The sequence below is a fragment of the Bombina bombina genome, chromosome 2, assembly GCF_027579735.1.
Source record: "Bombina bombina isolate aBomBom1 chromosome 2, aBomBom1.pri, whole genome shotgun sequence".
In the NCBI taxonomy this organism is placed as follows: Eukaryota; Metazoa; Chordata; class Amphibia; order Anura; family Bombinatoridae; genus Bombina; species Bombina bombina.
This window is the reverse complement of record NC_069500.1, coordinates 3240930-3313018: the sequence shown is the minus strand read 5'-3', so window position 1 is coordinate 3313018 and position 72089 is coordinate 3240930.

Below are 72089 nucleotides of genomic sequence, written 5' to 3'. Positions count from 1 at the left end.
TACCTGTGCCAACCCCACATTATACCTGTGCACAACCCCACATATACCTGTGCCAACCCCACATTATACCTGTGCACAACCCCACATATACCTGTGCACAACCCCACATTATACCTGTGCCAACCCCACATTATACCTGTGCCAACCCCACATTATACCTGTGCACAACCCCACATATACCTGTGCCAACCCCACATTATACCTGTGCACAACCCCACATTATACCTGTGCCAACCCCACATTATACCTGTGCACAACCCCACATTATACCTGTGCACAACCCCACATATATCTGTGCACAACCCCACATATACCTGTGCACAACCCCACATATATCTGTGCACAACCCCACATATATCTGTGCCAACCCCACATATATCTGTGCCAACCCCACACTATATATGTGCCAACCCCACGTTATACCTGTGCCAACCCCACATTATACCTGTGCACAACCCCACATATACCTGTGCACAACCCCACATATACCTGTGCACAACCCCACATATATCTGTGCCAACCCCACATATATCTGTGCACAACCCCACATATATCTGTGCACAACCCCACATATATCTGTGCACAACCCCACATATATCTGTGCCAACCCCACATATATCTGTGCCCAACCCCACATTATACCTGTGCCAACCCCACATATACCTGTGCCAACCCCACATTATACCTGTGCCAACCTCACATTATACCTGTGCCAACCCCACGTTATACCTGTGCCAACCCCACATTATACCTGTGCCAACCCCACATTATACCTGTGCCAACCCCACGTTATACCTGTGCCAACCCCACATATATCTGTGCCAACCCCACATATATCTGTGCCAACCCCACATTATACCTGTGCACAACCCCACATATATCTGTGCCAACCTCACATTATACCTGTGCCAACCCCACACTATATATGTGCCAACCCCACACTATATATGTGCCAACCCCACGTTATACCTGTGCCAACCCCACATTATACCTGTGCCAACCCCACATTATACCTGTGCACAACCCCACATATACCTGTGCACAACCCCACATATATCTGTGCACAACCCCACATATATCTGTGCCAACCCCACATATATCTGTGCACAACCCCACATATATCTGTGCACAACCCCACATATATCTGTGCACAACCCCACATATATCTGTGCCAACCCCACATATATCTGTGCACAACCCCACATATATCTGTGCCAACCCCACATATATCTGTGCCAACCCCACATTATACCTGTGCCAACCTCACATTATACCTGTGCCAACCCCACGTTATACCTGTGCCAACCCCACATTATACCTGTGCCAACCCCACATTATACCTGTGCCAACCCCACGTTATACCTGTGCCAACCCCACATATATCTGTGCCAACCCCACATATATCTGTGCCAACCCCACATTATACCTGTGCACAACCCCACATATATCTGTGCCAACCTCACATTATACCTGTACCAACCCTACATATATCTGTGCAAACTATATATATATATATATAATTCAATGTCCATAGGGCACTGCACACACATTTAGATATTGTTGCCCGGGGTGCATTCAATTAAATTGCATACAAATTTCAAAAATGGGAGCGCACTCGCCGGGTCTTAAACATATAAAATTTATTTAAACAGTGACGTTTCGGGGTGGTTAGCCCTGTCCTCAGACCATTACAACAACTCGAATTAGCAGCAAACATTTATACATTACCCTCCACCATCACCACGTACTACCGGAAGTGTCGCCGGCGTCCTGCAGAACTCAGTGCGCAGGTCCGCCGGTTGCCATAACAACCCGGATATACCATTCTGAAATACAAACAGGAGATTTTATAAGACACAGCAAATATCTGCAATATAAATGCTTGTATTGTTTACTATACTCTAAAGGTATTTAATTCCCTCTCTGAGGCTACAAAATATTGTTTTTTAATAATATACGCCACCATGTAAACATGTACCCGGTTGTCAAGGCAACCGTTGTAATGGCATACAATCCCTCATAGCTACAAATCATAAATGTGTGAGGTAGCAATATTTGGTAACATAGTAGCAACATATGTACACTATTGATGAAGCTATTTGTGACAGTTCTATAGCAAACTCCCCATCCATAATAATTCCCTTAAGTAATAAAACTTTGATGTGGTATTTTGTTGGGGCTAAGACAATAGTACAGTGTCACAAAAACTTTAACCTCGGCTTATCAGCCCGTGGCATTGTTATAACTAGATCATCTTTACAAGAAACAATGCCAATCCAATTGTGTATTTAACCCCTTGGGGGATAAGGTCCCCAAGTTGTAAATCCACCTGGACTCTTTTTGCAACAATAGATTGGCTCTATCACCACCCCTACTCAATTTGGGTACGTGATCAATGATCACATACCTCAAATCACTAACAGTATGGCCACTCATTGCAAAATGCCTGGCAACAGGCTGTTCAGATTCATTCTCTCTAATTGCCAATCTAATGGCCGAGCGATGGTTGGCCATACGTATACGGAGGGTATCTACCGTCTTACCCACGTAAAATAAACCACATGGGCAATGTAAGAGGTAGATAATATATTCTGTAGTACACGTTACTCTATATTTAATTGTGTACTTTCTGTTAGTATGGGGATGTGTGAATGTCTTGGTATTACTCATGCCATTACATGTGGTGCAACCAAGGCATCTATAGCACCCCACTTTTGATGATTGAAGCCAAGTAGTCTTTTTGTAACTGTCCACTGGATCCACTTTCACTAGGGAATCCCTTAGTGATCTAGCACGTCTGTAGGTCACTCTTGGTGGTTCCATGTTGGTGAATGGCAAGGTTGGATCACTCGTCACTATATCCCATCGGTCTTTCACTACTCCAGGTATTCCCTTTTTGTCTGCAGTGTATGTAGTTAAATAAGTCAGACAGTTCTTAGTCTCTATGGGTTTTCTTGTGCACAGAGCCTCATCTTGCTTCATATCCCAGAATTTTTTGAGGTGTTGGTCAATGTGGGTTTGTCGGTATCCTCTTTGTAGAAATCTCGCTTTCATCTCTAATAATTGTTCTTTGGCCTTATTGGGATCACTGTTGTTGCGGACTACCCTTTTAAATTGTGATATCGGTAGTTCTCGCTTGAGGCCCGCTGGGTGGCAGCTTGAAGCTTGTAATAATGAGTTTCTATCCGTGGTCTTTCGGAAGAGGGTCGTACCCAACCCATCCCCCTGGACTGCAATGCGTAAGTCTAGGAAATCCACTGAGGTTGGATTATGCTCCATTTTAAACTGGAGATTTGGTAGAACCTGGTTCAGTTGTTGGAACCATTCAGAAAGTTCCTTTTCTGTGCCTTCCCAGATCAAAAACAGATCGTCAATATAGCAACGAAAGAATCGTATCCTAGTATCCTGAAATAGTTTTGTTTGATGTTGTTCGAACTCAGCCATATACAAGTTGGCGTATGATGGGGCCACACTTGACCCCATCGCCGTCCCAAGCAGTTGCAAGAAGTACCTGTTCTCAAAGCAAAAGTAGTTCATTTTGAGGCAGAATTCCAACAGTTCCAATAGCCAATCCATGTCAGGACCTACATAAGGATATCTGTACAGGTGATTACGTATAGCCTCTATACCTTGTTGGTGTGGAATCACTGTATAGAGGCTCACCACGTGCTACCTCACACATTTATGATTTGTAGCTATGAGGGATTGTATGCCATTACAACGGTTGCCTTGACAACCGGGTACATGTTTACATGGTGGCGTATATTATTAAAAAACAATATTTTGTAGCCTCAGAGAGGGAATTAAATACCTTTAGAGTATAGTAAACAATACAAGCATTTATATTGCAGATATTTGCTGTGTCTTATAAAATCTCCTGTTTGTATTTCAGAATGGTATATCCGGGTTGTTATGGCAACCGGCGGACCTGCGCACTGAGTTCTGCAGGACGCCGGCGGCACTTCCGGTAGTACGTGGTGATGGTGGAGGGTAATGTATAAATGTTTGCTGCTAATTCGAGTTGTTGTAATGGTCTGAGGACGGGGCTAACCACCCCGAAACGTCACTGTTTAAATAAATTTTATATGTTTAAGACCCGGCGAGTGCGCTCCCATTTTTGATATATATATATATATATATATATATATATATATATATATATATATATATATATATATATATATATATATATATATATATATATATATATATATATATATATATATATCTGTGCCAACCCCACATTATACCTGTGCCAACCCCACATTATACCTGTGCCAACCCCACATATATATATATATATATATATATATATATCTGTGCCAACCCCACATTATACCTGTGCCAACCCCACATTATACCTGTGCCAACCCCACATTATACCTGTGCCAACCCCACATATATATATATATCTGTGCCAACCCCACATTATACCTGTGCCAACCCTACATATATCTGTGCCAACCTCATATATATCTGTGCCAACCCCACATATATCTGTGCCAACCCCACATATATCTGTGCCAACCCCACATATATCTGTGCCAACCCCACATATACCTGTGCCAACCTCATATATATCTGTGCCAACCTCATATATACCTGTTCCAACCCCACATTATACCTGTGCCAACCCCACATATATATATGTGCCAACCCTACATATATCTGTGCCAACCCCACATTATACCTGTGCCAACCCCACATATATATATATATATATATATATATATATATCTGTGCCAACCCCACATTATACCTGTGCCAACCCCACATTATACCTGTGCCAACCCCACATATATATATATATATATCTGTGCCAACCCCACATTATACCTGTGCCAACCCTACATATATCTGTGCCAACCTCATATATATCTGTGCCAACCCCACATATATCTGTGCCAACCCCACATATATCTGTGCCAACCCCACATATATCTGTGCCAACCCTACATATATCTGTGCCAACCCCACATTATACCTGTGCCAACCCCACATTATACCTGTGCCAACCCCACATATATATATATATATATATATATATATATCTGTGCCAACCCCACATTATACCTGTGCCAACCCCACATTATACCTGTGCCAACCCCACATATATATATATATATCTGTGCCAACCCCACATTATACCTGTGCCAACCCTACATATATCTGTGCCAACCTCATATATATCTGTGCCAACCCCACATATATCTGTGCCAACCCCACATTATACCTGTGCCAACCCTACATATATCTGTGCCAACCTCATATATATCTGTGCCAACCCCACATATATCTGTGCCAACCCCACATATATCTGTGCCAACCCTACATATATCTGTGCCAACCCCACATTATACCTGTGCCAACCCCACATTATACCTGTGCCAACCCCACATATATATATATATATATATATATATATATATATCTGTGCCAACCCCACATTATACCTGTGCCAACCCCACATTATACCTGTGCCAACCCCACATATATATATATATCTGTGCCAACCCCACATTATACCTGTGCCAACCCTACATATATCTGTGCCAACCTCATATATATCTGTGCCAACCCCACATATATCTGTGCCAACCCCACATTATACCTGTGCCAACCCTACATATATCTGTGCCAACCTCATATATATCTGTGCCAACCCCACATATATCTGTGCCAACCCCACATATATCTGTGCCAACCCCACATATACCTGTGCCAACCTCATATATACCTGTTCCAACCCCACATTATACCTGTGCCAACCCCACATATATCTGTGCCAACCCTACATATATCTGTGCCAACCCCACATTATACCTGTGCCAACCCTACATATATCTGTGCCAACCCCACATTATACCTGTGCCAACCTCAAATATATATGTGCCAACCCCACATTATAACTGTGCCAACCTCATATATATCTGTGCCAACCTCATATATATCTGTGCCAACCTCATATATATCTGTGCCAACCCCACATATACCTGTTCCAACCCCACATTATACCTGTGCCAACCCCACATATATCTGTGCCAACCCCACATTATACCTGTGCCAACCCTACATATATCTTTGCCAACCCCACATTATACCTGTGCCAACCTCAAATCTGTGCCAACCTCACATATATCTGTGCCAACCCCACATTATACCTGTGCCAACCCCACATTATACCTGTGCCAACCCTACATATATATGTGCCAACCTCACATATCTGTGCCAACATTATATCTGTGCCAACATTATATCTGTGCCAACCCCACATTATACCTGTGCCAACCTCAAATCTGTGCCAACCTCATATATCTGTGCCAACCCCACATTATACCTGTGCAAACCTCAAATCTGTGCCAACCTCATATATCTGTGCCAACCCCACATAATACCTGTGCCAACCTAACATATATCTGTGCCAACCTTATATCTGTGCCAACCCCACATTATACATGTGCCAACCCCATATTATACCTGTGCCAAACCTACATATATCTGTGCCAACCTCATATATATATCTGTGCCAACCTTATATCTGTGCCAACCCCACATTATACATGTGCCAACCCCACATTATACCTGTGCCAAACCTACATATATCTGTGCCAACCTCATATATATATATATATCTGTGCCAACCTCACATATCTGTGCCAACCCCACATTATACCTGTGCAAACCTCAAATCTGTGCCAACCTCATATATATCTGTGCCAATCCCACATCGCGTGCCAACCTCAAATCTGTGCCAAACTCACATATATCTGTGCCAACCTTATATCTGTGCCAACCCCACATATATCTGTGCCAACCTCATATATATTTATATATAATTATGTGCCAACCTCACAAATCTGTGCCAACATTATATCTGTGCCAACGTCATATATATCTTTGCCAACCCCACATTATACCTGTGCCAACCTCAAATCTGTGCCAACCTTATATCTGTGCCAACCCCACATTATACCTGTGCCAACCCCACATTATATCTGTGCCAACTTCATATTATTCTTGTGCCAACCCCACATTATACCTGTGCCTATCCCACATATCTGTGCCAACCCCACATATCTGTGCCAACCCCACATATCTGTGCCAACCCCACATTATACCCGTGCCAACCCCACATTATACCCGTGCCAACCCCACATTATACCCGTGCCAACCCCACATTATACCCGTGCCAACCTCATATATATATATATATATATATATATATATATGCCAACCCCACATATCTGTGCCAACGCCACATTATACCTGTGCCAACCCCACATTATACCTGTGCCAACCTCATAGCTATTGGCAAATTGCCTTATTACAAATGGCCAACCTCATATATCTGTGCCAACCTCATATCTTTGCCAAAAACACATTATATCTGTGCCAACCTCATATATCTGTGCCAATCCCATATTATATAGGTGCCAACCTCATATTATACCTGTGCCAACCCCACATTATACCTGTGCCAACCCCATATTATTCTTGTGCCAACCCCACATTATACCTGTGCCTACCCCACATATCTGTGTCAACCCCACATATCTGTGCCAACGCCACATTATACCTGTGCCAACCCCACATTATACCTGTGCCAACCTCATAGCTATTGGCAAATTGCCTTATTACAATGGCCATATATCTGTGCCAACCCTACATATATCAGTGCCATACTCATATATCTGTGCCAACCTCATATATATATACATGCACAGGTAGCCCTCAGTTTACGCCGGGGTTAGATTCCAGAAGGAATGGTTGTAAATCGAAACCGTTGTAAATTGAAACCCAGTTTATAATGTAAATCAATGGGAAGTGAGGGAGTTAGGTTCCAGGCCCCTTTCAAAATTGTCATAAGTAACACCTAATACATTATTTGTAAAGGTTTGAAATGAAGACTTTTAATGCTAAACAGCATTATAAACCTAATAAAATAATCACACAACACAGAATATATAATTAAACTAAGTTAAATGAACAAAAACATTTACTAAACAGTATTATAAACCTAATAAAGTAATCACACAACACAGAATATATAATTAAACTAAGTTAAATGAACAAAAACATTTGTTAAACAGCATTATAAACCTAATAAAGTAATCACACAACACAGAATATATAATTAAACTAAGTTAAATGAACAAAAACATTTGCTAAACAGTATTATAAACCTAATAACGTAATCACACAACACAGAATATATAATTAAATGAACAAAAACATTTGCTAAACAACATTATAAACCTAATAAAATAATCACACAACACAGAATATATAATTAAACCAAGTTAAATGAACAAAAACATTTGCTAAACAGCATTATAAACCTAATAAAATAATCACACAACACAGACTTCACTTGCATTTTTCTGCAAACTTCTTTCTATGCATTCCAATCTGGACTGATTTATAGACAGGAAGATCTTGTTCCTTTTAAATCTGCTCGATAGCTCAGGTCTGGTTAAACTGATTAATTTCAGCTTGCTTGGCTTTGCTGCAACACAAGCGGACAGCTCCACCTACTGGCTATTTTAATCAATGCACTGCTTCTCAATGCTTTTCATTAGCAGTCACATGACTGGAAAAAAAGGTTGTTATTCTGAAACGGTGCATATTGAACCGTTGTAAACCGAGGGCCACCTGTATATCTATCTATCTATCTATCTATCTATATATATATATATCAACCCCACTTTATATCTGTGCCAACCTCATATATATCTATGCAAACCCTATATTATATCTGCGCCAACCTTACATCTCATATCTGTGCCAACCTCATATATATATATATATATATCTGTGCCAACCCCACATTATACCTGTGCCAACCTCAAATCTGTGCCAACCTCATATATATCTGTGCCAACCCCACATTTACCTGTGCCAACCTCAAATCTGTGCCAACCTCACATATATCTGTGCCAACCTGATATCTGTGCCAACCCCACATTATACCTGTGCCAACCCCACATTATACCTGTGCCAACCCCATATTATATCTGTGCCAACCTCATATTATTCTTGTGACAACCCCACATTATACCTGTGCCTACCCCACATATCTGTGCCAACCCCACATTATACCTGTGCCAACCTCATAGCTATTGGCAAATTGCCTTATTACAAATGGCCAACCTCATATATATCTGTGCCAACCTCATATCTTTGCCAAAAACACATTATATCTGTGCCAACCTCATATATCTGTGCCAATCCCATATTATATAGGTGCCAACCCCACATTATTCTTGTGCCAACCCCACATTATACCTGTGCCTACCCCACATATCTGTGCCAACCTCATACATACATATATATATATATATATATATATATGTATATATGTATGTGCCAACCTCACATATATCTGTGCCAACCTTATATTTGTGCCAACCCCACATTATACCTTTGCCAACCCCACATTATACCTGTGCCAACCCTACATATACCTGTGCCAACCCCACATTATACCTGTGCCAACCTCATATTATTCTTGTGCCAACCCCACATTATACCTGTGCCAACCTCATATTATTCTTGTGCCAACCCCACATTATACCTGTGCCTACCCCACATATCTGTGCCAACGCCACATTATACCTGTGCCAACCCCACATTATACCTGTGCCAACCTCATAGCTATTGGCAAATTGCCTTATTACAATGGCCAACCTGATATATATCTGTGCCAACCTCATATCTTTGCCAAAAACACATTATATCTGTGCAAACCTCATATATCTGTGCCAACCTAACATTATACCTGTGCCAACCTCAAATCTGTGCCAACCTCATATATATCTGTGCCAACCCTACATATATCTGTGTTAAACTCGTATATCTGTGCCAACCCTACATTATATCTGTGCCAACCTTATATATATATATACACACAGGTAGCCCTCAGTTTACGCCGGGGTTAGATTCCAGAAGGAATGGTTGTAAATCGAAACCGTTGTAAATTGAAACCCAGTTTATAATGTAAGTCAATGGGAAGTGAGGGAGTTAGGTTCCAGGCCCCTTTAAAAATAATGTATTAGGTGTTACTTATGACAATTTTGAAAGGTTTGAAATGAAGACTTTTAATGCTAAACAGCATTATAAACCTAATAAAGTAATCACACAACACAGAATATATAATTAAACTAAGTTAAATGAACAAAAACATTTGCTAAACAGCATTATAAACCTAATAAAATAATCACACAACACAGAATATATAATTAAACTAAGTTAAATGAACAAAAACATTTGATAAACAGCATTATAAACCTAATAAAATAATCACACAACACAGACTTCACTTGCATTTTTCTGCAAACTTCTTTCTATGCATTCCAATCTGGACTGATTTATAGACAGGAAGATCTTGTACCTTTTAAATCTGCTCGATAGCTCAAGTCTGGTTAAACGGATTAATTTCAGCTTGCTTGGCTTTGCTGCAACACAAGCGGACAGCTCCACCTACTGGCTATTTTAATCAATGCACTGCTTCTCAATGCTTTTCATTAGCAGTCACATGACTGGAAAAAAAGGTTGTTATTCTGAAACGGTGCATATTGAACCGTTGTAAACCGAGGGCCACCTGTATATCTATCTATCATATATATATATATATATATCAACCCCACTTTATATCTGTGCCAACCTCATATATATCTATGCAAACCCCATATTATATCTGCGCCAACCTTACATCTCATATATCTGTGCCAACCTCATATATATATATATATATATATATATATATATATATCTGTGCCAACCCCACATTATACCTGTGCCAACCTCAAATCTGTGCCAACCTCATATATATCTGTGCCAACCCCACATTATACCTGTGCCAACCTCACATATATCTGTGCCAACCTGATATCTGTGCCAACCCCACATTATACCTGTGCCAACCCCACATTATACCTGTGCCAACCCCATATTATTCTTGTGCCAACCCCACATTATACCTGTGCCTACCCCACATATCTGTGCCAACCCCACATTATACCTGTGCCAACCCCACATTATACCTGTGCCAACCTTATATATATATATATATATATATATATATATATATATGTGCCAACCTTACAAATATATGTGCCAACCTTATATCTGTGCCAACCCCACATTATACCCGTGCCAACCCCACATTATACCTGTGCCAGCCCTACATATACCTGTGCCAACCCCACATTATATCTGTGCCAACCTCATATTATTCTTGTGCCAACCCCATATTATACCTGTGCTTACCCCACATATCTGGTCCAACCCCACATATCTGTGCCAACGCCACATTATACCTGTGCCAACCCCACATTATACCTGTGCCAACCTCATAGCTACTGGCAAATTGCCTTATTACAAATGGCCAACCTCATATATATCTGTGCCAACCTCATATCTTTGCCAAAAACACATCATACCTGTGCCAATCCCATATTATATAGGTGCCAACCCCACATTATACCTGTGCCAACCCCACATTATACCTGTGCCAACCTCATATTATTCTTGTGCCAACCCCACATATCTGTGCCAACCCCACATATCTGTGCCAACCCCACATTATACCTGTGCCAACCCCACATTATACCTGTGCCAACCTCATAGCTACTGGCAAATTGCCTTATTACAAATGGCCAACCTCATATATATCTGTGCCAACCTCATATCTTTGCCAAAAACACATCATACCTGTGCCAATCCCATATTATATAGGTGCCAACCCCACATTATACCTGTGCCAACCCCACATTATACCTGTGCCAACCCCACATTATACCTGTGCCAACCTCATATTATTCTTGTGCCAACCCCACATATCTGTGCCAACCCCACATTATACCTGTGCCAACCCCACATTATGCCTGTGCCAACCTCATAGCTATTGGCAAATTGCCTTATTACAAATGGCCAACCTCATATATATCTGGGCCAACCTCATATCTGTGCCAACCTCATATTATCTAGGTGCCAACACCACATTATACCTGTGCCAACACCACATTATACCTGGGCCAACCCCTACATATATCTGTGCCAACCTCTTATATACCTCTGCCAACCCTACATATACCTGTGTTAACCTCATATATATATACACACACATACATACATACATACATACATACATGTAGCCCTCAGTTTACGCCGGGGTTAGATTCCAGAAGGAATGGTTGTAAATCGAAACCGTTGTAAATTGAAACCCAGTTTATAATGTAAATCAATGGGAAGTGAGGGAGTTAGGTTCCAGGCCCCTTTCAAAATTGTCATAAGTAACACCTAATACATTATTTGTAAAGGTTTGAAATGAAGACTTTTAATGCTAAACAGCATTATAAACCTAATAAAATAATCACACAACATAGAATATATAATTAAACTAAGTTAAATGAACAAAAACATTTGCTAAACAGCATTATAAACCGAATAAAATAATCACACAACACAGACTTCACTTGCATTTTTCTGCAAACTTCTTTCTATGCATTCCAATCTGGACTGATTTACAGACAGGGGGATCTTGTTCCTTTTAAATCTGCTCGATAGCTCAGGTCTGGTAAAAACTGATTAATTTCAGCTTGCTTGGCTTTGCTGCAACACAAGCGGACAGCTCCACCTACTGGCTATTTTAATCAATGCACTGCTTCTCAATGCTTTTCAATAGCAGTCACATGACTGGAAAAAAAGGTTGTTATTCTGAAACTTGAACCATTGTAAACCGAGGGCCACTTTATATCTGTGCCAACCTCATATATATCTATGCAAACCCCACATTATATCTGTGCCAACCTTACATTATACCTGTGCCAACTTTATATATCTGTGCCAACCCCACATTATATCTGTGCCAACCCTACATTATATCTCTGCAATCCTCAAATATCTGTGCCAAACTCATATATATCTATGCCAACCCCACATTATATCTGTGCCAACCTTACATTATACCTGTGCCAATTCCACATTATATCTGTACTAACCTTATATATATGTGCCAACCTCACATATCTGTGCCAATCTCATATTATATCTGTGCCAACCTCATATATCTGTGCCAACCCCACATTATACATGTGCCAAGCTCACATAATATCTGTGCCAACCCCACATTATAGCTGTGCCAACCTCACATATCTGTGCCTACCCCACATTATATCTGTGCCATCCTCAAATATATCTGTGCCAACCTCATATTATATCTGCGCCAACCTCATATATATCTGTGCCCACCCCACATTATATCTGTGCCAACCTCACATTATACCTGTGCAAATTTCACATTATATCTGTACTAACCTTATATATATGTGCCAACCTTACATTATAGCTGTGCCCACCCCACATTATATCTGTGCCAACCTCATATATATCAATGCAAACCCCAAATTATATATGTGCCAACCTTACATTATACCTGTGCCAACCCTACATTATATCAGTTGGCACAGATACTTCTCAAAATCCCCTTTTCCTCTTTCTGACCACCATCTCCTTACCTGCAACATATCATCCCTTCCTACAACTCTCCCTCCTTCTACTCCTCACACAAAACTTCACAGAAGCATTAGGTCTTTAGATCAGCAACAACTTGCTAATTCCCTTAAACCACTCCTCTCATCCTTCTCCTCTTTTTCCTGCCCTGAACAATCTGCCACTATAATTCCACCCTTATATCCGTCCTTGACAATCTCGCCCCTCTTACCACTGCTCGGATATCACACACTCATCCCCAGCCCAGGCATACTCCTCTGACACGGTACCTACGCAGATGTTCCCGTACTGCTGAACGGCATTGGAGAAAATCACGGAGTTCAGCTGATTTTCTTCATTACAAATTCATCTTGAACTCCTACTATTCTGCCCTTAATCTCCACAAGCAACACTACTTCTCTACTCTTATCTCTAATCTTTCTTCAAACCCAAAACGTCTGTTCTCCACTTTCAATACTCTCCTCCGCCCTCCCCCACTTCCTAATACAACTTCTCTGTCAGCTCAAGACTTTGCCAGTCACTTCACTAACAAAATTGACTCCATCAGACATGAAATCAGCTCTCAACATAATTCCATTCTCTCCCCCCCCCCTCAAATGCTCTGACTCAACCACAACCCTCATAACCTGAAACTTAGTTCATTCTCCCCTGTTAATGAGGAAGAAGTTTCGGCACTTATACTGCGCTCTCACCTCACTACCTGTCCCCTTGACCCTATCCCCTCACAGCTACTCCCCTCCCTCTCTGCTACCCTTACCCCTATACTAACACACATTTTCAACCTCTCCCTCAGCACTGGTACATTTCCCTCATCGCTGAAACATGCACTGGTCACACCTATCCTCAAAAAACCTTCCCTTGATCCTACCTCCCCATCCAACTACCGCCCTATTTCCCTCCTCCCTCTTGCTTCAAAGCTTCTCGAAAAACTAGTATATGCACGCCTATCCCATTTCCTTACGTTAAACTCCCTTCTTGACCCGCTGCAATCTGGATTTCGTCCCTATCACTCCACAGACAGCTATTGTTAAGGTCAGCAACGACCTACTTACAGCAAAATCAAAAGGGCACTTCTCTTTGCTTATCCTCCTTGATCTGTCCGCAGCCTTTGACACTGTCGACCACCCTCTTTTGCTCCAAACCCTCCAATCCTTCGGCATCTGTGACACAGCCCTTTCGTGGCTCTCTTCCTACCTATCAAACCGTACCTTCAGTGTAGCCTTCTCTGGGGCCTCCTCTGCCCCGTCACCACTTTCTGTCGGAGTACCGCAAGGCTCTGTCCTCGGTCCCCTTCTCTTCTTAATCTATACGTCATCACTAGGTCCCCTAATTAGGTCCCATGGTTTCCAATATCATTTGTATGCCAATGACACCCAAATCTACTTCTCTGCACCAGACCTATCTCCTTCCTTGCTAACCCGTGTCACTAACTGTCTTTCTCACATCTCTTCCTGGATGTCCTCTCACTACCTCAAGCTAAATCTCTCCAAAACTGAGCTCCTCATTTTCCCCCCTTCTTCCAAAATCTCCACCCCCAAAATCTCTATAACTGTCGACAACTCCATCATTACCCCTTCCCCGCATGCCCGATGTCTCGGGGTCACATTTGACTCAGATCTTTCCTTCACTCCTCACATTCAGTCCTTGGCTAAAGCCTGCCACTTCCACCTTAAAAACATCTCCAAAATTAGACACTTCCTTACACAAGACACAACCAAGATTTTAATCCACTCTCTCATTCTTTCCCGCCTTGATTACTGCAACTCTGTCCTCTCTGGTCTGCCGCCTAGCTCCTTTACAATCCATAATGAATGCCTCTGCCAGACTCATCTTCCTTACACGTCGCTCTTCATCTGCTGCTCCTCTCTGCCAATCCCTTCACTGGCTTCCTCTTGCCTCTAGGATCAAACACAAAATTCTCACTCTGACATACAAAGCCCTCAATTGCACTGCTCCCCCCTATATCTCAGACCTTATCTCCAGATACTCTCCCTCCCGTCCCCTTCACTCTGCTCATGACCTCCTACTCTCCTCCTCTCTGGTTACCTCATCGCACTCCCATTTACAGGACTTCTCCAGACTGGCTCCCATCTTGTGGAACTCTCTGCCTTGCCCCACAAGACTCTCCCCTAGTTTTAAAAGCTTCAAGTGCTCCCTAAAGACTCTACTGTTCAGGGATGCATACAACCTACGCTAACCTTACTTTATACCAGTTCCACTCCTCCATTGCTATCCCCTGAACCCCCTTAAGTCCAGCTGTTTGTATATCACCTTCTTAAGAGCTAATTACAACAGTGCAACTCTTGGCAGGGCCCTCTACCCATCTGATCCCTTTAATTGTTTTGTTGTACTACCCTCTGTTTACAGCGCTGCGGAATCTGTTGGCGCTCTACAAATAACCGATAATAAAAAATAATAATCAGTGCCATCCTCATATATCTGTGCCAACCCCACATTATATCTGTGCCAACCCCACATTATATCTCTGCAATCCTTAAATATCTGTGCCAAACTCATATATATCTATGCCAGCCCCACATTATATCTGTGCCAATTTCACATTATATCTGTACTAACTATATATATATATATATATATATATATATATATATATATATATATGTGCCAACCTCATATATCTGTGCCATCCTCATATATATCTGTGCCAATCTCATATTATATCTGTGCCAACCTTACATTATATCTGTGCCAACCTTACATTATACCTGTGCCAACCCCACATATATCTGTGCCACCCTCATATATATATGTTCCAACCCCACATTATACCTGTGCCAACCCCACATTATACCTGTGCCAAGCCCACATTATACCTGTGCCAAGCCCACATTATACCTGTGCCAAGCCCACATTATACCTGTGCCAAGCCCACATTATACCTGTGCCAACCTCATATATATATGTTCCAACCCCACATTATATCTGTGCCAATCCCACATTATATCTGTGCCAACCCCACATTATATCTCTGCAAACCTCAAATATCTGTGCCAAACTCATATATATCTATGCCAACCCCACATTATATCTGTGCCAATTTCACATTATATCTGTACTAACCTTATATATATATATATATGTGCCAACCTCACATATCTGTGCCAACCCCACATTATATCTGTGCCAAACTCATATATATCTATGCCAACCCCACATTATATCTGTACTAACCTTATATATATATATATATATATATATATATATATATATATATATATATATATATATATATATGTGCCAACCTCACATATCTGTGCCAACCCCACATTATATCTGTGCCATACTCATATATATCTGTGCCAATCTCATATTATATCTGTGCCAACCTCATATATCTGTGCCAACCCCACATTATACATGTGCCGAGCTCACATAATATCTGTGCCAACCTCACATTATAGCTGTGCCAACCTCACATATCTGTGCCAACCCCACATTATATCTGTGCCATCCTCAAATATATCTGTGCCAACCTCATATATATCTGTGCCCACCCCACATTATATCTGTTGTCAGTATATTTATGAAAATCTTAGCAGTATTCTCCAAACAATGTGTGAGTATATGGCAGGGAATATATTTAACAATCTTTCTTTAGACTGAACCCACAATCAATATACTTCTACTAAGACAACAACATTAATATAAATATCTGACTTCTTTTATTTAGTTAATATCCATGAACATTTTTGAAATATATTTGCAATACCAGAATATGAAGCACTATTATACACGTTAAAAACAACTATTAAGATATGCTATCCTTCTTACAAAACCCAGAAAAATATATCTTTAAAACCAACCTTTCATTTAGAGCTGCATTTAAAATATTACAATGAGACTAAAAGCTTTCGCTTTTAACATCCAAGCAATACAATCCTATTACAATATTGATTTAAAACTCCAGAACTTTCACAGATAAATCACTTAGTCTACCATATACAAATTTAAACAATACATAGGCTTATGAAATATTAGCTTAAAATCCAAATTATTCCTTTAACTCTGCTACATATAGCAATAGTAAATGTTTGTTTTAAATTGTTTTGCATGCAAAAGATACATTTTATCCTACACAGGGCTATGAATATACGCAAAAATACAGACTATTCTCTTCAAATCTATTTATTATAACTTGATTATGTTCTTACCAATAATCTTGAACACTTTACCAAATAAACCAGACAATATCCAGTTTCCAATGTTTCTCAACAGATTTAATTTCACCTCAGAATACCAAAAAGTATAATTTTCAGTCAATGAGTAGAATAGATCAGCTTTGCTTTGAGTATATGGTATTTCACGCCAGTATCCAATTACAAGTCAGCTCAGCCAAAAAATCCCTCTCTCTCTATGTTGCAATCACTTTATATGGGTTCTCCTCACTGGTGAAATTGGAAACGCCCCAAAACGGAAACCTGGTCTCGGATTGGCCCTCGAGCTGGTCCCTGGTCCGCCCTTAGAGTTGAAACATGTTTACCATGGCAACGTATCTTTTGAACAGTTAAATTCCCTTAACTGTCATACCGGTATTGGCCCTTAGGTGGCAGCAGTCATACAGACAAAAAAAATTCATCTTTACAGTTCTAAAACATTTTACACTTAATTCAGTATTTCTATGAAATGGTTATTCATTTTATCATGATTTACTGCAACAACTATTCACAATATTTGTTTTGGATAAGTTATATCTTAATGAATTTTCTTATCATTTTGATATGAAACATCAAATATATCTAACATTATATTAAAATAATTTATATTTCATTTAGCCTAACAGAAAGTTTATATTTCATAGTCATATCACATCAAAGTAACTTCCATATATTCATCTCACTATATTTTAAGAGATGTATTTAAAACTTTATAAACATTTATTGCACATTCATATGATATGACTTATTTCATTTCATGCAGGCACTCCATCTCTTTCTAAGTGCATAGATTGATGCCCATGACCAATGGTTGTCTGCAATAAAAATAGCAATAATTATTAGAAATGATCCAAGCATTCATATGTATTTGATGTAGTCATTACTCAACATAGCAATCATTCATTTAATATAAAATGTCTCAGTCCCATATATATATATATATATATATATATATATATATATACACATATCTGGGTTATTTGAATTATTCCAAACACATATGAAACTAGTATTGTTTCCTTCGCAAAAATGTATTTAATTTCACTTAAAATCTAAATACAGTTATTTTGAAATCAGTGTAAGCCATGTGCTTTCTCTGTGTTATCTTAACCCAGACGCAATGTTTAACATCTTGTATATTCCAGTGTTAGTAGCCACACAGCATGAGCCACTCAACAAATCTGTGCTAATTATCAGTCCCTTTTGAAAAATGCTCGCATTTTTCACATCTCTTCAGACGGATCGGCATCTCCATTGGAGGAAACCCATATATGGGCATGTATCCTGATCTAGGTATCAGAATGCTGTCTTTTGACATTGGTTCCCAGGCAATCACACAGATGGTTTCTGAAACTGTGTTACATTTTAATTAAACCAAATGCTCTATTGTTCTCATTTTAGCCAGGAATGTCTCCTTCAAAGTAATCTCTATGAGTCTCCTGTGCAATTGAAAAAGTGGGGGAGAACCAAACCTGTCTGAAGTCAGTTTGTCTGACAGAAATGAGTCCTTTCTGCTGACCAGTTCAGATCTGAATAAATATAATTGTATTGCATAGCCTTAAAATATATGATTAAAATATATATATTTATTTACCCCACATATACCTTGACATAAATCCCCCTTCCAATTTTAAATAGATGTAGGACACATGTATTTAAATTGGCTTAAAGTCAATGGTATTTGGTGAGGATGTTGACCGTACACACCATAGACAGTCTTCTATGTAGATAGTCTGTCAATTTTGAGCCTTCATGTTTATCAGCTAGGCATCTTTAAACTACAGTATGTCTTTAGTGCATTTGGGGATATGACACTTTATTCTCCCTCTATGACTTGTAGTTGGGACCTAGGATGACATGCCCGTAATTGATTGATATGGACCCATTTATCTATGAAACTTTCATTTTTGGGGATCCTTATTTTATAGGCCACTGGAGATATTTTGTCAGTAATGACAAAAGGACCTTTCCATGAGGGAAGAAATTTCTTCTCCCTAACCTGATCTCTTCCAAAGTTATAAAGATAAACTTTATCATTTATTTCATATTCCCTTTTGGACGTTTTGAAATCATAATAGGTTTTAGTGGCAGTTGCGGCTCTCTCTAAATTCCTTTGAGCAAATGCAAATGCATATTGCAGGTGCTTTCTTAGGTTCTCCACATATTTATGTGTATTGGCAGCGTTTATCAAGTTTTGGTCTGATGTACGGTACAGCAGATGCTGAGGTAGAACCATTCTTCTACCAGTCATCAGTTCAAAAGGTGACATCTTGGTAGCACTACTTGGAGTTGCTCTTAATGCCATTAAGACTAGAGGTAGTTTTACATCCCAGTCTTTACCCGTTTCACTCACAAACTTTTTGAGGATTTTAACAATGGACTGGTTGTAACACTCTACACCACCACTTGAGGCAGCTCTATAAGAAATATGGAGTTTTCTTTTAACCCCTAGTATTTTCCACATTTTGGTCATCACTTCGCTAGTGAAGTGGGTCCCCCGATCTGACTCGATTCTTAGGGGTAAACCAAATCTGGAAAATACGTGGTTGATGAGCAATGCTGCGCATGTTTCAGCACTGTTGTTAGGTGCACTGATGCACTCTACCAATTTAGTGAACAGGCATGTCACGGTTAACATGTATTTGTTACCTCTTGATGACCTAGTTACAGGACCAATTAAATCAATTTGTATATCTGACCATGGCATTACCATCCCCCTTTTCTGCAATGGCGCTCTATGCGTTGGTGCAGTGGGTTGGAACTGTGGGCAGATTAAACACCCTTGACAGTAGGTTTGAACATCTTTCAACATGTGTGGCCAAAAAGCGTAATCACGTAATATTTCATACATGAGTTTGGCACCACGATGACCAGATGTGGGAGCATCATGGGCGTGTTGAAGCATTAGACCTCTGAACTTGGTGGGTACTACCCACTGCTGGATGCCAGTTTTGGAGGTTCTAATTAATAAACCGTCCTGTAACTTGAATTGTGATCTAGATTTTATTAAGATTCTAAGATCTTCTTTGCCAATACAATCATCTTTTGAGATGGGGTTGCTTTCAGGATCTTCTATGTGTTTATAGAAGATGCCTACAATGGGGTCTTCTTTTTGACTAGTGATCAGGTCCTCACTAGGAGAATCCTAACTCCATTGTACCAAGTTAGGTTCACTCTGTTGTTTTGCCTGGTTTCTGGTAATGGCTTCTACCTGAATTGCACCCATTAAGGAGTTCTCCAGTTATGGCTCCTTGTTTGGCTAATGAATCTGCAAGGTCATTGCCTTCCTTATCCGGACCTAGAACTCTGGAATGACCCTTGGTCTTTTTCCAGTGTATGGTTAAATCATTGGATACCACCAGATTATCAATCTCGCAGAACAACTTGCCATGCTTGACTGGTTTGTTATTGCTTTTCTGCATGCCATTTCTTTTCCAAGTTGGCAGGTATTCAACAAAACTGTCACGCACATAATTTGAGTCAGTTATGATCACAAATTCATGAATACCATGTTCAATAGCCATTTCAATGGTTTTGAAAATAGCAGTTAGTTCTGCAACTTGACTGGATCTTGGTCCAATGTTGAAACATAGATATATTTGGGAATCCATTTACCCCAGTTATACCAATGCCAGCGACTAATCTGCGCTCATTATCAATGGTGGCATGGTAAGAACAACCATCAACATACACCCAAGGTAATGTTTGGCAATTTTCCTCATTGTATATTTTATATGGGGAAAGCAATTGTTCCTCCAGAAAATCATCTTCTGATAATTCTTCCCCAGGATCTCTAGCAGTACAGTCGTGGAGCTCAGCAAGCCCTTGTGCGACTGGATTCTTTTTATTCTGCTTGTAGCGAATTTCTAAGGGCCAGCCTTGTAAGGAAAGAGTCCACGCTGTTATGCGGCTATTAGACAAATTCCCATCTCTAATTCTCTCACTTTGCAAATATAGCAAAGGCTGGTGGGCCGTTTCTACAATAATTTTCTCGCCCTGTATATAGCTGCGGAAATTTTGTAGAGCCCATACAGTAGATAAGAGGGCTTTTTCGCAATCGTTAAACTTTATTTCTACTGGGGATAGATTTTTGCTCGCATAAGCAATGGCTTTGTTCAAATTATCATGCTTTTGGTATAAAACAGCACTCATGCTTACATCCGTGTAACCTGTCTCTAAGAAGAAAGGTTTACCACCTTCAGGGTATGCTAAGCAAGGTGCTTGAGTGAGTTTTCTCTTCAGCTCTCTGATGGCTGTCTCTTGAGACTCACTCCAGTGCCATTTCACATCTTTCTTTAGAAGAAGTAGTAGTGGTTTAGGTAATTCATTAATTATTATCAATGAATTTGCGAGAATAATTTGTCATACCCAGGAATGATCTCAATTCCTTTAAGTTAGTTGGGTTTTTAGAATTCACTATAGCTTCCACCTTTTTCTTCTGTTGATTTAATCCTTCAGAGGTAACTTCATGTCCCAAGAAGTTTACACGAGTGCGGCACCATTGAGCTTTTTGTAGGGATAATTTGACACCTGCCCTTTTAAGTTGTCTGAGGACGTGTTTAAGCTCTGCGACGTGTTTTTCAAAGTCTGTGCTTTTGATTAAAACATCATCAACATAAGATAAGGTCCCCCTTTCCAGTGCATCAGGCATAGCCTAATGCATGAATACATCAAATTCATGTCCAGAATTTATGTATCCAAAAGGAAGTCTTTGAAATGCATATTGGACCTTTTGGAAGGAGAATGCTAGCTTATAGTGGTCCTCTTCATGTACCTTTATGGTCCAATATCCCTGTGCACAATCAATGGCAGTGAATATTTTGGATCCCTGCATTTGTGCTAGGCACTGGTCAATGTATGGTACAGGCCAGCCAGACATGTATACTCGTTTGTTTAGCTGTCTTAAGTCAGCACACAAACGCCATTGTCCATTGGGCTTAAGGACACCTAGAATAGGATTATTATAAGAGCTGTGCACCTGTCTGATAATACCTCTTTCTTCCAAATTCCTTATGATCTCTGCAAGAGAATCATATGAGGCTAAGGGAAGTCTGTATTGTTTGACAAATACAGGTGGTGCATCGGGATCTGTTTGTATTTTTGCAATGTGCAAGTCTGTAGTACCACAATCATAAGAATCCTTAGCAAAAATATCCTTGTACTACATCAGGAGTTATCGCAGCTTTTGGCTTTCATCATCGCTGGAACAGCCATTAGCTAAGGATATTTGCTCTTCGACTATTTGCTGAAATCCTGGAAAGATTTCAGGCTGTCCTATTTCATAGGCTTCTTCCAATCTAGAGGTGAGATCCCCTTGATTATACTTTACATTGCCCCATGACTCTGGGAATTGGGGTATTCTTGCTGTTTGATTGGCTGATCAAATACTAGAGAGGCTTCTTCAATTTTACAGATGCCTTCCTCTGAGCTGAAGGGATAAATAGACTGAACATTAAATAGACCCTCTGGCATAGATGCAAAGGATTGTTCTATTAATTGTTCTTCAGTTAAGTATCCTTCAGGTATTAGCCCAATTACATTATTCTGGAATCCAAAAGTGTAATAACTTGATTCCAGTGCATATCCTATGGTAGTTCCCTTGGATAATGTTATATCCTGTGGGGTCATGTTATGCACAACAATATGTATTGGAACAGTTCCAATACTCACCATAGGAGTGTAGGTCACTGTGACACCCAGATTTTGTATTCTATGGGAGAGGCAAAGCAGTGTTTCAGAAGTTTTTAATTTCTGACCTCTCTTTACCTGTAAGGGTAAAAGAAGTTTATCAGCCCCAGCAGGAATTATAACATCGCTAGATACCTGCATATTCACAGCATATGGCAATTGCTGGTTTGATTTCAGGGCTGCATTTTTATCCTGAAACACTTCAGGGTCCCCCTTTAACCTGCTCCAGAGGCAAGAATTAATCAAATCTATTTGTATGGCATATCTATGTAAGATATCATTGCCAATGTATATTTGATTATGGGGAGTATTTAAAATTAAAAACAGGTGCTTCACTGACTTATTTCCTATAGAGATAGATAATTAGTACTTAGCTGTGATGTTATAGCTTTCAGACCTGTTATCCAGGTTGTGAACACAGTGGTCTTGGGGAGAAAGATATTTAATCACTTTAGGTTCAGCTATCTGCGCTAATAAACCTTCGCTTATATAGCTAGCTTCCTGTTTTAAGTTTATTTTAGCATACTTGGTTTTACCAAGGTCATGCACTTGTATAGGGATAAATAGATCCTCTTTAACTCTCTCAATTCCTGTGAGGTATTGAGCGTGGCCTCCCCCCTTAGGGATTTTATGATCCCCCTTGTGGAGTGATATGGTTAATACATCGCCCTCTAGGGAAATATTCGCTATCTTTCCAGGCGAAATTTTAAAAGTATTTCCATCAGAGCCACTTAAAGGAGTCTGATCATCGATTTGTAGAATAGTGATTTCAGGTACAGAGTTATTCCTGAAATGAATCTCCACAGCGTCTGGTTTCTCTTCCACCACGTGACAGCTATGTCGGTTACTATATATACCAGATTTTTCATAATTTATAGGCCTTTTAACTTATGACCAAATTACATTATTTATGCAATCAATTATGGTGCTTAATCGCTTCAGGAGATCACTACCAATAATTAAACGATCAGTAGGCAGATCCACTATAATGACAGGGTGTCTTATGACCCTGTTCCCCAATTTAAATTTTAACCAGGCCGTACCGTAGACTTTTAGCGAGTCACCCCCAACACCTATTAGAGAACTGTCAAATTCTTTTATTTTAGGTTTGTGGGGTGTTAGCTCATTTAGCTGTGTGTAGTACCTGTGGGATAAGATAGTTGCCTGAAATCCGGTGTCAATTAATCCCATGATAGGGTTGGAGACTGAATCTTGCAGCTCAACTAATACATAATACCTTCTTGCAGTTTCTACCATTTCACACATAAAGTTGGCGTTATCATACATTTGTGGGCTTCGCCACGTGTTACCTGAATTCGCCGTGTTTTCCGGTGCAGAAGAAACTTCATACCTACCAGTCTCCTCTGACAGGGTCGGCTGGATTCTTGTGTACTGCATCTGTGGAAATAAGGTTAAGAGAGTGCTGCAAAGGAAGAGGTTTGTTAATTTTTCCCGGATGAGGTTGCCTGTCATCACAGCTAAATTGTCTGTTTCCGGTCTGTGGGGAGAGAACATGATTAGTATCATTGATATTTATCATTACATTTTGCATATCTCTCCCCTCCCTCTCAGGTGATGTTGCAGTATTTATGACTGTGCCTGTGGTCCACTGCTGACCACTGGCTGTACCCCTAAAAAAGTATTGTTCGGTTGCTGAGCCGTAGAAGGTTGACTCATATTAGCGAATTGTTCGCTCAACCGATTTAACTGGGTAAACAGCATATCTACCTGATTGTACAAGTTACCTCTACCCCTGGGCCTATCTCTTGGTGCCCCATGATAATGATTCCTGGACCATTGGGTTCCCTCAGAATCAGGGCCGCTATTTCTATTCTGGCGTGGTTGCCCCTGGGGTTCAGCTTGTTCAGTATTAGTACTTTGGGGAGCATTATATACCTGGGGTGTCTGGTTACCCTGAGAATATCTTCGCCGTCTATTGTATCTACCCTTGCGCGGATACCAATTATTTGGTGAGTATTCTCTTTGTGAGTAATTATTCACCTGATTATGTCCCCCACTTTGGTTAAAGTCTCCCTGTGCCTCAACCTGTGTAGGGGAGGGGGCAGAATTAAACCTATGTGGAGATGGCCTGTTTTTACTGGCCACCTCCGCATAGGTTCTCTTTTTAGACTCCAAATTGAGGGGGCTAGGTGACACCCTAGTTTCTGCTACAATTTTGGGTTTTGACTCCTTTTTAACCCCCTGCTCACTGGACTGCTGAATAGAGTATAATTTTGTACTCTCCTTGATCAGCCATTCCAATGAGCAGTCCTCATCAAAATCTCTAGCTAAGTTAATTTTGATGGGTGTAGGCAATGCTTCAAAAAATAAATTTACAAATTCTGAGCCATCAAATCTGGGATTATCTTCAGCCATACTGTACGCATTTTTCAATTCAGAAAGGAATTAGATTGGACTCTGATTCGCACAACACTTTAAACCATATACAGCTATCTTCGCGGCAGTTTTAGTGCGATATTGCCCGAATTCTTTTCTGCATTGTCGTTTTATCCCATTCCAGGAATGAATATTCATATCCTTTAGTGAAGCAAAGAATTTGTGATGTTTACTGTCAAATACCCAAGGCAGAAATTCAATTTTCAATTTCTCACTTGTAACATTCATTATAGCTAACGCATTTTCAAAAGCCTCTAAATTATCAATTACAGATGTTGTTCCCTTATTGGAGAATGTAGGTACTGCACGTTGTATGAAGATGATTATTTTATGGGAATCGTATATTTTATCAGACTTACTTCGGGATTCTCTGTTAGAGTTTCCCTCCTCCACACCAGTTGCATTACAGCAGTCCTCTGGATTTATATCATGAGGTGACTTCCTATTTGGGAAATCTATTTCTGACCCATTAGGGGTCATTTGTCTATACTGTTCCATATATTTCTGTACCTCGTCCCTGACGCGTTCGCTAAAGGAGTTAGCATTATCTGCATTATTCTCACTGTTAATATAAGGGTTTTCATTATGGCGATATGACCTTTTTAAATCGCTTAATTCCTTCTGGCTTTGCGCAAGCTGTTTATTTAAATCTTGTATCTGTGCGAGTAAGTCGATGTTATGCTTTTCTAAGGCAGTTAGGTTTTGGGCAAATTCATCCATTTTATTTTTGGCTATTTTTAAACCCTCTTCACGTCTGCGTGAGGAACGAATACTACCTTCTAGCTCCTGTATTTGCAATTGTTTGTCGATGACACAAAGTGACATTTCGTCAATAATGCATATTATAAGGGGCCAAGATTTCAGTATTAGTTTGTCTCGCTTTTTGGGAGTTTTGCATTGATCAATCATTAATAATTCTTGGAAAAATTCATTTTTTTCATTCCACATATTATTAATGGTAATATTCTTAGCCCTAGTTTCAAGCATATCCATAAAATTATTTAATTCACCCGCAATATTAAACTTCCCTTTAATGTAACTTATGATATCTTTCTTAAGGACCTGACCTTTAGTAATGGGTATTGTAATGGGACCATTTTCATTGCTATGTATAGAATTAAATGAGTCACTTCTGGCTACAGACATTATTATATTGGTTTAGTATTCAGTTAAATTAAAACGCTAATACAATTTTTGCCAATAAAAAGAGAGAAAAAAAAAAATATTTTTTTAAAAAAAAATAGTATTAATTTTGAAATATGAAAAATTAATATTTTGAAATATGAAAAAATTAATATTTTTGATTAACTTCGAAAATATGAAAAATTTATATTTTTGATTAATTTTTAAATATGAAAAATTTATATTTTTATTAATTTTTCAAAAACTAATCTTTAATAATATTTCAAGATATTAATATCAATCTCGAAATATGAAAATTCATATTTCAACTTTTCAAAAATTATATCTTCAAAATATTAATATCGAAATATGAAACTTTTTCTCTCTTTTATAATAATTTCTATTTACTACAAATATATTATATCAAACATGATGAATATTAATAAATCTCATGCAATGTGCCTCCATATATTATGTCAGTATATTTATAAAAATCTTAGCAGTATTCTCCAAACAATGTGTGAGTATATGGCAGGGAATATATTTAACAATCTTTCTTTAGACTGAACCCACAATCAATATACTTCTACTAAGACAACAAAATTAATATAAATATCTGAATTCTTTTATTTAGTTAATATTCATGAACATTTTTGAAATATATTTGCAATACCAGAATATGAAGCACTATTATACACGTTAAAAACAACTATTAAGATATGCTATCCTTCTTACAAAACCCAGAAAAATATATCTTTAAAACCAACCTTTCATTTAGAGCTGCATTTAAAATATTACAATGAGACTAAAAGCTTTCGCTTTTAACATCCAAGCAATACAATCCTATTACAATATTGATTTAAAACACCAGAACTTTCACAGATAAATCACTTACGGCTAGATTTAGAGTTTTGTCGGTAACGACCCGCGTAGCTAACGCCGGCTTTTTTTCTGGCCGCACCATAAAAATAACTCTGGTATTGAGAGTTCACAGAATGGCTGCGTTAGGCTCCAAAAAAGGAGCGTAGAGCATTTTTAACGCATCTGCAACTCTCGATACCAGAGTTGCTAGCGGACGCGGCCAGCCTCAAAAACGTGCTCGTGCAAGATTCCCCCATAGGAAACAATGGGGCTGTTTGAGCTGTAAAAAAACCTAACACCTGCAAGAAAGCCGCGTTCAGCTCCTAACGCAGCCCCATTGTTTCCTATGGGGAAGCACTTCCTACGTCTGCACCTAACACTCTAACATGTACCCCGAGTCTAAACACCCCTAGCCTTACACTTATTAACCCCTAATCTGCCGCCCCCGCTATCGCTGAGCCCTGCATATTATTTTTAACCCCTAATCTGCCGCTCCGTAAACCGCTGCTACTTACATTATCCCTATGTACCCCTAATCTGCTGCCCCTAACACCGCCGACCCCTATATTATATTTATTAACCCCTAATCTGCCCCCCACAACGTCGCCTCCACTTATTAACCCCTAATCTGCCGAGCGGACCGCACCGCTACTATAATAAAGTTATTAACCCCTAATCTGCCCTCCCTAACATCGCCGACACCTAACTTCAATTATTAACCCCTAATCTGCCGACCAGAGCTCACCGCTACTATAATAAATGGATTAACCCCTAAAGCTAAGTCTAACCCTAACACTAACACCCCCCTAAGTTAAATATAATTTAAATCTAACGAAATTAATTAACTCTTATTAAATAAATTATTCCTATTTAAAGCTAAAAACTTACCTGTAAAATAAATCCTAATATAGCTACAATATAAATTATAATTACATTGTAGCTATTTTAGGATTAATATTTATTTTACAGGCAACTTTGTAATTATTTTAACCAGGTACAATAGCTAATAGTTACCTAGTTAAAATAATTACAAAATTACCTGTAAAATAAATCCTAACCTAAGTTCTAATTAAACCTAACACAATACTATCATTAAATTAATTAAATAAAGTACCTACAATAAAACCTAACACTACACTATCAATAAATAAAATACAATTCCTACAAATAACTACAATGAAATAAACTAACTAAAGTACAAAAAATAAAAAAGAACTAAGTTACAAAAAATAAAAAAATATTTACAAACATAAGAAAAATATTACAACAATTTTAAACTAATTACACCTACTCTAAGCCCCCTAACAAAATAACAAAGACCCCCAAAATAAAAAAATGCCCTACCCTATTCTAAATTACTAAATTAAAAGCTCTTTTACCTTACCAGCCCTGAGCAGGGCCCTTTGCGGGGCATGCCCCAAAGAATTCAGCTCTTTTGCCTGTAAAAAAAAAACATACAATACCCCCCCAACATTACAACCCACATACCCCTAATCTAAACCAAACCCCCCTTAAATAAACCTAACACTAAGCCCCTGAAGATCTTCCTACCTTGTCTTCACCATCCAGGTATCACCGATCCGTCCTGGCATCCGGTGCTGAAGAGGTCCAGAAGAGGCTCCAAAGTCTTCCTCCTATCCGGCAAGAAGAGGACATCCGGACCGGCAAACATCTTCTCCAAGCGGCATCTTCGATCTTCTTCCATCCGGTGCGGAGCGGGTCCATCTTGAAGCAGCCGACGCGGATCCATCCTCTTCTTCCGGCGTCTCCCGACGAATGACGGTTCCTTTAAGGGACGTCATCCAAGATGGCGTCCCTCGAATTCCGATTGGCTGATAGGATTCTATCAGCCAATCGGAATTAAGGTAGGAAAATTCTGATTGGCTGATGGAATCAGCCAATCAGAATCAAGTTCAATCCGATTGGCTGATTCGATCAGCCAATCAGATTGAGCTCGCATTCTATTGGCTGTTCCGATCAGCCAATAGAATGCAAGCTCAATCTGATTGGATCAGCCAATCGGATTGAACTTGATTCTGATTGGCTGATTCCATCAGCCAATCAGAATATTCCTACCTTAATTCCGATTGGCTGATAGAATCCTATCAGCCAATCGGAATTCGAGGGACGCCATCTTGGATGACGTCCCTTAAAGGAACCGTCATTCGTCGTTCAGTCGTCGGGCCGGATGGATGTTCCGCGTCGGAGGTCTTCAGGATGCTGCCGCTTCGCTCCGGATGGAAGACCATAGAAGATGCCGCCTGGATGAAGACTTCAATCGGATGGAAGACCTCTTCTGCCCCGCTTGGATGAAGACTTCGACCGGATCATGGACATCTTCAGCCCCCCGCTTGGGCTTGGATCAGGACATCGGAGGAGCTCTTCTGGACCGATCGGAGAACCTGGCAGGGTGAAGACAAGGTAGGAAGATCTTCAGGGGCTTAGTGTTAGGTTTATTTAAGGGGGGTTTGGGTTAGATTAGGGGTATGTGGGTGGTGGGTTGTAATGTTGGGGGGGGTATTGTATGTTTTTTTTTACAGGCAAAAGAGCTGAATTCTTTGGGGCATGCCCCGCAAAGGGCCCTGTTCAGGGCTGGTAAGGTAAAAGAGCTTTTAATTTAGTTATTTAGAATAGGGTAGGGCATTTTTTTATTTTGGGGGTCTTTGTTATTTTGTTAGGGGGCTTAGAGTAGCTGTAATTAGTTTAAAATTGTTGTAAGATTTTTCTTATGTTTGTAAATATTTTTTTATTTTTTGTAACTTAGTTCTTTTTTATTTTTTGTACTTTAGTTAGTTTATTTCATTGTAGTTATTTGTAGGAATTGTATTTTATTTATTGATAGTGTAGTGTTAGGTTTTATTGTAGGTATTTTATTTAATTAATTTAATGATAGTATAGTGTTAGGTTAGGATTTATTTTACAGGTGATTTTGTAATTATTTTAACTAGGTAACTATTAAATAGTTCTTAACTATTTAATAGCTATTGTACCTGGTTAAAATAAATACAAAGTTGCCTGTAAAATAAATATTAATCCTAAAATAGCTACAATGTAATTATAATTTATATTGTAGCTATATTAGGATTTATTTTACAGGTAAGTATTTAGCTTTAAATAGGAATAATTTATTTAATAAGAGTTAATTAATTTCGTTAGATTTAAATTATATTTAACTTAGCGGGGTGTTAGTGTTAGGGTTAGACTTAGCTTTAGGGGTTAATACATTTATTATAGTAGCGGTGAGCTCCGGTCAGAAGATTAGGGGTTAATAATTGAAGTTAAGTGTCGGCGATGTTAGGGAGGGCAGATTAGGGGTTAATACTATGTATTATAGGGTTAGTGATGCGGATTAGGGGTTAATAACTTTATTATAGTAGAGCTGCGGTCCGCTCGGCAGATTAGGGGTTAATAAGTGTAGGCAGGTGGAGGCGACGTTGAGGGGGGCAGGTTAGGGGTTAATAAATATAATATAGGGGTCGGCGGTGTTAGGGGCAGCAGATTAGGGGTACATAGCTATAATGTAGGTGGCGGCGCTTTGCGGTCGGCAGATTAGGGGTTAATTATTGTAGGTATCTGGCGGCGACGTTGTGGGGGGCAGGTTAGGGGTTAATAAATATAATATAGGGGTTGGCGTTGTTAGGGGCAGCAGATTAGGGGTACATAAGTATAACGTAGGTGGCGGTCGGCAGATTAGGGGTTAAAAAAATTTAATCGAGTAGCGGCGATGTGGGGGGACCTCAGTTTAGGGGTACATAGGTAGTTTATGGGTGTTAGTGTACTTTAGGGCACAGTAGTTAAGAGCTTTATGAACCGGCGTTAGCCCAAAAAGCTCTTAACTCCTGTTTTTTTTCTGCGGCTGGAGTTTTGTCGTTAGAGTTCTAATGCTCACTTCAGCCACGACTCTAAATACCGGAGTTAGAAAGATCCCATTGAAAAGATAGGATACGCAATTTACGTAAGGGGATCTGCAGTATGGAAAAGTCGCGGCTGAAAAGTGAGCGTTAGACCCTTTTTTCAGTGACTCCAAATACCTGAGGGCGGTAAAAACCAGCGTTAGTAGCCTCTAACGCTGGTTTTCACGGCTACCGCCCAACTCTAAATCTAGGCCTTAGTCTACCATATACAAATTTAAACAATACATAGGCTTATGAAATATTAACTTAAAATCCAAATTATTCCTTTAACTCTGCTACATACAGCAATAGTAAATGTTTGTTTTAAATTGTTATGCATGCAAAAGATAAATTTTATCCTACACAGGGCTATGAATATACGCAAAAATACAGACTATTCTCTTCAAATTTATTTATTATAACTTGATTATGTTCTTACCAATAATCTTGAATACTTTACCAAATAAACCAGACGATATCCAGTATTTCACCTCAGAATACCAAAAAGTATAATTTGCAGTCAATGAGTAGAATAGATCAGCTTTGCTTTGAGTATATGGTATTTCACGCCAGTATCCAATTACAAGTCATCTCAGCCAAAAAATCCCTCTCTCTCTATGTTGCAATCACTTTATATGGGTTCTCCTCACTGGTGAAATTGGAAACGCCCCAAAACGGAAACCTGGTCTCGGATTGGCCCTCGAGCTGGTCCCTGGTCCGCCCTTAGAGTTGAAACATGTTTACCATGGCAACGTATCTTTTGAACAGTTAAATTCCCTTAATTGTCATACCGGTATTGGCCCTTAGGTGGCAGCAGTCATACAGACAAAACAAATTCATCTTTACAGTTCTAAAACATTTTACACTTAATTCAGTATTTCTATGAAATGGTTATTCATTTTATCATGATTTACTGCAGCAACTATTCACAATATTTGTTTTGGATAAGTTATATCTTAATGAATTTTCTGATCATTTTGATATGAAACAAATATATCTAACATTATATTAAAATAATTTATATTTCATTTAGCCTAACAGAAAGTTTATATTTCATAGTCATATCACATCAAAGTAACTTCCATATATTCATCTCACTATATTTTAAGAGATGTATTTAAAACTTTATAAACATTTATTGCACATTCATATGATATGACTTATTTCATTTCATGCAGGCACTCCATCTCTTTCTAAGTGCATAGATTGATGCCCATGACCAATGGTTGTCTGCAATAAAAATAGAAATAATTATTAGAAGTGATCCAAGCATTCATATGTTGTAATGTGTACTGTGCCTTTAAGACATTTATCCCATAATCCTACAAAGTCTAGGTGCTCCCAGAATACATTGCTTGGTATTCTGGTCACACCCTTGTATCAGCCTGTCTTACACTGCTACTGAACTCAGCTGTTACCTTCCCCCTTCTACTAAGGGATTAACCTCAGCTGGATTTCTCCTGCAGTATCTGCCTACCTTGTTGCTCAGTGTTTTCTGGCAACACTCTCCCTGCTTCCTGTGCAGTTACCTCTGCTACTACGCTCTATCTCCAGACCTGACAGCCTCACAGAACACCGGGTGACGTCACCATCAGCTGCTTCCAGTCTCAACCGATCTCAGACTGCATCCTCCATTCTCCTCGTGAGTACAGCGTTTGTACTGAGACTGCATTGTGATATATTTTTGCTATAATCTGCAGAGAGTCGTACTTGTATATACATTTACTGCGCAATTAACACACGAATCACCAATGTCATATAAATCTATGTTAACTAGTTTATATATATATCTTGTCATACTTGTACTGAGTACTAAAGTTTACTTTGTTGCTTAAAGGAATGGCAATATATAAGCTTTGTATCAATATTAAACCCTTACTCACATCCCCTTATGTTAAGTTATAATTTAAGGGGTAATTCGTAAGGAACACTATATATATATATATATATATATATATATATATATATATATCAGCAATGCTAAATGTTCAAACTATATTTACAGAAATTCAAAAAATAAGGAGACTTTATTATAACTTTTGTTCACTCAATCATAAGTATTATTTGGGTCATTACATATGTATTTGATGTAGTCATAACTCAACATAGCAATCATTAATTTAATATAAAATGTCTCAGTCCCATATATATACATATCTGGGTTATTTGAATTATTCCAAACACACATGAAACTAGTATTGTTTCCTTCACAAAAATGTATTTAATTTCACTTAAAATCTAATTTTTCACATCTCTTGAGACGGATCGGCATCTCCATTGGAGGAAACCCATATGGGCATGTATCCTGATCTAGGTATCAGAATGCTGTCTTTTGACATTGGTTCCCAGGCAATCACACAGATGGTTTCTGAAACTGTGTTACATTTTAATTAAACCAAATGCTCTATTGTTCTCATTTTAGCCAGGAATGTCTCCTTCAAAGTAATCTCTATGAGTCTCCTGTGCAATTGAAAAAGTGGGGGAGAACCAAACCTGTCTGAAGTCAGTTTGTCTGACAGAAATGAGTCCTTTCTGCTGACCAGTTCAGAGCTGAATAATTATAATTGTATTGCATAGCCTTAAAATATATATATTTATTTACCCCACATATACCTTGACACTGTGCCAACTTTATATCTGTGCCAACCTTATATATATCTATGCAAACCCCACATTATATCTGTGCCAACCTTACATTATATCTGTGCCAACCTCATATTATACCTGTGCCAACCTCATATTATATCTGTGCCAACCTCATATTATATCTGTGCTAACCTTATATATATCTATGCAAACCCCACATTATATATGGACTCTGATTTGCACGACACTTTAAACCATATACCGCTATCTTTGCGGCAGTTTTAGTGCGATATTGCCCGAATTCTTTTCTGCATTGTCGTTTTATCCCATTCCAGGAATGAATATTCATATCCTTTAGTGAAGCAAAGAATTTGTGATGTTTACTGTCAAATACCCAAGGCAGAAATTCAATTTTCAATTTCTCACTTGTAACATTCATTATAGCTAACGCATTTTCAAAAGCCTCTAAATTATCAATTACAGATGTTGTTCACTTATTGGAGAATGTAGGTACTGCACGTTGTATGAAGGTGATTATTTTATGGGAATCGTATATTTTATCAGACTTACTTCGGGATTCTCTGTTAGAGTTTCCCTCCTCCGCACCAGCTGCATTACAGCAGTCCTCTGGATTTATATCATGAGGTGACTGCCTATTTGGGAAATCTATTTCTGACCCATTAGGGGTCATTTGTCTATACTGTTCCATATATTTCTGTACCTCGTCCCTGACGCGTTCGCTAAAGGAGTTAGCATTATCTGCATTATTCTCACTGTTAATATAAGGGTTTTCATTATCGCTTAATTCCTTCTGGCTTTGCGCAAGCTGTTTATTTAAATCTTGTATCTGTGCAAGTAAGTCGATGTTATGCTTATCTAAGGCAGTTAGGTTTTGGGCAAATTCATCCATTTTATTTTTGGCTATTTTTAAACCCTCTTCGCGTCTGCGTGAGGAACGAATACTACCTTCTAGCTCCTGTATTTGCAATTGTTTGTCGATGACACAAAGCGACATTTCATCAATAATGCATATTATAAGGGGCCAAGATTTCAGTATTAGATCGTCTCGCTTTTTGGGAGTTTTGCATTGATCAATCATTAATAATTCTTGGAAAAATTCATTTTTTTCATTCCACATATTATTATTAATGGTAATATTCTTAGCCCTAGTTTCAAGCATATCCATAAAATTATTTAATTCACCCGCAATATTAAACTTCCCTTTAATGTAACTTATGATATCTTTCTTAAGGACCTGACCTTTAGTAATGGGTATTGTAATGGGACCATTTTCATTGCTATGTATAGAATTAAATGAGTCACTTCTGGCTACAGACATTATTATATTGGTTTAGTATTCAGTTAAATTAAAACGCTAATACAATTTTTGCCAATAAAGAGAGAAAAAAATATATATTTTTAAAAAAAAAAATAGCATTAATTTTGAAATATGAAAAATTAATATTTCGAAATATGAAAAAATTAATATTTTTGATTAACTTCGAAAATATGAAAAATTAATATTTTTGATTAATTTTTAAATATGAAAAATTAATATTTTTATTAATTTTTCAAAAACTAATCTTTAATAATATTTCAAGATATTAATATCAATCTCGAAATATGAAAATTCATATTTCAACTTTTCAAAAATTATATCTTCAAAATATTAATATCGAAATATGAAACTTTTTCTCTCTTTTATAATAATTTCTATTTACTACAAATATATTATATCAAACATGATGAATATTAATAAATCTCATGCAATGTGCCTCCATATATTATGTCAGTATATTTATAAAAATCTTAGCAGTATTCTCCAAACAATGTGTGAGTATATGGCAGGGAATATATTTAACAATCTTTCTTTAGACTGAACCCACAATCAATATACTTCTACTAAGACAACAAAATTAATATAAATATCTGAATTCTTTTATTTAGTTAATATTCATAAACATTTTTGAAATATATTTGCAATACCAGAATATGAAGCACTATTATACACGTTAAAAACAACTATTAAGATATGCTATCCTTCTTACAAAACCCAGAAAAATATATCTTTAAAACTGTAACAATCAACTCACTTGTAATTGTAACATCCAAGATATCATGTAAAATTGAGGATGTGTTACAAGAGTTGAGGATGACAGTACTCTATATGCTTTTAGTGAACTGTTCAACACTTGTTGTTAATTTTGCCGGACAGCTAGCTCCCAGTAAACTGCAGTGTCTATTAGTGGGAGTTGACTTTGGCAGGTATTCGTAGCAATGGATATACAGAGGTAAACAGTAGTGCAGAGGTTAATTATATATCAGGATGCAGTTAGTAGAAAGAGACCAGGGTTAAATGCAAGCAGCTTCAGTCTACAAACAGTAGTGCAGAGGTTAATTGTATTTCAGGATGCAATTAGTAAAGAGAGTTCACGGTTAAATACAAGCAGCTTCACTATATAAATCTTACACTTCTAGTATGTTTAAGAGTACTTCAGAAGAGAGTTGCACAGTGTGTTTATGAAAGTTTATACAGCACCTGTCCAGAAGTCGCTGAATGAGATTTCCCCTTTAAGCAAACTGCAGCTGCTGTGAGTGCGATGAGTGCAGCACAGAGATCCGGTCCCAATGAGCTTGGTGAGCAGTGTGAACGCTGTGGTCCCAGCGTGTCCTGTTTGCTGAGTGGCGTGTCACGCCAGGTTGTTAGGAATACTCACAAGCAGACCCTGGATGGGGGAGGTGTGGAGTGAAGTCCTGCTGCAGATATGAAATGTCAGCACCGGCTGAAGTAGAGGTATGCTGATAGAAAAGGAAATAAATACACAGTTTAAATCCTGTTATGCTGTAGAAAAGGTAAGGACTGGAACTGTAGCTATTACACTTCAATAAACCAGCAAAGGACCATGGGAGGAAGCAGGTTTATATTGGGTTCAGGTAGGAAGTTAACAAGATGTAAAGGTGGTATATAGTATTTGCTTGACACATTTAAGGTGGAATAGGAGGATCATGACAAAAACCAACCTTTCATTCAGAGCTGCATTTAAAATATTACAATGAGACTAAAAGCTTTCACTTTTAACATCCAAGCAATACAATCCTATTACAATATTGATTTAAAACACCAGAACTTTCACAGATAAATCACTTAGGCCTAGATTTGGAGTTTGGCGGTAGCCGTGAAAACCAGCGTTAGAGGCTCCTAACGCTGGTTTTAGGCTACCGCCGGTATTTGGAGTCACTGAAAAAAGGGTCTAACGCTCACTTTTCAGCCGCGACTTTTCCATACCGCAGATCCCCTTACGTAAATTACGTATCCTATCTTTTCAATGGGATCTTCCTAACTCCGGTATTTAGAGTCGTGTCTGAAGTGAGCGTTAGAAATCTAACGACAAAACTCCAGCCGCAGAAAAAAAGCAGGAGTTAAGAGCTTTCTGGGCTAACGCCGGTTCATAAAGCTCTTAACTACTGTACCCTAAAGTACACTAACACCCATAAACTACCTATGTACCCCTAAACTGAGGTCCCCCCACATTGCCGCCACTCGATTTTTTTTTTAACCCCTAATCTGCCGACCGCAAAGCGCCGCCAGCTAAGTTATCCCTATGTACCCCTAATCTGATGCCCCTAACACCGCCGACCCCTGTATTATATTTATTAAGATAATTATTATCAAAAAGGGAGATACTACAACAACCGCAATTAGATTGTTATAATGCATAGACAGGGATTGCAGCACATATTTTTTTTATATAATTTTTAATTAGCTTTGTAAAATTCTAAAGCTCCGCTAAAATAGCGGTGTGTATAGATATATACTCATTCCCCACATTCACATATGCCACCCAGCGTTAAAGTTGAATAGAAGGTAACCACTAAATTAAAGAACACATGAATCGATGGGTCAAGAAGCGTGTTTGGACAAATGCACAAGCACAGATTGGCTGTGCAATTTTATTTTAGTTCACACAGAATGAAACCAGAAGAGCAAACAGGTATCGACTGTTTAAATTGACAACACCTCCACTAGAGGGTGGTTACGTGTAGGCGTAAAATCCGCCACCATAGTGATCATTGAGGATCTTTGTCAAAACAACACATGTATATTATATTTATTAACCCCTAACCTGCCCCCCACAACGTCGCCGCCAGCTACTTACAATAATTAACCCCTAATCTGCCGACCGCAAAGCGCCGCCACCTACATTATAGCTATGTACCCCTAATCTGCTGCCCCTAACACCGCCGACCCCTATATTATATTTATTAACCCCTAATCTGCCCCCCTCAACGTCGCCTCCACCTGCCTACACTTATTAACCCCTAATCTGCCGAGCGGACCGCACCGCTACTATAATAAAGTTATTAACCCCTAATCCGCCTCACTAACCCTATAATAAATAGTATTAACCCCTAATCTGCCCTTCCTAACATCGCCGACACCTAACTTCAATTATTAACCCCTAATCTGCCGACCGGAGCTCACCGCTATTCTAATAAATTATTTAACCCCTAAAGCTAAGTCTAACCCTAACACTAACACCCCCCTAAGTTAAATATAATTTAAATCTAACGAAATTAATTAACTCTTATTAAATAAATTATTCCTATTTAAAGCTAAATACTTACCTGTAAAATAAATCCTAATATAGCTACAATATAAATTATAATTACATTGTAGCTATTTTAGGATTTATATTTATTTTACAGGCAACTTTGTAATTATTTTAACCAGGTACAATAGCTATTAAATAGTTACCTAGTTAAAATAATTACAAAATTACATGTAAAATAAATCCTAACCTAAGTTACAATTAAACCTAACACTATGCTATCATTAAATTAATTAAATTAAATACCTACAATTACCTACAATTAAACCTAACACTACACTATCAATACATTAATTAAATACCTACAACTAACTACAATGAAATAAACTAACTAAAGTACAAAAAATAAAAAGAACTAAGTTACAAAAAATAAAAAAATATTTACAAACATAAGAAAAATATTACAACAATTTTAAACTAATTACACCTACTCTAAGCCCCCTAACAAAATAACAAAGACCCCCAAAATAAAAAAAATGCCCTACCCTATTCTAAATTACTAAATTAAAAGCTCTTTTACCTTACCAGCCCTGAACAGGGCCCTTTGCGGGGCATGCCCCAAGAAATTCAGCTCTTTTGCCTGTAAAAAAAAACATACAATACCCCCCCCAACATTACAACCCACCACCCACATACCCCTAATCTAACCCAAACCCCCCTTAAATAAACCTAACACTAAGCCCCTGAAGATCTTCCTACCTTGTCTTCACCATCCAGGTTCACCGATCCGTCCTGAAGAGCTCCTCCGATGTCCTGATCCAAGCCCAAGCGGGAATTAAGGTAGGAATATTCTGATTGGCTGATGGAATCAGCCAATCAGAATCAAGTTCAATCCGATTGGCTGATCCAATCAGCCAATCAGATTGAGCTCGCATTCTATTGGCTGTTCCGATCAGCCAATAGAATGCAAGATCAATCTGATTGGCTGATCGAATCAGCCAATCGGATTGAACTTGATTCAGCCAATCAGAATATTCCTACCTTAATTCCGATTGGCTGATTGAATCCTATCAGCCAATCGGAATTCAAGGGACGCCATCTTGGATGACGTCATTTAAAGGAACCGTCATTCGTCTTTCAGTCGTCGGGCCGGATGGATGTTCCGCGTCGGAGGTCTTCAGGATGCTGCTGCTTCGCTCCGGATGGAAGACCATAGAAGATGCCTGGATGAAGACTTCAATCGGATGGAAGACCTCTTCTGCCCCGCTTGGATGAAGACTTCGACCGGATCATGGACCTCTTCAGCCCCCCGCTTGGGCTTGGATCAGGACATCGGAGGAGCTCTTCAGGACGGATCGGTGAACCTGGATGGTGAAGACAAGGTAGGAAGATCTTCAGGGGCTTAGTGTTAGGTTTATTTAAGGGGGGGTTGGGTTAGATTAGGGGTATGTGGGTGGTGGGTTGTAATGTTGGGGGGGGGGTATTGTATGTTTTTTTTTACAGGCAAAAGAGCTGAAAATCTTGGGGCATGCCCCGCAAAGGGCCCTGTTCAGGGCTGGTAAGGTAAAAGAGCTTTTAATTTAGTAATTTAGAATAGGGTAGGGCATTTTTTTATTTTGGGGGTCTTTGTTATTTTGTTAGGGGGCTTAGAGTAGGTGTAATTAGTTTAAAATTGTTGTAATATTTTTCTTATGTTTGTAAATATTTTTTTATTTTTTGTAACTTAGTTCTTTTTTATTTTTTGTACTTTAGTTAGTTTATTTAATTGTAGTTAGTTGTAGGAATTGTATTTAATTAATGTATTGATAGTGTAGTGTTAGGTTTAATTGTAGGTAATTGTAGGTATTTAATTTAATTAATTTAATGATAGTATAGTGTTAGGTTTAATTGTAACTTAGGTTAGGATTTATTTTACATGTAATTTTGTAATTATTTTAACTAGATAACTATTTAATAGCTATTGTACCTGGTTAAAATAATTACAAAGTTGCCTGTAAAATAAATATAAATCCTAAAATAGCTACAATGTAATTATAATTTATATTGTAGCTATATTAGGATTTATTTTACAGGTAAGTATTTAGCTTTAAATAGGAATAATTTATTTAATAAGAGTTAATTAATTTCGTTAGATTTAAATTATATTTCATTTAGGGGGGTGTTAGTGTTAGGGTTAGACTTAGCTTTAGGGGTTAAATAATTTATTAGAATAGCGGTGAGCTCCGGTCGGCAGATTAGGGGTTAATAATTGAAGTTAGGTGTCGGCGATGTTAGGGAGGGCAGATTAGGGGTTAATACTATTTATTATAGGGTTAGTGAGGCGGATTAGGGGTTAATAACTTTATTATAGTAGCGGTGCTGTCCGCTCGGCAGATTAGGGGTTAATAAGTGTAGGTAGGTAGTGGCGACGTTGTGGGGGGCAGATTAGGGGTTAATAAATATAATATAGGGGTCGGCGATGTTAGGGCAGCAGATTAGGGGTACATAGGGATAATGTAAGTAGCGGCGGTTTACGGAGCGGCAGATTAGGGGTTAATAATAATATGCAGGGGTCAGCGATAGCGGGGGCGGCAGATTAGGGGTTAATAAGTGTAAGGGTAGGGGTGTTTAGACTCAGGGTACATGTTAGGGTGTTAGGTGCAGACGTAGGAAGTGTTTCCCCATAGGAAACAATGGGGCTGCGTTAGGAGCTGAACGTGGCTTTTTTGCAGGTGTTAGTTTTTTTTTCAGCTCAAACAGCCCCATTGTTTCCTATGGGGGAATCGTGCACGAGCACGTTTTTGAGGCTGGCCGCGTCCGTAAGCAACTCTGGTATCGAGAGTTGCATTTGCGTTAAAAATGCTCTACGCTCCTTTTTTGGAGCCTAACGCAGCCTTTTTTTGGACTCTCAATACCAGAGTTATTTTTATGGTGCGGCCAGAAAAAAGGCAGCGTTAGCTACGCGGGTCCTTACCGACAAAACTCTAAATCTAGCCGTTAGTCTACCATATACAAATTTAAACAATACATAGGCTTATGAAATATTAACTTAAAATCCAAATTATTCCTTTAACTCTGCTACATACAGCAATAGTAAATGTTTGTTTTAAATTGTTTTGCATGCAAAAGATAAATTTTATCCTACACAGGGCTATGAATATACGCAAAAATACAGACTATTCTCTTCAAATCTATTTATTATAACTTGATTATGTTCTTACCAATAATCTTGAATACTTTACCAAATAAACCAGACGATATCCAGTTTCCAATGTTGCTTTGAGTATATGGTATTTCACGCCAGTATCCAATTACAAGTCATCTCAGCCAAAAAATCCCTCTCTCTCTATGTTGCAATCACTTTATATGGGTTCTCCTCACTGGTGAAATTGGAAACGCCCCAAAACGGAAACCTGGTCTCGGATTGGCCCTCGAGCTGGTCCCTGGTCCGCCCTTAGAGTTGAAACATGTTTACCATGGCAACGTATCTTTTGAACAGTTAAATTCCCTTAATTGTCATACCGGTATTGGCCCTTAGGTGGCAGCAGTCATACAGACAAAACAAATTCATCTTTACAGTTCTAAAACATTTTACACTTAATTCAGTATTTCTATGAAATGGTTATTCATTTTATCATGATTTACTGCAGCAACTATTCACAATATTTGTTTTGGATAAGTTATATCTTAATGAATTTTCTGATCATTTTGATATGAAACATCAAATATATCTAACATTATATTAAAATAATTTATATTTCATTTAGCCTAACAGAAAGTTTATATTTCATAGTCATATCACATCAAAGTAACTTCCATATATTCATCTCACTATATTTTAAGAGATGTATTTAAAACTTTATAAACATTTATTGCACATTCATATGATATGACTTATTTCATTTCATGCAGGCACTCCATCTCTTTCTAAGTGCATAGATTGATGCCCATGACCAATGGTTGTCTGCAATAAAAATAGAAATAATTATTAGAAATGATCCAAGCATTCATATGTATTTGATGTAGTCATAACTCAACATAGCAATCATTCATTTAATATAAAATGCCTCAGTCCCATATATATACATATCTGGGTTATTTGAATTATTCCAAACACACATGAAACTAGTATTGTTTCCTTTGCAAAAATGTATTTAATTTCACTTAAAATCTAAATACAGTTTTTTTGAAATCACAGTGTAAGCCATGTGCTTTCTCTTTGTTATCTTAACCCAGACGCAATGTTTAACATCTTCTATATTCCAGTGTTAGTAGCCACACAGCATGAGCCACTCAACAAATCTGTGCTAATTATCAGTCCCTTTTGAAAAATGCTCGCATTTTTCACATCTCTTGAGACGGATCGGCATACCCATTGGAGGAAACCCATATATGGGCATGTATCCTGATCTAGGTATCAGAATGCTGTCTTTTGACATTGGTTCCCAGGCAATCACACAGATGGTTTCTGAAACTGTGTTACATTTTAATTAAACCAAATGCTCTATTGTTCTCATTTTAGCCAGGAATGTCTCCTTCAAAGTAATCTCTATGAGTCTCCTGTGCAATTGAAAAAGTGGGGGAGAACCAAACCTGTCTGAAGTCAGTTTGTCTGACAGAAATGAGTCCTTTCTGCTGACCAGTTCAGAGCTGAATAATTATAATTGTATTGCATAGCCTTAAAATATATGATTAAAATATATATATTTATTTACCCCACATATACCTTGACACTGTGCCAACTTTATATCTGTGCCAACCTTATATATATATATGCAAACCCCACATTATATCTGTGCCAACCTTACATTATACCTGTGCCAACCTCACATTATACCTGTGCCAACCTCATATTATATCTGTGTTAACCTTATATATATCTATGCAAACCCCACATTATATCTGTGCCAACCTTACATTATACCTGTGCCAAGCTCACATTATACCTGTGCCAACATCATATTATATCTGTACTAACCTCATATAACTGTGCCAACCCCACATTATATCTGTGCCAACCTCATATATAGTATATCTGTTCCAACCCCACCTTATATATGTGCCAACCCTACATTATATCAGTGCCTTCCTCATATATCTGTGCCAACCTCATATATCTGTGCCAACCTCATATATATGTATATATATGTGCCAACCCCACTTTATATCTGTGCCAACCTCATATTTATATCAGTGCCAACCCTATATTATCAGTGCCATCCTCATATATCTGTGCCAATCTCATATATCTGTGCCAACCTCATATATATATATATATATATATATATATATATATATATATATATATCTGTGCCAACCCCACATTATATCTGTGCCAACCCCACATTATATCTCTGCAAACCTCATATATCTGTGCCAAACTCATATATATCTATGCCAATCCAACATTATATCTGTGCCAATCTTACCTCACATTATATCTGTGCCAACCCCACATTATATCTGTGCCATCCTCATATATATCTGTGCCAACCTCATATTATATCTGCGCCAACCTCATATATATCTGTGCCCACCCTACATTATATATGTGCCAACCTCATATATCTGTGCCAACCTCATATATATCTATGCAAACCCCACATTATATCTGTGCCAACCTTACATTATACCTGTGCCAACCTCACATTATATCTTTGCCAACCTCATATATATCTATGCCAACCCCACATTATATTGGTGCCACCCTCATATATATATATATATATATGTTCCAACCCCACATTATATCGGTGCCATCCTCATATATCTGTGCCAACCTTATATATTTATATATATATATATATATATATATATATATATATATATATATACAGGTAGCCCTCAGTTTACGCCGGGGTTAGATTCCAGAAGGAATGGTTGTAAATCGAAACCGTTGTAAATTGAAACCCAGTTTATAATGTAAGTCAATGGGAAGTGAGGGAGTTAGGTTCCAGGCCCCTTTCAAAATTGTCATAAGTAACACCTAATACATTATTTTTAAAGGTTTGAAATGAAGACTTTAAATGATAAACAGCATTATAAACCTAATAAAATAATCACACAACACAGAATATATAATTAAAGTAAGTTAAATGATCAAAAACATTTGCTAAACAGTATTATAAACCTAATAACGTAATCACACAACACATAATATATAATTAAACTAAGTTAAATGAACAAAAACATTTGCTAAACAGCATTATAAACCTAATAAAGTAATCACACAACACAGAATATATAATTAAACTAAGTTAAATGAACAAAAACATTTGATAAACAGCATTATAAACCTAATAACGTAATCACACAACACAGAATATATAATTAAACTAAGTTAAATGAACAAAAACATTTGATAAACAGCATTATAAACCTAATAAAATAATCACACAACACAGACTTCACTTGCATTTTTCTGCAAACTTCTTTCTATGCATTCCAATCTGGACTGATTTATAGACAGGAAGATCTTGTTCCTTTTAAATCTGCTCGATAGCTCAGGTCTGGTTAAACGGATTAATTTCAGCTTGCTTGGCTTTGCTGCAACACAAGCGGACAGCTCCACCTACTGGCTATTTTAATCAATGCACTGCTTCTCAATGCTTTTCAATAGCGGTCACATGACTGGGGAAAAAGGTTGTTATTCTGAAACCTTACATTGTACCTGTGCCAACCCCACATTATATCTGTGCCAACCCCACATTATATCTGTGACAACCCTACATTATATCAGTGCCATCCTCATATATCTGTGCCAACCATATATATATATATATATATATATATATATCTGTGCCAATCCCACATTATATCTGTGCCAACCCCACATTATATCTCTGCAAACCTCAAATATCTGTGCCAAACTCATATATATCTATGCCAACCCCACATTATATCTGTGCCAATTTCACATTATATCTGCACTAACCTTATATATATGTGCCAACCTCACATATCTGTGCCAACCCCACATTATATCTGTGCCATCCTCATATATATCTGTGCCAACCTCATATTATATCTGTGCCAACCTCATATATCTGTGCCAACCCCACATTATACATGTGCCGAGCTCACATAATATCTGTGCCAAACTCACATTATAGCTGTGCCAACCTCACATATCTGTGCCAACCTCACATTATAGCTATGCAATCCTCAAATATATCTGTGCCAACCTCATATATATCTGTGCCCACCCCACATTATATCTGTGCCAACTTTATATCTGTGCCAACCTCATATATTTGTGCTAACCTTATATATATCTATGCAAACCCCACATTATATCTGTGCCAATCTTACATTATACCTGTACCAACCTCACATTATACCTGTGCCAACCTCATATTATATCTGTGCTAACCTCATATAACTGTGCCAACCCCACATTATATCTGTGCCAACCTCATATATAGTATATCTGTTCCAACCCCACCTTATATCTGTGTCAACCTTACATTATATCAGTGCCTTCCTCATATATCTGTGCCAACCTCATATATCTGTGCCAATCTCATATATATGTATATATATGTGCCAACCCCACTTTATATCTGTGCCAACCTCATATTTATATCAGTGCCAACCCTACATTATCAGTGCCATCCTCATATATCTGTGCCATCCTCATATATCTGTGCCAACCCACATTATATCTGTGCCAACCCCACATTATATCTCTGTAAACCTCATATATATGTGCCAAACTCATATATATCTGTGCCAATCCCACATTATATCTGTGCCAATCTTACATTATACCTGTGCCAACTCACATTATATCTGTGCCAACCTCACATATGTGTGCCAACCTTATATATATCTATGCAAACCCCACATTATATCTGTGCCAGCCTCACATATTTGTGCCAAACCCACATTATATCTGTGTCATCCTCATATATATCTGTGCCAACCTCATATTATATCCGTGCCAACCTCATATATCTGTGCCAACCCCACATTATACATGTGCCAACCTCACATAACATTTGTGCCAACCCCACATTACAGATGCGCCAACCTCACATATCTGTGCCATCCTCAAATATATATGCACCAACCTCATATATATCTGTGCCATCCCCACATTATATCTGTGCCAACTTTATATATCTGTGCCAACCTCATATATATCTATGCAAACCCCACATTATACCTGTGCCAACCTTACATTATACCTGTTCCAACCTCACATTATACCTGTGCTAACCTCATATAACTGTGCCAACCCCAGATTATATCTGTGCCAACCTCATATATATATGTTCCAATCCCACATTATATCTGTGCCAACCCTACATTATATCAGTGCCAGCCTCATATATCTGGGGACCCAGGTAAGCCACTCCTCCCCAACTCCTACCCCGACAGCTGATCTGACTTCTCCCAGGAGACCTTGAGGGACTCCACGTTAGCTTCCTACCGGGCCCGGGCAGGGTCCGACCCAGGGGGGTTAGGAGGAGAACGTTTCAAGTTCCTATAACGGGTTACAGAGTGGGACCAGGGACTCCTATACCGGGTTACCGAGAGGGAGAAAACAGGCAGATGCCCAAGCACCAGCAGGTAGTACCCCAGAAGTATAGGTATGACTTACTGCGCATAGGGCACAACATTTCCCTGGCCGGACATCTAGGGATTACTAGGACACGTTATCAGTTAACTCAGACCTTCTTCTGACCAGGGGTCACAGGGCACGTTAAGCAGTACTGTAGGACCAGTGACGTTTGCCAGAGAGTAGACAAGGCAGGAGACCACTCCAAGGCCTCCTTACACCCCCTCCCTATCATGACAAACCCTTCAGCATGGTAGCTGTAGACATTGTTAATAAGGGAACGGGAAAGAAGAGGGGAAGAGGAGAAAGGCACTACAGGATAGAGATGTCCTATTGTAAGTGTATATGAAAATGTCACAAAATATTTACTTAGGACTAGGTGATGTACACATAAGGAAACAATGCAGAGGAGGTCGAAACCAACAAAGAATTGTGTAACTGAAAAGCACTCATAACCTCTATGCTAGCCACAATGAACGCTGAATGTATATATATGTGACAACATGTGAGGTGGAAAAACACTAAAAAGGTTCCCTTAAGGGGAAAGCAGAGGTTAAAATGTCAAAACTTTATTGTTTGCAGATTAAAATGGGACGAAAAACATTAAAAATAAAAGGTGGTGTAATTCAATCCTATAAATAATCCAATTAGGTCGTTTCCTGCATAGTAGAAATCAGTAGTGTGCAAAAAAATAATAAAATATATATATATATATATATATCGCACTAGTCTATAATGTATATAACAATTCACACTAAAAAGAACAAAGTCTGTGTGATATTAATTGTCACTAGAAGACACAGGCCTCTAGTTATCAAGCCGTCAACCGCAAATATGCTGGAATTCCGCAGCGTATTTGTGGCGAGGCTGATTCGCCTTAGTTATCAAGCCCTACAGCCCGGCAAAAGTAGAATTTAGTGACGTAACATACGATCCGCCGGTCTCAGTCCGACACAGATCGATGGTTACGTCACTACAGATGTTCCGAACGCAAGTTCGGCACAATCTGACTACTTTTGGTAGTTATCAAATACCTACCAGGTGCCAACCTCATATATATATATATATATATATATATATATATATATATATATATATATATATATATATATATATATATATATATATATATATATATATATATATATATATAAATATATATATGTTCCAACCCCACATTATATCTGTGACAACCCTACATTATATCAGTGCCATCCTCATATATCTGTGCCAACCTTATATATATATATATATATATATATATATATATATATATATATATATACAATAACAAAAAGAACTTGCACTCACTGGACTTTTCAACAAAACTTTACTTGGCAAAGAAATAGTGACGTTTCGGGGACAGTGTATCCCCTTCCTCAGACAGTGATTGCATCAAACATTACTGAATTTATACAGTCAAACAAACAAACCCCTCCCCCCAATTAGCAAGAAAAACCGCCAAACATGTTGCTAGGGTGACCATACGTCACAAAGTAAACATAGTGTTAATCTGATACTTAGAATGCAATATGAGTCATCACAGCTCTTACACAAATTGTGACTGTGCAAATACTCGTGTTAAAAAACCTATAGCAATACTGGGCAATGATGAGAAACATATATTCCACAGCTATAACAATTCATCCATTACACTTGGTAAACCATCTAGTGCTCATAGCCTCATGAATTTCGCAACAAGCGTATCAGATGCAGAATGAATATAGGATGGAGAGACTGCTGACAACCTACCAAACACAAACTTGAAGACAATACAGGCACCGATCGCTATGATCACACCATCGCACCCGCACACAACGCTGAGAAGGGAAACAGAACCCGGAACTGCATCAGCCGCTCACGTGGGTGGCGATGCGCCAATCAACAGGGTTGTGGTTGCCATGGTGATGAGTCACAACGATCGCAATCTGTAGCGGAGGGGGCACAAACATAGTGGGTAGCTATGTTTGTGCCCCCTCCGCTACAGCCGTTTAGAATAGGCTAATTGGGAGACAAGATATCAGTATATTTCAATGATTGTAGTTGCGTTGGGTTAAACTGGTACCGTTGGAATTAAATAGGAATATATCTCCCCTGATAGATATTAGATGCCATATAATGAAAGCGGTGCCAGTGTCATTAGTGTACAACAAAGCACAGTTTGAGTCGGTCTAAATTGAAAACCAGGCTATCAGTAGGTTTAAATGGTTATCGTTTCATTTAAGTTAAGCTGGTACTGTTGGAATTACATTTTCCTGATAGGTATTTGTTGTTGCAGATGAAAGGTTATGCCAGTACCGTTAAATAACAGCAAAGCACAGTTTGTATTAGGTGAATTTTACTGATCTCAGTGTATGGCATATTATGATATACTGCTCCTTTTAGTTTTATATTTTTACATATATTCTTGGCTTATCCTTATGTAACAAATAAACATCTCCCATGAAAGGTATTGATTGCTAATTAGCAAGTGTTGTGTCAGTACCATTTGATAACAACTAAGCTCAGTTTATATTAGATACACTGTTATTGATCTCAGTGTATAGTATATTGTGACATTTGTCGCCTTTTGGTTTTCATATGCTCCTGGCTTTATCTTATGTGACAAATAAAATTGTTACCTATTGGGTGATACTATATGATCAACCCCACAGAACTATTGATCACAATGTGAATTATATCATATAGCATTGACTACATTTTGTAAAGACAAAGTTAGGGAATTACATATAGTGTAGATAGTGATACTGTGTAATCAGTTTAGAAATTTGTTTATTTTATTAGTAGGTAATGCTATCGAATTGATCAACAAGTGAAAAACGTTACTTTATAGTATTGAGATTTTCTAATAACTGTGCCAAGTAATATTGGTGTAATATAAATACTGATGGAAAGTCAACGTAATTTACTATCGGCTAGATTTAGAGTTCGGCGGTAGCCGTGAAAACCAGCGTTAGAGGCTCCTAACGCTGGTTTTGGGCTACCGCCGGTATTTGGAGTCAGTGATTAAAGGGTCTAACGCTCACTTTTCAGCCGCGACTTTTCCATACCGCAGATCCCCTTACGTCAATTGCGTATCCTATCTTTTCAATGGGATCTTCCTAACGCCGGTATTTAGAGTTGTTTCTGAAGTGAGCGTTAGAGCTCTAACGACAAAACTCCAGCCGCAGGAAAATAGCAGGAGTTAAGAGCTTTCTGGGCTAACGCCGGTTCATAAAGCTCTTAACTACTGTGTCCTAAAGTACACTAACACCCATAAACTACCTATGTACCCCTAAACCGAGGTCCCCCCACATCGCCGCCACTCGATTTAAATTTTTTAACCCCTAATCTGCCGACCGCCAACTACGTTATACTTATGTACCCCTAATCTGCTGCCCCTAACCCCGCCGACCCCTGTATTATATTTATTAACCCCTAACCTGCCCCCCACAACGTCGCCGCCAGCTACTTACAATAATTAACCCCTAATCTGCCGACCGCAAAGCGCCGCCACCTACGTTATCCTTATGTACCCCTAATCTGCTGCCCCTAACACCGCCGACCCCTATATTATATTTATTAACCCCTAATCTGCCCCCCTCAACGTCGCCAACACCTACCTACACTTATTAACCCCTAATCTGCCGAGCGGACCGCACCGCAACTATAATAAAGTTATTAACCCCTAATCCGCCTCACTAACCCTATCATAAATAGTATTAACCCCTAATCTGCCCTCCCTAACATCGCCGACACCTACCTTCAATTATTAACCCCTAATCTGACGACCGGAGCTCATCGCTACTATAATAAATGGATTAACCCCTAAAGCTAAGTCTAACCCTAACACTAACACCCCCCTAACTTAAATATAATTTAAATCTAACGAAATTAATTAACTCTTATTAAATAAATTATTCCTATTTAAAGCTAAATACTTACCTGTAAAATAAATCCTAATATAGCTACAATATAAATTATAATTATATTGTAGCTATTTTAGGATTAATATTTATTTTACAGGCAACTTTGTAATTATTTTAACCAGGTACAATAGCTATTAAATAGTTAAGAACTATTTAATAGTTACCTAGTTAAAATAATAACAAATTTACCTGTAAAATAAATCCTAACCTAAGTTATAATTAAACCTAACACTACCCTATCAATAAATTAATTAAATAAACTACCTACAATTAACCTAACACTACACTATCAATAAATAAATTAAATACAATTGCTACAAATAACTACAATTACATAAACTAACTAAAGTACAAAAAATAAAAAAGAACTAAGTTACAAAAAATAAAAAAATATTTACCAACATTTGAAAAATATTACATCAATTTTAAACTAATTACACCTACTCTAAGCCCCCTAACAAAATAACAAAGACCCCCAAAATAAAAAATTCCCTACCCTATTCTAAATTAATAAATGTAAAAGCTCTTTTACCTTACCAGCCCTGAACAGGGCCCTTTGCGGGGCATGCCCCAAGAAAATCAGCTCTTTTGCCTTTAAAAAAAAACATACAATACCCCCCCAACATTACAACCCACCACCCACATACCCCTAATCTAACCCAAACCCCCCTTAAATAAACACTAAGCCCCTGAAGATCTTCCTACCTTGTCTTCACCATCCAGGTATCACCGATCCGTCCTGGCATCCGGTGCTGAAGAGGTCCAGAAGAGGCTCCAAAGTCTTCCTCCTATCCGGCAAGAAGAGGACATCCGGACCGGCAAACATCTTCTCCAAGCGGCATCTTCGATCTTCTTCCATCCGGTGCGGAGCGGGTCCATCTTGAAGCAGCCGACGCGGATCCATCCTCTTCTTCCGGCGTCTCCCGACGAATGACGGTTCCTTTAAGGGACGTCAACCAAGATGGCGTCCCTCGAATTCCGATTGGCTGATAGGATTCTATCAGCCAATCGGAATTAAGGTAGGAATATTCTGATTGGCTGATGGAATCAGCCAATCAGAATCAAGTTCAATCCTATTGGCTGATCCAATCAGCCAATCAGATTGAGCTCGCATTCTATTGGCTGTTCCGATCAGCCAATAGAATGCGAGCTCAATCTGATTGGCTGATTGGATCAGCCAATCGGATTGAACTTGATTCTGATTGGCTGATTCCATCAGCCAATCAGAATATTCCTACCTTAATTCCGATTGGCTGATAGAATCCTATCAGCCAATCGGAATTCGAGGGACGCCATCTTGGATGACGTCATTTAAAGGAACCGTCATTCGTCGTTCAGTCGTCGGCCAGGATGGATGTTCCGCGGTGGAGGTCTTCAGGATGCTGCCGCTTAGCTCCGGATGGATGCCGCTTGGATGAAGACTTCAATCGGATGGAAGAACTCTTCTGCCCCGCTTGGATGAAGACTTCAATCGGATGGAAGAACTCTTCTGCCCCGCTTGGATGAAGACTTCAGCTGGATCATGGACCTCTTCAGCCCCCCGCTTGGGCTTGGATCAGGACATCGGAGGAGCTCTTCTGGACCGATCGGTGAACCTGGTATGGTGAAGACAAGGTAGGAAGATCTTCAGGGGCTTAGTGTTAGGTTTATTTAAGGGGGGTTTGGGTTAGATTAGGGGTATGTGGGTGGTGGGTTGTAATGTTGGGGGGGGGGTATTGTATGTTTTTTTTTACAGGCAAAAGAGCTGATTTTCTTGGGGCATGCCCCGCAAAGGGCCCTGTTCAGGGCTGGTAAGGTAAAAGAGCTTTTAAATGTATTAATTTAGAATAGGGTAGGGCATTTTTTTATTTTGGGGGTCTTTGTTATTTTATTAGGGGGCTTAGAGTAGGTGTAATTAGTTTAAAATTGTTGTAATATTTTTCTTATGTTTGTAAATATTTTTTTATTTTTTTGTAACTTAGTTCTTTTTTATTTTTTGTACTTTAGTTAGTTTATGTAATTGTAGTTATTTGTAGGAATTGTATTTAATTTATTTATTGATAGTGTAGTGTTAGGTTAATTGTAGGTAATTGTAGGTATTTTATTTAATTAATTTATTGATAGGGTAGTGTTAGGTTTAATTATAACTTAGGTTAGGATTTATTTTACAGGTAATTTTGTTATTATTTTAACTAGGTAACTATTAAATAGTTCTTAACTATTTAATAGCTATTGTACCTGGTTAAAATAATTACCAAGTTGCCTGTAAAATAAATATTAATCCTAAAATAGCTATAATATAATTATAATTTATATTGTAGTTATATTAGGATTTTTTTTTACAGGTAAGTATTTAGCTTTAAATAGGAATAAGTTATTTAATAAGAGTTAATTTATTTCGTTAGATTTAAATTATATTTAAGTTAGGGGGGTGTTAGTGTTAGGGTTAGACTTAGCTTTAGGGGTTAATACATTTATTAGAATAGCGGTGAGCTCCGGTCGTCAGATTAGGGGTTAATAATTGAAGTTAGGTGTCGGCGATGTTAGGTAGGGCAGATTAGGGGTTAATACTATTTATGATAGGGTTAGTGAGGCGGATTAGGGGTTAATAACTTTATTATAGTAGCGCTCAGGTCCGCTCGGCAGATTAGGGGTTAATAAGTGTAGGCAGGTGTCGGCGACGTTGTGGGGGGCAGATTAGGGGTTAATAAATATAATATAGGGGTCGGCGGTGTTAGGGGCAGCAGATTAGGGGTACATAAGGATAACGTAGGTGGCGGCGCTTTGCGGTCGGAAGATTAGGGGTTAATTATTGTAGGTAGCTGGCGGCGACGTTGTGGGGGGCAGGTTAGGGGTTAATAAATATAATATAGGGGTCGGCGGTGTTAGGGGCAGCAGATTAGGGGTACATAGGGATAACGTAGGTAGCGGCGGTTTACGGAGCGGAAGATTAGGGGTTAATAATATAATGCAGGGGTCAGCGATAGTGGGGGCGGCAGATTAGGGGTTAATAAGTGTAAGGCTAGGGGTGTTTAGACTCGGGGTACATGTTAGAGTGTTAGGTGCAGACGTAGGAAGTGTTTCCCCATAGAAAACAATGGGGCTGCGTTAGGAGCTGAACGCTGCTTTTTTGCAGGTGTTAGGTTTTTTTTCAGCTCAAACAGCCCCATTGTTTCCTATGGGGGAATCGTGCACGAGCACGTTTTTGAGGCTGGCCGCGTCCGTAAGCAACTCTGGTATCGAGAGTTGCATTTGCGGTAAAAATGCTCTACGCTCCTTTTTTGGAGCCTAACGCAGCCTTTTTTTGAACTCTCGATACCAGAGTTAATTTTATGGTGCGGCCAGAAAAAAGCCCGCGGAGCGTTAACAGCCCTTCTACCGCCAAACTCCAAATCTAGGCCTATGTATGTGTAGCCACTTAATGTTGTTGTATAATATCAACAGTTAGGTAAAAAATTGGCTCTCTTAGTAGGTAATGGTGTAAAATACATTTGCGAGTAGAAACACTAAGTTGCAATGTTAATATTGGATATAACAATACAAGTATTTAGACTTATTAATAGGAATGAACCTGCTAATATAAATATTTTCTATTAGAGATTAGCAACAACGTTGCAGTGATTACAACTAAATAGAAAGTTGTTCTTTAAAATAAATAATAATATGCGGTTCATCTACTAGTCAGAGCTCACGTAGCAGTATTGGTATTAGGTGTCCTCTAACGTTACACAGCAAAAAGCTGGTGCTAATTATCTCAGGTGTGCTAGCAACTTGTAGTATTAGATTACACCCCACGCTCTATTAGAATATAGGGCTACAAATTCCTCCCATAGTTATATAGCAAACAGGTGGAGATAGTGTAAGGTACATTAACAAGTAGAAGCACTAAGTTGCAATGTTGAAGTTAAATGTAATAATATAAGTGTTTAGAAATTCTAATAGGAGCGAACCTGCAAATATAAATATTTGTTTTCTGTTAGAGATTAGCAACTAAATAGAATGTTGCAGTGGTTACAACTAAATAGAATGTTGCAGTGATTACAACTAAATAGAACGTTGCAGTGATTACAACTAAATAGAACGTTGCAGTGATTACAACTAAATAGAACGTTGCAGTGGTTACACCTAAATAGAATGTTGCAGTGGTTACACCTAAATAGAATGTTGCAGTGGTTACACCTAAATAGAACGTTGCAGTGGTTACAACTAAATAGAACGTTGCAGTGATTACAACTAAATAGAACGTTGCAGTGGTTACAACTAAATAGAACGTTGCAGTGGTTACACCTAAATAGAATGTTGCAGTGGTTACACCTAAATAGAATGTTGCAGTGGTTACAACTAAATAGAATGTTGCAGTGATTACAACTAAATAGAATGTTGCAGTGGTTACACCTAAATAGAATGTTGCAGTGGTTACACCTAAATAGAATGTTGCAGTGATTACACCTAAATAGAATGTTGCAGTGATTACACCTAAATAGAACGTTGCAGTGGTTACACCTAAATAGAACGTTGCAGTGGTTACAACTAAATAGAACGTTGCAGTGATTACAACTAAATAGAACGTTGCAGTGATTACAACTAAATAGAACGTTGCAGTGGTTACAACTAAATAGAACGTTGCAGTGGTTACAACTAAATAGAACGTTGCAGTGATTACAACTAAATAGAATGTTGCAGTGGTTACAACTAAATAGAATGTTGCAGTGGTTACACCTAAATAGAATGTTGCAGTGGTTACATCTAAATAGAATGTTGCAGTGGTTACAACTAAATAGAATGTTGCAGTGGTTACAATTAAATAGAATGTTGCAGTGATTACAACTAAATAGAATGTTGCAGTGGTTACAACTAAATAGAATGTTGCAGTGATTACAACTAAATAGAATGTTGCAGTGGTTACAACTAAATAGAATGTTGCAGTGGTTACAACTAAATAGAACGTTGCAGTGGTTACAACTAAATAGAATGTTGCAGTGATTACAACTAAATAGAATGTTGCAGTGGTTACAACTAAATAGAATGTTGCAGTGGTTACAACTAAATAGAATGTTGCAGTGGTTACAACTAAATAGAATGTTGCAGTGGTTACAACTAAATAGAACGTTGCAGTGGTTACAACTAAATAGAATGTTGCAGTGGTTACACCTAAATAGAATGTTGCAGTGATTACACCTAAATAGAATGTTGCAGTGGTTACAACTAAATAGAACGTTGCAATGGTTACAACTAAATAGAATGTTGCAGTGATTACAACTAAATAGAATGTTGCAGTGGTTACACCTAAATAGAATGTTGCAGTGGTTACACCTAAATAGAATGTTGCAGTGGTTACAACTAAATAGAACGTTGCAATGGTTACAACTAAATAGAATGTTGCAGTGATTACAACTAAATAGAACGTTGCAGTGGTTACACCTAAATAGAATGTTGCAATGGTTACACCTAAATAGAATGTTGCAGTGGTTACACCTAAATAGAATGTTGCAGTGGTTACACCTAAATAGAACGTTGCAGTGATTACAACTATATAGAACGTTGCAGTGATTACAACTAAATAGAACGTTGCAGTGATTACAACTAAATAGAACGTTGCAGTGATTACAACTAAATAGAACGTTGCAGTGATTACAACTAAATAGAACGTTGCAGTGATTACAACTAAATAGAACGTTGCAGTGGTTACAACTAAATAGAACGTTGCAGTGGATACACCTAAATAGAATGTTGCAGTGGTTACACCTAAATAGAATGTTGCAGTGGTTACACCTAAATAGAATGTTGCAGTGGTTACACCTAAATAGAATGTTGCAGTGGTTACACCTAAATAGAATGTTGCAGTGGTTACACCTAAATAGAATGTTGCAGTGGTTACAACTAAATAGAATCTTGCAGTGGTTACAACTAAATAGAATGTTGCAGTGATTACAACTAAATAGAACGTTGCAGTGGTTACACCTAAATAGAATGTTGCAGTGGTTACACCTAAATAGAATGTTGCAGTGGTTACAACTAAATAGAACGTTGCAATGGTTACAACTAAATAGAATGTTGCAGTGATTACAACTAAATAGAACGTTGCAGTGGTTACACCTAAATAGAATGTTGCAGTGGTTACAACTAAATAGAATGTTGCAGTGGTTACAACTAAATAGAATGTTGCAGTGATTACAACTAAATAGAACATTGCAGTGGTTACACCTAAATAGAATGTTGCAGTGGTTACACCTAAATAGAATGTTGCAGTGGTTACAACTAAATAGAACGTTGCAATGGTTACAACTAAATAGAATGTTGCAGTGATTACAACTAAATAGAACGTTGCAGTGGTTACACCTAAATAGAATGCTGCAGTGGTTACACCTAAATAGAATGTTGCAATGGTTACAACTAAATAGAATGTTGCAGTGATTACAACTAAATAGAACGTTGCAGTGGTTACACCTAAATAGAACGTTGCAGTGATTACAACTAAATAGAACGTTGCAGTGATTACAACTAAATAGAACGTTGCAGTGGTTACACCTAAATAGAATGTTGCAGTGGTTACACCTAAATAGAATGTTGCAGTGGTTACAACTAAATAGAATGTTGCAGTGGTAACACCTAAATAGAATGTTGCAGTGGTTACACCTAAATAGAATGTTGCAGTGGTTACAACTAAATAGAATGTTGCAGTGGTTACAACTAAATAGAATGTTGCAGTGGTTACAACTAAATAGAATGTTGCAGTGGTTACAACTAAATAGAACGTTGCAGTGGTTACAACTAAATAGAATGTTGCAGTGGTTACAACTAAATAGAACGTTGCAGTGGTTACAACTAAATAGAATGTTGCAGTGGTTATAACTAAATAGAACGTTGCAGTGGTTACAACTAAATAGAATGTTGCAGTGGTTACAACTAAATAGAACGTTGCAGTGGTTACAACTAAATAGAATGTTGCAGTGATTACAACTCAATAGAATGTTGCAGTGATTACAACTAAATAGAATGTTGCAGTGATTACAACTAAATAGAACGTTGCAGTGATTACAACTATATAGAACGTTGCAGTGATTACAACTAAATAGAACGTTGCAGTGATTACAACTAAATAGAATGTTGCAGTGATTACAACTCAATAGAATGTTGCAGTGATTACAACTAAATAGAACGTTGCAGTGATTACAACTAAATAGAACGTTGCAGTGGTTACACCTAAATAGAATGTTGCAGTGGTTACAACTAAATAGAATGTTGCAGTGATTACAACTATATAGAACGTTGCAGTGATTACAACTAAATAGAACGTTGCAGTGATTACAACTAAATAGAATGTTGCAGTGATTACAACTAAATAGAACGTTGCAGTGATTACAACTAAATAGAATGTTGCAGTGGTTACAACTAAATAGAATGTTGCAGTGGTTACAACTAAATAGAACGTTGCAGTGATTACAACTAAATAGAACGTTGCAGTGATTACAACTAAATAGAACGTTGCAGTGGTTACACCTAAATAGAATGTTGCAGTGGTTACACCTAAATAGAATGTTGCAGTGGTTACACCTAAATAGAACGTTGCAGTGATTACAACTAAATAGAACGTTGCAGTGATTACAACTAAATAGAACGTTGCAGTGGTTACAACTAAATAGAACGTTGCAGTGGTTACACCTAAATAGAATGTTGCAGTGGTTACACCTAAATAGAATGTTGCAGTGGTTACACCTAAATAGAATGTTGCAGTGATTACACCTAAATAGAATGTTGCAGTGATTACAACTAAATAGAACGTTGCAGTGGTTACACCTAAATAGAATGTTGCAGTGGTTACACCTAAATAGAACGTTGCAGTGGTTACACCTAAATAGAATGTTGCAGTGGTTACACCTAAATAGAACGTTGCAGTGGTTACAACTAAATAGAATGTTGCAGTGGTTACACCTAAATAGAACGTTGCAGTGGTTACAACTAAATAGAATGTTGCAGTGGTTACAACTAAATAGAATGTTGCAGTGGTTACAACTAAATAGAACGTTGCAGTGGTTACAACTAAATAGAATGTTGCAGTGGTTACACCTAAATAGAACGTTGCAGTGGTTACACCTAAATAGAATGTTGCAGTGGTTACACCTAAATAGAATGTTGCAGTGGTTACACCTAAATAGAACGTTGCAGTGGTTACACCTACATAGAACGTTGCAGTGGTTACACCTAAATAGAACGTTGCAGTGGTTACACCTAAATAGAATGTTGCAGTGGTTACACCTAAATAGTATGTTGCAGTGGTTACACCTAAATAGTATGTTGCAGTGGTTACAACTAAATAGAATGTTGCAGTGGTTACACCTAAATAGTATGTTGCAGTGGTTACACCTAAATAGAACGTTGCAGTGGTTACAACTAAATAGAACGTTGCAGTGGTTACAACTAAATAGAATGTTGCAGTGGTTACACCTAAATAGAATGTTGCAGTGATTACACCTAAATAGAATGTTGCAGTGATTACAACTAAATAGAACGTTGCAGTGGTTACACCTAAATAGAATGTTGCAGTGGTTACACCTAAATAGAACGTTGCAGTGGTTACACCTAAATAGAACGTTGCAGTGGTTACACCTAAATAGAACGTTGCAGTGGTTACAACTAAATAGAATGTTGCAGTGGTTACACCTAAATAGAATGTTGCAGTGGTTACACCTAAATAGAACGTTGCAGTGGTTACACCTAAATAGAATTTTGCAGTGGTTACACCTAAATAGAACGTTGCAGTGGTTACACCTACATAGAACGTTGCAGTGGTTACACCTAAAATAGAACGTTGCAGTGGTTACACCTAAATAGAATGTTGCAGTGGTTACACCTAAATAGTATGTTGCAGTGGTTACACCTAAATAGAACGTTGCAGTGGTTACAACTAAATAGAATGTTGCAGTGGTTACACCCAAATAGAACGTTGCAGTGGTTACAACTAAATAGAATGTTGCAGTGGTTACACCTAAATAGAATGTTGCAGTGGTTACAACTAAATAGAATGTTGCAGTGGTTACAACTAAATAGAATGTTGCAGTGGTTACAACTAAATAGAATGTTGCAGTGGTTACACCTAAATAGAATGTTGCAGTGGTTACACCTAAATAGAATATTGCAGCGGTTACAACTAAATAGAATGTTGCAGTGGTTACACCTAAATAGAATGTTGCAGTGGTTACAACTAAATAGAACGTTGCAGTGGTTACAACTAAATAGAATGTTGCAGTGGTTACAACTAAATAGAATGTTGCAGTGATTACAACTAAATAGAATGTTGCAGAGGTTACAACTAAATAGAACGTTGCAGTGATTACAACTAAATAGAATGTTGCAGTGGTTACAACTAAATAGAACGTTGCAGTGATTACAACTAAATAGAACGTTGCAGTGCTTACAACTAAATAGAACGTTGCAGTGGTTACAACTAAATAGAAAGTTGCAGTGGTTACACCTAAATAGAACGTTGCAGTGATTACACCTAAATAGAACGTTGCAGTGGTTACACCTTAATAAAAAGTTGCAGTGGTTACAACTAAATAGAATGTTGCAGTGGTTACAACTAAATAGAATGTTGCAGTGGTTACAACTAAATAGAACGTTGCATTGGTTACAACTAAATAGAACGTTGCAGTGGTTACACCTTAATAAAAAGTTGCAGTGGTTACAACTAAATAGAATGTTGCAGTGGTTACACCTTAATAAAAAGTTGCAGTGGTTACAACTAAATAGAATGTTGCAGTGATTACAACTAAATAGAATGTTGCAGTGGTTACAACTAAATAGAACGTTGCAGTGGTTACAACTAAATAGAATGTTGCAGTGGTTACACCTAAATAGAACGTTGCAGTGATTACACCTAAATAGAATGTTTGCAGTGGTTACACCTAAATAGAATGTTGCAGTGGTTACACCTAAATAGAACGTTGCAGTGGTTACACCTAAATAGAACGTTGCAGTGGTTACACCTAAATAGAATGTTGCAGTGGTTACACCTAAATAGAATGTTGCAGTGGTTACAACTAAATAGAATGTTGCAGTGGTTACAACTAAATAGAATGTTGCAGTGGTTACACCTAAATAGAATGTTGCAGTGGTTACAACTAAATAGAATGTTGCAGTGATTACACCTAAATAGAATGTTGCAGTGGTTACAACTAAATAGAATGTTGCATTGGTTACACCTAAATAGAATGTTGCAGTGGTTACAACTAAATAGAATGTTGCAGTGGTTACACCTAAATAGAATGTTGCAGTGGTTACACCTAAATAGAACGTTGCAGTGGTTACAACTAAATAGAACGTTGCAGTGGTTACACCTAAATAGAACGTTGCAGTGGTTACACCTTAATAGAACGTTGCAGTGATTACACCTAAATAGAATGTTTGCAGTGGTTACACCTAAATAGAATGTTGCAGTGGTTACACCTAAATAGAATGTTGCAGTGGTTACACCTAAATAGAATGTTTGCAGTGGTTACACCTAAATAGAATGTTTGCAGTGGTTACACCTAAATAGAATGTTGCAGTGATTACAACTAAATAGAATGTTGCAGTGGTTACACCTAAATAGAATGTTGCAGTGGTTACACCTAAATAGAATGTTGCAGTGGTTACAACTAAATAGAACGTTGCAGTGGTTACACCTAAATAGAACGTTGCAGTGGTTACACCTAAATAGAATGTTGCAGTGGTTACAACTAAATAGAATGTTGCAGTGGTTACACCTAAATAGAATGTTGCAGTGGTTACAACTAAATAGAATGTTGCAGTGGTTACACCTAAATAGAATGTTGCAGTGGTTACAACTAAATAGAACGTTGCAGTGGTTACACCTAAATAGAATGTTGCAGTGGTTACAACTAAATAGAATGTTGCAGTGGTTACAACTAAATAGAATGTTGCAGTGGTTACACCTAAATAGAATGTTGCAGTGGTTACAACTAAATAGAATGTTGCAGTGGTTACACCTAAATAGAACGCTGCAGTGGTTACAACTAAATAGAATGTTGCAGTGGTTACACCTAAATAGAACGTTGCAGTGGTTACAACTAAATAGAATGTTGCAGTGGTTACACCTAAATAGAACGTTGCAGTGATTACAACTAAATAGAACGTTGCAGTGGTTACAACTAAATAGAACGTTGCAGTGGTTACAACTAAATAGAACGTTGCAGTGGTTACACCTAAATAGAACGTTGCAGTGGTTACACCTTAATAGAACGTTGCAGTGATTACACCTAAATAGAATGTTTGCAGTGGTTACACCTAAATAGAATGTTGCAGTGGTTACACCTAAATAGAACGTTGCAGTGGTTACACCTAAATAGAACGTTGCAGTGGTTACACCTAAATAGAATGTTGCAGTGGTTACACCTAAATAGAATGTTGCAGTGATTACACCTAAATAGAATGTTGCAGTGATTACAACTAAATAGAATGTTGCAGTGATTACACCTAAATAGAATGTTGCAGTGATTACAACTAAATAGAATGTTGCAGTGGTTACAACTAAATAGAATGTTGCAGTGGTTACACCTAAATATAATGTTGCAGTGGTTACACCTAAATAGAACGTTGCAGTGGTTACAACTAAATAGAACGTTGCAGTGGTTACAACTAAATAGAACGTTGCAGTGGTTACACCTAAATAGAACGTTGCAGTGGTTACAACTAAATAGAACGTTGCAGTGGTTACATCTAAATAGAATGTTGCAGTGATTACACCTAAATAGAATGTTGCAGTGGTTACAACTAAATAGAATGTTGCAGTGGTTACACCTAAATAGAATGTTGCAGTGATTACACCTAAATAGAATGTTGCAGTGGTTACACCTAAATAAAACGTTGCAGTGATTACACCTTAATAGAACGTTGCAGTGATTACACCTAAATAGAATGTTTGCAGTGGTTACACCTAAATAGAATGTTGCAGTGGTTACACCTAAATAGAACGTTGCAGTGGTTACACCTAAATAGAATGTTGCAGTGGTTACACCTAAATAGAATGTTGCAGTGATTACAACTAAATAAAACGTTGCAGTGATTACAACTAAATAAAACGTTGCAGTGGTTACAACTAAATAGAACGTTGCAGTGGTTACAACTAAATAGAACGTTGCAGTGGTTACAACTAAATAGAATGTTGCAGTGGTTACACCTAAGTGGAAAGTTGCTCTTTAAAATAAATTATAATATGCGGTTCATCTATTAGTCAGAATTCACATAGCAATATTGGTATTTTGTGGCTTCTAACTTTACACAGCAAGAACTAGTGCTGATTAACCTCGGTGTGTGAGCGACATGTAGCATTAGATTTATTAGAATATAGGGCTATAAATTCCTCCCATAGTTATATAGCAAACGACTTTAAATAAGGTTAGATTTTTAAGGATACATTAACCACTTTAATTTAAAAAATGAGGATCCCAGGTCCTCCAACAACTCCCTAACATGTTTTGCACATGAACTGTGCTTTATCAAAGGCGGAGCCACCGCTCCTTTTTTCCCTTTATATAGGGGTAAATGTATTATGATTGGCCATAAAGTGGGAAGTGTCCCGTTTTCTGATTGGATCAAGTACACTTTGTTGCTATGGTAATCGTAGTTGTTGTATTTGTGTGCGATCCTTGTTATATAGTTCCAGAAACGAATGACACAGAAATGTCAACATTAAAGGAACTGTCATATGATAAAATGTGTGTAATGTTTGTATTTGGGATAAATGAATTATCATAGTGTTCATTGTTAAACATTATGTTTTTGATTAATAAGCAATATGATTTGAAAAATAGTAATATAGTAGTCCTATTTTACCTATATATAGTATAACAATGATTACACAAAATACAAAGGTTAAAATTATTAATTTAACAAAATTAAACAAAATTAAACAAAAATAATAATAATAAAAAAAATAAAACAAAAAAATATTGATAATATATCACGGTAAATATTACATATAATATCTTGATAACATATTGCTCTTATTATGACAATAGTGTAAAAACGTTGATGTCTAAACCATAATGTGATAAGGATTATATAATGTTGTGAAAATTAAATAAGTGATAAAAGTAGATGCATAATATAGATATTGTGAAGAAATAAATAGTGCTGGTGTTCCTAGTGATGATGTGCTAAGACCTCTAGTGTTATGTGTGATGGTGTGTGATTGACAGTATGAGTGCATGGTGTGTGATTGACGGTATGTGTGATGGTGTGTGATTGACAGTATGTGTGATGGTGTGTGATTGACGGTATGTGTGATGGTGTGTGATTGACAGTATGAGTGCATGGTGTGTGATTGACGGTATGTGTGATGGTGTGTGATTGACGGTATGTGTGATGGTGTGTGATTGACAGTATGTGTGATGGTGTGTGATTGACAGTATGTGTGATGGTGTGTGATTGACAGTATGAGTGCATGGTGTGTGATTGACAGTATGTGTGATGGTGTGTGATTGACGGTATGTGTGATGGTGTGTGATTGACGGTATGTGTGATGGTGTGTGATTGACAGTATGAGTGCATGGTGTGTGATTGACAGTATGTGTGATGGTGTGTGATTGACGGTATGTGTGATGGTGTGTGATTGACGGTATGTGTGATGGTGTGTGATTGACAGTATGTGTGATGGTGTGTGATTGACGGTATGAGTGCATGGTGTGTGATTGACGGTATGTGTGATGGTGTGTGATTGACGGTATGTGTGATGGTGTGTGATTGACGGTATGTGTGATGGTGTGTGATTGACGGTATGAGTGCATGGTGTGTGATTGACGGTATGAGTGCATGGTGTGTGATTGACGGTATGTGTGATGGTGTGTGATTGACGGTATGTGTGATGGTGTGTGATTGACGGTATGTGTGATGGTGTGTGATTGACGGTATGAGTGCATGGTGTGTGATTGACGGTATGAGTGCATGGTGTGTGATTGACGGTATGTGTGATGGTGTGTGATTGACGGTATGTGTGATGGTGTGTGATTGACGGTATGTGTGATGGTGTGTGATTGACGGTATGTGTGATGGTGTGTGATTGACAGTATGAGTGCATGGTGTGTGACACCTGTTGCCTGACTAAACCTGATCAAGGATAACTAAAGAACCTTCTTTGATAGGACAGTGTATTTATAATGAATGATTAAACATTACCATCAATACTGTCTCTCTGAATTCATTTAGAACACCAAAAATACCCCATTTTGTTATTATAATGGGTATTAATTTGGTATAAACTTGTTTCAGAGTTAAACAAGAATTAAACTAGTGACTCTTTACAAATAATCATTATAAACGATCATTATATTTACAAACATACAGGTTTCCCTTATGTGCATTCTGAATATTAAATTCAAATGGAAAGAAAATTAATAGATATTCATTTTTACTTTACATAAGTTTAAATATTATTTTAATCAACCACCATATACAAACAGTGGTATTAATTATGCATAAAGTTCTGATTTAACCTATATAACATAAATGAATCTAACAAGAAGTTTACTTTAATATTTGTAGTATTATTTTTATATTTATTTTTATTTTATACATTATATTATATATATATTTTTATCATATTTTACACAATGTTCATTATAAATTTTCAGCTATTATCTGAACTTGAATATTTTTTTTTATTGAGGTAATAATCATGGCATACAAGTGGCACATGTCAGAAAAACATACAAGTATTTGTCACATTTCAACTGACAATTTACAATAGAGTTAGTATACAAATCATTTGCCAAATACACTTTTTACCCTCTAGATGGTATCTGAGGTCACTCTTGGAGCTCCATATAATATGGAAGCACAACGCTGCAGAGGGTAGTCACGTACAGAAAGAGACCACTCATGGGTCTCAAATGATGGACCTCATTTTAGTTATATTATGGCGTAGACTTAAAGGGCCACTTGTGGACCCATTTTCTAGAATTAACAGATATAATGTAGAAGGAACCATCTTTAGCAGAGTTTCAAAGTATCCAAATGAAGTTGAGATTTAGCTATAGCACCTCTAGTAGGGGCGAAAGAGGAATAAACTGTATGGGTACAGATAAGCATCTAGGTCTACAAAACAAATACATTTTTAATGCTGATGTAGCAGTACAAGCATTTGTGTCTACTCCAATGTCATATGTCTAGAATCCATTAACCAGAGCTTGCCAATGTGAAGTTGCCTGCTAATAGTAAGGCTTGTCAAGGTATATGTGAGGTAAATAAATATATATATATTTTAATCATATATTTTAAGGCTATGCAATACAATTATATTTATTCAGCTCTGAACTGGTCAGCAGAAAGGACTCATTTCTGTTAGACAAACTGACTTCAGACAGGTTTGGTTCTCCCCCACTTTCTCAATTGCACAGGAGACTCATAGAGATTACTTTGAAGGAGACATTCTTGGCTAAAATGAGAACAATAGAACATTTGGTTTAATTAAAATGTAACACAGTTTCAGAAACCATCTGTGTGATTGCCTGGGAACCAATGTTAAAAGACAGCATTCTGATACCTAGATCAGGATACATGCCCATATATGGGTTTCCTCCAATGGAGATGCTGATCCGTCTGAAGAGATGTGAAAAATGCGAGCATTTTTCAAAAGGGACTGATAATTAGCACAGATTTGTTGAGTGGCTCATGCTGTGTGGCTACTAATACTGGAATATACAAGATGTTAAACATACGTCTGGGGTTAGGATAACATAGAGAAAGCACATGACTTACATGTTTCCAACAACTGTATTTAGATTTCAAATAAAATATACTAGGAAAATAAATACAAGAAACTGCATAGAAGTGGATGTGTATGTGTATGTATATATATCTATATATGTATATGTGTGTATATGTGTATTGTATATATACATGCATATTTTGAAAGCATGAATATCTTAGCCTCTGTGTGTTTAAGAACATGAATAGATGTTTATGGACCTGAAGAGAAGTGATTATTAACATTTATTTTTATTTTAGATCTACATAGACAGGATTCATGTATTCAGGAAGAAATACACAGAAATGTAACATGCTATATCTGAATGAATGCAGTATATCAGGAGTTTTAAATACTACCAATCTGAAAATATAAAAATAGGCTGTTATTTCTATAGAAATACCAGGATACTGATAAAATTATAATGCATTTTAAGCTAATAATTAGCAGTGTTAAATCGCTTTTATATAATACAATGTTAATAATAAAACATGATGTTTCATATCAAAACGATCAGGAAATTGATCTGATGCTGCTTCACCTATAATTAATATTGGGAGAGATTAATACAAGAAATTATGGCAGTTATTACATAGTTTAAAGAAATATTTCACTGTCTAAAAATGTTGGTTAAATTAATTTGTATGTATTGTCATGCTGCATTGTTTTTGTGCTGTCTGTTTATAATGCTGCCACCCAGTGTTATGATGCGAGAATTGCAGCCATGAGATGATTGGTTGTTGCAGGGATGCATCTCCTTGGCAACACATTCCCAAATAAACCAATCCATGTTCAGTTGCAAAGAACCAATCCAAGACAAGGCTCCGTGGGCGTTTCCAATACTCACCAATGACTGATAATAACCAAGAAAGGGGAGGGGTGAGATCAGATGATTTAAACCCCAGCATAGAGACTGATAAGGAGGTTGCTGGCTAATCCTGAAAGAATAACTACTGTGGTTATTATTAAAGCACACAACTACTGTTGGACTCCATATGCAATACCCCCAATTTTGAATTTCTGAGGTGAAATTGGATCTGTTGAAAAAAATAGGAAACTGGATTGCTGTTTATTTGGTAATGTATACAAGGTTTTTGGTAAGATAAGTTATATGTATAGTCACTACAGTAAAATTACAATTGGAAGATTGGAAAGAACAAATTGGGCTTTAAATTGTATTGCATAACCTTGAATAGCTCTTAGCCTGCCTATTTGTATGCAAGCATTTAAAGTAAACATGTACTATTCCTGTATGTAGCATAGTTAAGAAAACAGTGCATATTTCAAGTTAGCATTTCATAGCCTATGTATTGTTAAACTAATCCCAATCTTAAATTGTTTATCTATGCAAATATATAATAATAATTCAGAAGTGTATATTGTATTTTAAATTGGTAGTCACAGCCTATATATTGTTTAAATCTGTATCTGATTGGCTAAGTAACTCATTTGTGCAAGTTCTGATATTGTAAATTAATATTGTATTAGGATAAATTACAGTTAAATAGCAGAATATATATATTATCCTATTGTTTAAGAGCACAGTTTAGAATTGTATTGCTGGATGTTAAGGTTTTAGTCCCATTGTGTTAACTAAATAAAAGGCTATTTATAAATAAGGTTGATTTTAAAGGTAAGCGTGTATGAACTTTGCATAGCATATTTAAATAGTTTTCAAGCGCATATAATATTATTTCATATTCATTTTATTACAAATATATTTCAAAAATGTTCATGGATATTAACTAAATAAAATAATTCAGATATTTATATTAATTGTATGGTTTCTAGTAGATGCATGTTGATTAAGGGTTTCTATTTTTAAGGATAATTAATATTTGTATTGTGTTATAACCCTGCCATAAGCTGATATATTATTTGGAGAGCACTACTAAGATTTTCATAAATATACTGACAGGCTAATACTATAAAAATTATATAACATTAAAATTAGTAATCATCTAGACTAGGAGGTGCCATCCCGGCGGCAGATAGCACCCCAGCCAGAGAAAAAAAAAGATAAAATAAATTAGGGCAAACAGGCAACATACTAAGGAGCACTGACATAAAGATAAGGCTATCCTGAGTAAAGTTGGATCGAACTTGACAACATATATTTATATGGAGGATCGCACTACTCAAGAGTTGTACTGAATTACTCAATCGGGGCTGCATTAATTTATCAGGGGTTTGTACCTAAATGGGGATAAACACTAACTAAACTGTGACTATTATGGATTGACAGTACAACATCTGACTGTTTCTGTACTTAATCATACTGTTCTGTCTATTATATGCTTATTATGTTCATGTTGATGCCATCTGGTGGTTTTACATTGTAAGTACAGCTTAGTTCCTCTCAAGAATGAATCAGGAGGTGTCCTGTCCTGTGTTAATAAAGTTTGATAATAAAAAGTATTACTTTCAGTTTCTCAGCAGCCATCTTAGCTTCTAGAAGCATGGAAATCAGCTCTTCACATTTGCCTATAAACATACATATGCCTGTAAGTTATTTGTTGTTTGCTAAGAGTTCATTGTACATTTGAATTGCATTGCTATTGCTGTAAGGATTAAATGTAAGCTCTCTGTGTTAGAAACATGTATTATTTATTGTATGTATTGCAAGCACCACGTGTAACTACATATTGTAATTTCAACTTTTCTTATTGTATTGCAGTTTTCCAAAAATAACTATTCAGAAGTAAAATCAGTTTGGAATAAACACAAAGCTATTTCTGTCTGGTTTATTAACTAGCTGTCTAGTTATCAGTTAATGAGGACAGTACAGTAAAAAGGCAGGCTACATCAAGGGAAGATATAGGAGCTGCATTGAAAAGTGAGAAGTAATAACAAGCAAGATACAAAGGCTGCATTTTAAAGTAAAAAGCAGTAAATAACAAGCAAACATACAAGACCTGCAATTTAAAGTGAAAGGCAGTAAAAATAATTTGCATAAGAACTGCATTTAAAATATTGCACTACTTTAACCTGATCACTATGAACCAAGGTAAGAGTGTTGATATGACGTAGCGAACTTTAGAGACCAGATCCTATGCCTCTGGCTCTAAATATTCCATGCGCTCCAGCAGATCATCAGCCAGTTCTGCAGGACTCAGAGCCCGTGCTAAAGCGCAAGCAGCCCAGGCACAAATTTCTTATGCTGAAAAAGAAGCAAACATGATAAAGCAGAAAGCAGCACTAGAAGCAAAGGCAGCTAAGCAAGAAGCAGATATGGAAGCAGAGGCAGCAAGGCACAAAGCAGATATGGAAGCAGAGGCAGCAAGGTGCAAAGCAGAGGCAGCAAGGTGCAAAGCAGATATGGAAGCAGAGGCAGCAAGGTGCAAAGCAGATATGGAAGCAGAGGCAGCAAGGTGCAAAGCAGAGGCAGCAAGGTGCAAAGCAGATATGGAAGCAGAGGCAGCAAGGCACAAAGCAGATATGGAAGCAGAGACAGCAAGGCGCAAAGCAGATATGGAAGCAGAGGCAGCAAGGCGCAAAGCAGATATGGAAGCAGAGGCAGCAAGGTGCAAAGCAGGGGCAGCAAGGTGCAAAGCAGATATGGAAGCAGAGGCAGCAAGGTGCAAAGCAGGGGCAGCAAGGTGCAAAGCAGATATGGAAGCAGAGGCAGCAAGGTGCAAAGCAGATATGGAAGCAGAGGCAGCAAGGTGCAAAGCAGGGGCAGCAAGGTGCAAAGCAGATATGGAAGCAGAGGCAGCAAGGTGCAAAGCAGGGGCAGCAAGGTGCAAAGCAGATATGGAAGCAGAGGCAGCAAGGTGCAAAGCAGATATGGAAGCAGAGGCAGCAAGGTGCAAAGCAGAGGCAGCAAGGTGCAGAGCAGAGACAGCAAGGTGTGAAGCTGAAACAGCGCAACGCAAGGCAGAGTTAGAAGCTAATATGCACGTGCTAAAGATTCAAAGGGCAGCAGTTGCAGCATCTGCAGAAGCAGCAGTCTATGAAGCAGCAGCTGAACTAGAAGAGGAACCACTTCAAGATTTTGCAGAAATAACTACCCATGATTCAGTACAAAGGACTCGTGAGTATGTACAGAACCATGCTCTAGACCAAGATAAAACAGAGCATGCTCCTATCCAACATATGTCCAGCATAATGCCACAGTTTCCTGACTCAACATATTTACAGTCCACTCCAAGTATTACTGGCTTACACCCTCCTTCCCAGACTGACACTGCAAATGTCTCTACACCAAGAGTGCGCTTTCAAGAAAGCAGAAGTTACGCTGATCCACAATATCCATCACATTATATGGACTCTCACATATCCCCTCTCAGAAATAGCACATTAGGAACTTCAGAGACTACTGACCTAGCAAAGCACCTGATTCGTCGAGAGTTAGTGAGTACAGGGCTACTAACATTTGATGATCGACCAGAGAACTACTGGGCATGGAATACATCATTCCAAGGTGTCACAAGAGATCTTAATCTTACAGCCAGAGAAGAGCTAGATCTTTTGACTAAGTGGCTTGGACCAGAGTCATCTCAACAGGCTAAGAGAATCAGGTCAGTGCATGTTCATAACCCAATTGATGGAGTTAAAATGGTATGGCAGAGACTAGAAGAATGTTATGGCAGCCCTGAAGCTATTGAGAATGCATTGTTAAAGAAGCTAGAAAACTTCCCAAAAATCTCAAACAAAGACAACATAAAGTTAAGAGAACTTGGTGACATGTTGTTGGAGGTGAATGCAGCTAAGGCAGGAGGCTTTTTGCCAGGACTGGCATACCTAGACACAGCTCGTGGCATCAAACCAATTATCGAAAAACTGCCATATAGCCTGCAAGAAAAGTGGATTTTTCAAGGTTCCAAGTACAAAGAAGACCATCATGTCTCCTTTCCACCATTCAGTTTCTTCACCAGATTTATTGTCAACCAAGCAAAGACCAGAAATGATCCAAGCTTCATATTCTCAACATGCAGAAACCAATTTCCAGTAAATACAGAGAAGACAGGAACAAGGTACAGCAACAGACCAACGGTGTTAGTAAGAAAGACAGAAGTGTCAGCTACTAATGCAACTCCACAAGTGAAAAGCCCTTCGTGGAAATCCATGGAATCAGACAGTCCATGTCCAATTCATAATAAACCACACCCACTGTCAAAGTGTCGTGGGT